Source organism: Ceratotherium simum, chromosome 4, assembly GCF_057802395.1.
Source record: "Ceratotherium simum simum isolate JZ-2026a chromosome 4, ASM5780239v1, whole genome shotgun sequence".
Classification (NCBI taxonomy): domain Eukaryota; kingdom Metazoa; phylum Chordata; class Mammalia; order Perissodactyla; family Rhinocerotidae; genus Ceratotherium; species Ceratotherium simum.
Genome location: NC_141903.1, coordinates 88711897 through 88783985, shown reverse-complemented (window position 1 = coordinate 88783985; position 72089 = coordinate 88711897). Strand labels below are relative to the sequence as shown.

General features: G+C 39.1%; 1 protein-coding gene across 1 annotated transcript; it reads left to right on the top strand.

The window, feature by feature from the left end:
• The first annotated feature begins 37562 nt into the window (after positions 1-37562).
• Positions 37563-67445, top strand: AGGF1 (angiogenic factor with G-patch and FHA domains 1). The gene is made up of 14 exons (XM_087430142.1): positions 37563-38070; positions 40579-40681; positions 41697-41899; positions 43034-43198; positions 45744-45932; positions 49368-49698; positions 50536-50647; positions 51462-51513; positions 55596-55697; positions 56580-56745; positions 58155-58237; positions 61231-61358; positions 63630-63729; positions 65218-67445. The coding sequence occupies exons 1-14, from the start codon at positions 37879-37881 to the stop codon at positions 65416-65418; spliced, it is 2127 nt and encodes a 708-aa protein (XP_087286268.1). The 5' UTR covers positions 37563-37878; the 3' UTR covers positions 65419-67445.
• The last annotated feature ends 4644 nt before the right edge of the window (positions 67446-72089 follow it).

Genomic DNA, 72089 nt, shown 5'->3' with positions numbered 1-72089 from the left:
ACAGACTCAGAGGAACGCCCCATTAAGGCTATTGGGCGAGCCAGCAAGGAACTGATGAAACCACTGGCTGGCTGAAAGTGTGCAGGGGTGAGCAAAAAGAGTGTGCTATGGAGTTGGGGGTGTCGTCAAAGACGAGCATTGTGCACTCCCTTAGTTTTGCCTAGGACCAGCTCAGAATGCAATCCTCCCTGTGTAGGGTGGATGGGACCGGAGATAAGCTTTAGAACAAGATCTAGTCCTGTGAGTACAGGCATCAGCGGAAGGGGAGGAAGCCAGACTTCGGAACCAGACATGAGGCTAAGTTCTGATTCAACCACTAACCACCTGTGTGCCCTTGAGCAAGTCACTTCACCTTTCTGAGCATCAGCCTCCTCATAGGTAAGGTATAAACAGCAGCACCTACTTCTTTAATGTGACAGCTTCCACGAAGTGCCAAGCACCATTCTAGGCACATGGCAGATGCTATAAATATGAGTGTCCCTTTCCTGGAAAAGTTGTCCATCAGTCAAGGCTTTGGTAATATAATTTCATCTTAAATGCTGTAAAGAAGTATGCTATTGAAAAGAAATAAGAGGTGGCTCTTTTAAGTGATAAGAATTTATTTGGTAAAAAGAAAATAGCTGATTGTTTTTGTAATATCAAGTTATTATACATACATATATTTTTTAGAATGGCCTTACCACTACAGTATTTATTCATCAGTTCATTAAAATGGGGTGGTCCATTTGCAAGGTTCATAAGATGGTAGCTCCACCTTGCCATCCGCTCAGTGCAAGCCAATCTTCCACAGCATGTCTGGGCTTATTAACAAGAGCCTCTACAATGCTTCTCTCTCCTGCCTTCCTAGTGAAAAACAACTTGCTTACGTCAAGTGCCCCTTAAGGGACATGGAAACGACAACCCCAGGGTAAAGGTAGGAAGGGGTGAGGCTGGTGTGACTTTCTGTAAGCCTACAGTTTTAAAAAGAAAAAAAAAACCAAAAAACCTATTTTTAAGATGGACAAACATTAAGAAAATGTTTGGCTTTATTCTTAATTTTAGTAATAATACAAGCTAATATTTATTGAATACTTAACATGTTCCTTGTACTGTTCTACAAACTTCCCACGCATTAGACCACTTTAACCTATCTCCCTCTTACAGACAGAGAAACTGAAGCAGAGAGGAATAGAAGCTGCCTCAAACCACACAGAGCAGCAGAGCCAGGATGAGACTCCAGTGCTCCGACCTCAGCACTCACCCACTTTGTTACAGCTGCACCAGGCTGGAGACTGTTACCAGAAGAAAGTATGAAGCACTGCTTTCACAGAGGGTTTCTGCCGGCAGAGCAGTGACAGCGAAGCTCTCTGGTCCTTATTGCTTTATCAAAACACACCATTCAAAGTGTTTTAGGACATTCATCTGAGGATATTATAACAAGTCAGTCCCAATGCCAACTCTCAGAGTGGCCAAACGTGATGGCTAATTTTATGTGTCAACTTGGCAAGGCCATGGTACCCTGATATTTGATCAAATACTTGTCAGGATGTAGCTGTGAAGGTATTCTTTACATGAGATTAACATTGAAATCCCTAGACTTTGAGTAAAGTAGATTACCCTCCATAATGTGGATGGCCTCATTCAATCAGTTGAAGGTCTCAAGGGAAAAAAGACAGAGGTCCCCCGAGGAAGACAGAACATTCTATTGGTTCTGTTTTTCTGGAGAACCCTGACTAAGACACTAAATACTATGTGCTAACTTTTTTGTTTTTTCTGAAAATCTTTCCCTTGTATCCAGACAAAATATGCTGTAAGCAAAGCTGTTGCTAAATCCCTGTTTACCACTGAAGGGCCTGAGGTGATGATGTCTTTTCTTTCTCCACATAGTCCCATGTGACTTCCTCATCACAATCAGTCTGACTTTCATACGCAGGAGCACAAAAGGGCAAAGGAATGGACACCAACAGATTCCTCAGCACCTTCCCCACATCACCTCAGTCTGCTTACCTGGAAACCAGGTGTTGAAGATGGCAAGGGCCAAAATAAAACTTGGTTCCCACCCAAAGAAACTGTCTCTGAAAAGAAAGTCCAAAGTAAAAATGGTCGTGAGATGTCATTGTCCCATTTTTAGGAGGAACTGTAGAAAGAACGGCCAACAGTTACACAGAAACTTAAGATTGTGCCTACGTCAATTCCAAGCAATATCCTATTTATAACCCATGCTAATTAAATGTTATCACTTAACATTCATGATTAACAAAGGTTTTCTGGCTATTGTCAAATCTCAAGTGAAAGGCTTTTAGCTTCCTTCATTTCTTTTCAGTGAAACAAATTCAGAAGTCTCCTTCAAAGCAATGTCTTTAATTGGAAAGCTCTTCCTCATGCATGAATGAACAAGGTGTTTTTTCAGGTCATTGATAAAATGTGCTTTACCCAGGATTGCAGAAACATCCAGAATGTAACAAGACAAGACCAGAACATTATGGGGGAAAAAACCTCAGAAGATTCTTTTTTTTTTTTTTAATGTAATAAATTTAAGAAATGAAGAAAACAGTCAGTAAGTAAAATATAAAGCTCAATGGATGGGTTCAACAGTAGACAAGCTGAGAAAATCAGTTCTGAAAGAAGTTAGGAGGGATGGAGGATAAAGTGAGATGCACTGACATACATCAGAGAGGGCCACTGGATATCAGGCATTTGGTTTCTCCTCATTATAAAAGATGAATTTTCTCAGGTACTTGGCAGATTTTTAAAACCGTTCTCTTGAGAATTACTATCTCAAAAAGTGATGTCTGTAAAGATGCGGTGAAGAACTGATCACTGCTATTAATTAAATGAATGTAGGTGAACAAAATTAGTATTTCAGGGTAACCTCTCTGCTATGGACAGAATGTCTGTGTCCCCCCCAAATTCATATGTTGAATCCTAATCCCTAATGTGATGGTACCTTGAGGTGGGGCCTTTGGGAGGTGATTGGAATTAGTGGCCCTATGAAAAAGGCCCCAGACAGCACCCTTGCCCCTTCCACCACGTGACGTTACAGAGAAAAGACGGCCATGTAGGAAGCGGGACCTCATCAGACATGGAATCGGCTGGTGCCGTGATCTTGGACTTCCCAGCCTACAGGAGTGAGAGAAATAAATGTTTGCTGTTTATTAAGCCACCCAGTTTATGGTATTTTTACGATAGTAGCTCGAACCAACTAAGATACTCTCCTAGGCTTGAATCGTCTACTATTTCCCCTCATAGTCATTTCGTTTTGTTTTTTATTCTTAAATAATCTGGTAAAGTACCTCAATTCCTCATTTCACTTCTTTATGTATGTAGATTTTAATTTAATTGATACTCAGATTTTTGCACTAACACATTCTTTTAGTCCCAGAATTGACCTCATCTCTATACACATAATAAATCTAACATTTATTCAGTGTTTATTATATACTAAGCATTGTAAAAGGGTTTACGTATATTATCTCATTTAATACTACAACAATCCAAAAGAGGTTGGTAGTATTATTATCCTCATTTTACAAATTAAGGAATCGAGGAAGAAAGAGATTAAGACACTTACCCAAGGTCATACAGCTGCTCATCCATAATGGAAAACCGGTCACATTCCTTTGTGAAGGTTAAGCCATGGCAACAATGACTCATCTCATTCCTAATTATCAATCGTTTTTTCATACTACCAGTTTTACAGTCCTGTGTCTCCTCGTCCATTACAACCCATCCTGCTCCATCATCCCTCCTGCCAAATAAAAAAAGTCCAAAGTCTGGGTTGTTTTGTTTCACTGGGAAAAAATATTGAGATAATTCAATGGATTTGCTTTTATTATTTGCTTTTAAATAGAAGTATCTGGGTCATTTCCCTCATTTTTCATTTCATTATAATTGTAAGGCCTGGCTTGTGGTGTTTCATATGTCTGTAGGAATGAAGGAAAATCCTTCAAACTTGGTGTTTTGGCTATCCACAAATTTCATAACGTTCCTTAAGTCAAGGTTTAGACAAGAAATTCATTGCTGTGATGAATAAGAAGCAACAGCATGACCCTGTGTCCTGGCTAGAAGAGACAAAGCTTGCTTTCGAGCTTTTGTATGGCAAAGTTTCCAGGTGGTATTTCTAGAACAAAAGCCTCCTCCGTTTGGCTTTGCTGGAACGTGGTGCCTGATTCACAGACTGGAGTCTCTGAGCTGATGGGAGAGCTCAGAGACAGAGGGATAGGTCTCCTAAACTAAACAGCACCCAAGAAAAACCCGTGGGCCAAATACCTGACACAGCCTGGAGACATTTTCTTGTGATAAAATTAGCCTAAATTGCCAAGCCTTCCTCTTACTGCAGAAAACAGTGACCATTTTCCACTTTTTTTGGGAAATCTTATAGGGCTGCCAAAGCAAATGAAAATATGGTGGGGCCCCGGAAGAGAAACCATTTGTCGGCAGTTGCTGGTGGTGGTATTATTAAAGGGAAGTCTATATTTGGTAGTGCTTCCTAAGCTTTGATGTGAATATGAATCTCCTGGGGATCTTGTCTGATTCCGGGGTGGGAACTAAGATTCTGCATTTCTGACAGCCCCCGGCTGATGCTGATGCTACTGGTCCACCAACCACGAGGGCATGCAGACCTGGATGGAGGAAGATTATCTTTCATAGCAGGAAGCCAATAGTTGGTTTATTTGTTTTTGTTTTTCTTGAAGGCTTGTGCTAAATTATAAAATCTACCTTACTTTCTTTCCACCTTGTCACTTGTGTTTAGAGCAACACAATGGAAGGAGCAAGCTGTAACTTGTGAACAGCAGACACATTAACAGAAGAAAGCTCCAGAGAGAGAACCCACTACCAGCCTGTTGCCATGACGCCAGGTTAATAACACTGTGCTGGAAGAGTGATTCTCCCTGGAGTAGGTATCAAGTGACACCATCTTAATTACCCATGGAAAAGACTGCCTGTTTCCAGCAAACTATTATTTCCTGATCGATACCTCTGTCTTGTTAAGTACATTTTCTGGCCGTTTATAACCAAACATCTGATGTGCGCTCCCTGAGAAAGAGAACCACCTTCTCAGCTCTCTCTACTCATCAGCAGCCGCAACCCACACCACATACAAAAGCTTTCATTCTGAATGGTTTGAAACTCCTCATTAATTGTCACCCTTCAGTGACTTTGGACTACAAGTGGAGAAATGAGAAGGGCACACAACTTCCCTTTTAGCAACTTGTGCTATGCTTGTGGATAAGGCCTCACTTGGGAGAAGAGAAGAGGGTTGTCTCTAGCCCTCTCTGGGGCATCTTCTTGACCTTGACTGTCTGCCACTCTCCACAGGCCTACTCACTTCACTTTTGTTGTGGCCTAGAGGACTCACAGACTACTGTCCCGTCAGACACCTGGCAAGATACAGGTCAGAAGGCCAGTGCAGCTCTCACTTCCCCTCTTGGTTCTCTCTTTTACTTCCCTCCATAACCACCACACTGAGTGGAGTGGGTTGAATAATGTCGCCTGCAAAGTCTACTCAGAATGGGACCTTATTTGGAAGAATCTTTGCAGACGTAATTAGATGTAATTGTAAAGACGAGGTCACACTGGGTTAGGATGAGCCCTAAATCCAATCATTGGTGTCCTTATAAGAGGAAAGGACAGGGCCGGCTCCGTGGCTTGGCGGTTAGGTGCGCGCGCTCTGATGCTGGCGGCCCGGGTTCGGATCCCGGGCACGCCCCAAGGCACCACTTCTCCGTCCAACCCGAGGCCGAGTCCCACGTACAGCAACTAGAAGGATGTGAACCTACGACATACAACTATCTACTGGGGCTTTGGGGGGAAAAAATGAATAAATAAAATCTTTAAAAAAAAAAAAAGAGGAAAGGACACACATATCAGAGAAGATACACAGAGGGGAAGGCCGTGTGACAATGGAAGCAGAGATTGGAAATGCAGTTACAAGCCAAGGAATGCCAAAGACTGCCAGCAACCCCCAGAAGCTGGGAAAAGACAAGGAGGGATCCTCCCCTAGAGCCTGCAGAGGGAGCGTGGCCACGATGATACCTTGACTTTGGACTTCTAGCCTCCAGAACCATGAGAGAACAAATTTCTATTGTTTGAAGCCACCCAGTTTGTGGTACTTTGTTATGGCAACCACAGGAAATCAGTACAATGAGTGAGAGAAATTAAAGGCATTAAAAGGTATGCAGGAAAGTATTTAAAACTGTGTGAAAAATATGACTACTACAGTCTAAAGAAAAAGTCTCTGAGAATTAAGCCCTTCATAAGGCCCCACCATTTCCTCACCTTGCCCAAATCTCAAATTGGGGCTTCCTAGGGGACCATCTTCTTCAAACCTCACAGTTCAAATCTACATCTCCTCTTAGGAAATCCCACACACTACTGTGAAGGATGGAATGCCCTTCCCCCACAACTTGTGATAATAGCACCCAGCTGTGTTTTTTCCTAATTCTGAATTATCCAGCCCAGAATCACACTACAGGGAAATGGCTTCCATCTAGAATGAGCAGTAGCCCTTTAGCTTATTCAAGGTCTCTCACCTGTGGAAGCTGTGCACCTACTCCTGCATTCTTTTCAGTGGCCAGTGGGTAACTCTGGGAGGGCAAACTAAGATGCGTGCACACATAGACTGAGACACAGACACACACACACTCACACCTCCCTAGGACAGACACCCATACTCAGATACAGTACAGTCCAGTGGAGGAAAAAACAGTTTTATAACTGCTCCATAATTAGCCAACCCGCGCCCGCCTGTAGTGGGCTTAGAGCTTTCTATGAGGTAACCTTGGCATTACTGTTACTGTGTAGATGGAGATAATAGGGGATTTGCACCTTTAAGCAGAGGACAAAAATGTGATCCTCATTGGGTATTGCTTGGCACTGAAAAAAGGGACCGGAAATCCCTTTGGTCATTCTCTGTCTCTTAAATCATTACATTTCATTTCCTTGCAATTGAAAAAACAAAAAACAAAAGAGAGTTCTGGCACAAAGAATGAAACCAGCACCCATTTTGTCTGATCATAAAACAAGAAAGAAAGAAAAAAAAAAAGGTAAGGAATTGAATGGAACAGAAAGGAATGGAAAGGAAAGACAAAGTTGACATGTGAGTTTGGGCCACAGAAACTGCATCTAAACGATAAAGAAGGCCTAGTTGCAGGCTCTCTCTTTGGAAATCGGACGCCTTATCTGGGTTTCTTTGCTTCAGAAAAAATGAATGGCTCCTGACAAGACAGGTTTGGGGGAGAAAGACCTGCCACTGCTGTTGAGGAGGATTACTTCTACTTTATAATCAGGGGTGTTGTCGTGTTGTTTGAACTTAAAATTCATTTAAATAGACTTTCAGAGTTTTCAATTGTTTAAGGTGGCTCAGAAAAAAAAATTCCTGATTTTGTGTCTTTCTGCTGTGTGAGTGTCAAACCACTTTAAAAACTTTGTTAGCATAAATAGTGCAGGTTGACTACAGATGGACGAGAAAAGTAGGTAAGGAAAATTAAAGCTGATAACAGCATCAACGCAGAAATAACTACTAATATTTTTACTAATATTGCTAATATTCTTCCAGGCTTTTTCTATATTTACAAATATTATTAATACGTTAAAAAATGGAATCACACTACATTTTCTGCTTTCTAATCTGCTTTTCTTCCTAAACTATACTTTGTGAATATCTCCCTTGTCAACAAATGTGCTTCCATACTTATTTAGTCAATCCTGGGGTGCATTTGCACTGTGTCAACTTAGCTGGAACTGTATTTTCCAGAATTCCCTTCCCTATATGGCTCTTGGTTAGAGCTGGCCACAGGAGAAATTTACGTGAGTGGAAACTGCCGAAAGGTGGAAACAAAGCTGAGGCCATTTTGTTACGCTGAAGCACGCAGCTCCTGCACGCCGTCACCAGTCTGCTGGCTCACTTTGTTAGTGTGGGAGGCTGATGGGTCTCAGCAGCGTTGGCTCCTTTGGCATCTCTGCACCCTGAGGCAGCTGTGTGTGCAGTGCTGTGTAGAAGGGCATGAGCGTACCTGGCAGGTTATCTGCATCATTAAGTTTGGAGCATTCAGTTTGTCATCCTGAGTTTCAGGTCATTCTCACAGGTTCCAGTTTATCCTTGCTTCACATCCATCCTCCTTTCCCAGGTGCTGGGTCTGCCAATTTCAAACCCCAAACCAGAAGCAGAAGCTGCAGCCTTACAGACAGCTTAACTGCCTCCCACAATTGCGTATCTAATCTCTTTGTGTCGCTTATAGTGGTGCTGCTTTCCTATTGGACAGTAATTGATCCAGAATTTGGCCCCAGATGTGGGGTGTCCTGGTTACCTATTGCTGTGTAACAAAACATCCCAACACTTCCTGGCTTAAAACAATAATAGTCATTTTATTAACTCTTATGGTTATTGTGGGTGGGGTGTTTCAGAAGTACCTAGTGGGGTGGTTCTGGCGTGGTTCTTGCTTTTAGACATCTGCTAATGGTTTTCTCAAGGCCCTTCCAGTTCCGCCCATCACCTGGTCCCAAAGCCAATGCCACTTGCCTTAGGATTTTGTTACGACAGCACTCAACCTCCAGGCACCAAATTCCCCTCTGGTTATCTATTGCTGGTTTAAAAATCACCTCAAAACAACAATAATCATTTTATTCTCTCTCGCAGTTTCTGTGTGTAAGGGATTTGGGAAGCACTCGACCGGCAGGTTCTGGCCCAGCATCTTCATGTGGTTGCAGTCACGTGGTGGCTGAAGCCAGAGCAGCAGGGGGCTGGAGCAGCTGGGGGCTGGCCGGTGTCTCTCTTCACCTGCAGTCCCAGGGCTTTTGCATGTGGTCCCTTTGCCTGGGCCTTCTCACGGCACGGTGGCCTCAGGGCAGTGAGACCCTTTATGTGGTGGCTGAAGCCTTTAACAGCAAGGAGTCCAACAAACAAGGCAACACCTTTAGTGACTTAGCTTATTTTTGTTCCAAGAATGTAATAGCTTCTCTTCTTTTAGGTTAATAATACTTTTTTTTTTTCCTTTTTAGTTTTCATCTCCTTGCATAGTTTGTTTCCCCCCAATTTTTTGTTTGCTCTCTATCTTTTGTAGTCTCATTTTTTTAATTTGCTTCTATTTCATTATTAATAAGGTTAAACCTTTAACAGCTGCTTACTGGTCACATGCATTTTTTCTTTTTGAATTGCCCGTTCATTTCTTTTGCCCATTTTTCTATTGCAGTGATTGTCTTTTTCTTTAAGGTTTTTAAGAACTTTTTATATGCTAATAACACTAAATGTTTGCCATTTATATTGCAGATATTATTCCCCCATATAGTTGTCATATTTTCCAAACTAAAAAATAGGATAAATGATATGTAAAATGATGTTTACCTGATTTACAGATGTATGTATATAAAAAGATTTACAAAAATCTATAAAAATAAATTACAGTTAGTTATAATTTAATAATTTGCCTTTAAAGAAAATTTAAAAAATTCCTGAAATAAGAACTGTTCCTTGAAATCCATACCTCTGAGGTAATAGTTCTCGATCCCGGCTGCACTTGAGAATCGTTTGAGGAACTTTCAAAAGGACTGATGCCTGGATGCAACCCCCACCAAAGATTCATCTGAAGATGCTAATATGCGACCAGCGTTGAAAACCGAGCTGTGTACGATCAGTCCTGTTGGTCACACAGGCTTCCTGTGGGGGAAGACGCCCTCCGGAGACTCTGACCAGAGCCCTGAATGTGGCTCTTGTCCCTCCAGGGTTGCCTCTGAGCCGACCTTCTTATTTCGAGGTTACAAAAAGTCTGTCTGCTCGTGTATGTCTCCTCTTCTGCTTCTACCACCAGCTGATTGACATTCCCAGTACTATCGTCAGTTCTTAAGTGCTCTTCTCTTGAGAAGTAGGGTATTTTCGGGCAGGCCTGGTGGCGCCTAGCGGTTAAGTGCGTGCGCTCTGCTTTGGAGTCCTGGGGTTCTCAGGTTCGGATCCTGGGCGCGCACCAATGCACCGCTTGTCAGACCATGCTGTGGCGGCATCCCATATGAAGTAGAGGAAGATAGGCACGGATGTTAGCCCAGGACCAGTCTTCCTCAGTAAAAAAAAGAGGAGGATTGGCATCAGATGTTACCTCAGGGCTAATCTTCCTGACACACACACAGAAAAGAAGTAAGGTATTTTCATTTAGCTAAGGCATCGTGTAGCTTGGGGGATTAACACATTGGCTACCTAATTTCTTGCTACTCGAAGTGGTTTTCTGGACCAGCAGACCCTCAGGCCCAACCCCAGACCTAATAGAATCAGAATCTGCATTTAGATCAAATTCCCAGGTGGTTCACATGCACATTAAGGCTGAGGAAGACAACCTGCAGGGAACCGTCCACCCGGATGTAAGCTCCAGGGGGCAGGGACCTTGTCTCTCTTGTCCTCTGCTGTGCTGTCACAGGAAAGACTTGCAGTAATATGTGTTGAATGATGGATTGGATTATTAAAGGAAGTTAAAAACATGTTATATAATGTGAGTCATAGAATATGGGTCAACAGGGCTTTCTTTAGGTGCCACTATGACAGGCAGAATTATATTCTGGACCTATTGGCTCAACGTAGCATGGTATTTACGTATGCTGTAGTAGTGTGACTTAGGCTGCTTGGCACACATACTGTGCTCTAATAAGTATGATGATTTATTACCACTATTTCTATTTTTTTTAACGCTTCATAAAGGCCTTTCATGTATCTTATTTCATTTTATCTCCATAGTGTTCAAGGACTCAACTCTACAAACCAGAAGAATGTGGGTACCTTCACTTAAAACATGGGTAAACACAAGACTGAAAGATTTGCAGAAGGATTGATGGTGAGTTAAGGCTGAGCTAGAATTTGCGCTCAAAATGCTCAAGTTTCTAGACTACTGGCTAACGGTCCACCACCGAAGCCTCGTATTTAGAACTCAGCATTGCAGAATGCAAATGATGTTCAAACTTCTGCAGGATGAACATGAAAAAGCTATAATATTACAGGTAATAAAACTTTTTCAGTTAAAGCCATTTCCCCTAGTTTTATATACTACTACTTTTGGTGTTGAGTAACTAATTAATGCCTATAGTAAAACCCCCAGGTGAATATTGGCAATACAGACCTGTAAGGATTTCTTGAAATAAAATTTGACATAAAGTCTTCCTGGGTGTTCATCAGAGGGCTGACATGAAATTGCTCTTCATTGTACAGCTCAGTATCCATGTGAGCTGGGAAAGAGCACACGTTCTATTATATGGAACTGTCACTTCATTCTTTGCATCTGAAAATAAACCTTCATTTCTTTTTGATGACACCCAGAATAATCTCTGATCATGTAATTTACTTCTCAGTTCACCAGACGATATTTGTAGCGAAGTGAACCTCAGAGATGGATGTTTAGGATAATGTCATGACGTTAAAGGCGAATGAGATAAGAGGCATTTGGAAGGAATTTGTGACAATGTGATAATCTTTTATAAACGTTTCCTTCCTCACCTATTTTTTTTTTTTTTTTTGTGAGGAAGATCAGCCCTGAGCTAACATCCATGCTAATCCTTCTCTTTTTGCTGAGGAAGACCAGCTCTGAGCTAACATCTATTGCCAATCCTCCTCCTTTTTTTTCCCCAAAGCCCCAGTAGATAGTTGCATGTCGTAGTTGCACATCCTTCTAGTTGCTGTATGTGGGATGTGGCCTCAGCATGGCCGGAGAAGCGGTTCATCGGTGTGCGCCCAGGTCCCAACCCGGGCCACCAGGAGCGGAGAGCGCGCACTTAACCGCTAAGCCACGGGGCCGGCCCCTTCACCTATTTTTATACAGGAATGTCATTAGATTCATTCAGCTATCTTGTTCAATAGACCTTACTGTTTAAACCCAAAAGTGTGAACTGTTTCTTAGTTGTCTTCATGTCCCTTGGAATTTGGTACATGACACTGCCTTGCATTTTGTATGAGTTCCACAAATATTTGTTTAATTGAATTATTCAACTGTATTGTGAGACCCCGTATTTATATTGTCTAGATGAATACCCCCTGAGAACCTAAAGTAATAACAATAAATACTAAACTCAATCTAGATTCTTTTTTTTTTTTTAATTTTTATTTATTTATTTTTCCCCCAAAGCCCCAGTAGATAGTTGTATGTCATAGCTGCACATCCTTCTAGTTGCTGTATGTGGGACGTGGCCTCAGCATGGCCAGAGAAGCGGTGCGTTGGTGCGCGTCCAGGATCCGAACCTGAGCTGCCAGCAGCGGAGCGCGCGCGCTTAACCGCTAAGCCACAGGGCCGGCCCTAGATTCTTAAAGCTATCCTCAAATAGAGTAAAATGAGGGAGTTATTAAACTGTAAACTTAACTTCTACGAAGTCTGCCCTTAGACTGAACACCATACATGCCCTCCCAGCACCATTTTCTTCCCAGAATTTTCCCTACCCCTCCACTCTTGGTCAAAGTAGAAAGACAATAAAATTGGACGTGGTGAGTGGGTCATGCACCACAGATCCGGATGTGTTTTATTCTACAAATAAGTGACAAATGTAAGCAAAGTTTTACCTGAAGAGACCTGGAGAGAAAAAACAATGGCTTCCATACATTGAGAACTTGTAAGTATCAGGTACTGTACTGAATTCTTTATAAATAACAAACTCCGCTATTACTGCCTCCCATTTACAGATAAGGACAGATGGGGAAACTGAGACAAAGAACTACAGAGTAACTCTCCTGAGCTAGTGAGTGGCAAAGGTGGGGTTTGAACTCAGGCTGTCTGTCCCCTGTACAATGAATTAAGGCCTTTTCCACCACCACTTAGAACTAATTTGCCCTGCATCCCATTCTCAGTTCACTGGATAAACTTATTTATAAAACCTATCATTAAAAACTCCCACCCTGGGGCTGGCCGGCTGGCGTAGTGGCTAAGTTTGCATGCTCTGCTTCAGTGGCCAGGGTTCATGAGTTTGGATCCTGGGTGCGGACCTGTGCACCGCTTATCGAGCCATGCTGTGGTGGGCATCCCACATATAAGGTAGAGGAAGTTAGGCACGGATGTTAGCCTAGGGCCAATCTTCCTCAGCAAAAAGAGGAGGATTGGCAACTGACGTTAGCTCAGGGCTAATCTTCCTCACCAAAAAACAAACAAAAAAAACCCACCCTAAAATGACCATGGAAGCAAAGAGTTTAATGGATTCCAGTACCAATTAGCTTTCCCAAATAGTTCATTTTGTTTAGCTAGGACTGTGAAAAGCCAAAGGAGTGGTGGTAAATCACCACGATATTAGTGGGCCAAGATGTTTCTGAACAAGTGGGATGCTCCATGGGTGCCCAGGCAGATGGTTTCTCTTTCCTGGATCTCAGTGTCCCTTCTGTGTAACATGGAATTTGGACTACATGATGGCTAACGTTCCTTCCATGCCTGTACCACCTGCCTCAGCTTATCAATGTTTCCTGGGAATGTGGGTGAGCACCTGAATCCCAGGGCTCCATGATATTCATCTGCAATTTCGGACTGCTCTTGAAGCAAATGTGAAGGACAAAAATGCCAATAAAGAAAAACATACATATGTAGTGACAAAGCAAGACACAATGGGTGAAAAATAATGCAAAGAAATTTCATGAAACCCAAACAAATGGATGGATGATGTAAGCATTTGTTGGTCCTCCTCAGTATGTGAAATGAAACAGGCATTAACATGGGGGGCAAAGACGATTGCAGCCCTTTGTCAGTGACCTTGAGGAGTGCTGGCTCCTACTCTTGACTAAGGTGCATCCTTTTCTGTACAGTAAATACCTACAGAGCACCCACTATGTGCAGGCACTGTTCTGGGCTCTGGGGACTGTGTATGTCAGTCTGGGCTGCCAGAACAAAAATACCATCAACCAAGTAACTTATAAACAACACAAATTTATTTCTCACAGTCTGGAGCTGGGAAGTCCAAGATCAGGTGCTGGCAGATTCCGTATCTGGTGAGGCCCACTTCCTGGTTCATGGATGCCTTCTTTTCATTATAACCTCACATGTTGGAAGGGGTGAGCTAGCTCTCTGGGGTCTCTTTTATAAGGGCCCTAATATTGAGCACGTGATGACCTAATCACCTCCCAAAGACCCCACCTCCTACTACCATCCCCTTGGGGGCTAGGATTTCAACATATGAACTTAGGGGGACACGAACATCGGTCCATAGCTGTGTAATAAACTGACAAAGATCCTTGTCCTGATGGAGTGTGTATTCATTTTATATGGAACCACCCTTTGCCCTTTTTGTTCAGATGCTCCTTTATATTTTTAGTCCTCTTAGTGGGTAAAATACGGCGTCACATAGAATGAGGCAACAAAGATATTACACCAAAAATGGCCCCAATTCTCTGACTATCCAGTGGCCCTGGAGAAACCCGCGATGGGATGAGCCCGTGTGAGGCCCTGAGGCATCTCAGACGTGAACTTCTGCGTTGGTACTGCTCGTGTTCAACTTGGGAGCCTTTTTTTCTCCTAGGAAAAAGTGGCCTAGGAATGTGGATTTTTTAAAAAATGGTCTAAGATATTTTAAGACCAGGTTGAAGAACAAAACACCAACTCACTTCAGCAGGTGGAGGCTGAGATTCCTCTCGGTATTTCTCCTTCTGAAGTGATGGCACATCAGGTGCCTCCCCCCGATTCCTGCCCTGTCCTGTCTCGTGCATCATCCCTTTTCTCTTTCTGCTATTAAACGGAGCTGACTGTAATAGAATGTGCAGTGAATACATAGGCCTCCAGACTTCCCCGCTGAAGAGCGGTGGTCAGTGGTGCAATGAAAAGGGAACATTCAACGGCGGTTGCTGTTCAGGTGGCCCCTCCATCTCTGAGCTTGTGTCTGAGCCGACTCACTGCAGCCACCCCCGGTTTGAGCACGACTCCCTACAGGGCTGCATTGCCCTCTCCCCACTGCTCTCCTAGATAAGCTCTGGGAAAGAGCTTCTCTGAGTGCTCTCGAAGTGTGCTGATGACCCAGTCCTAAGACCTAGAAAATGTGCACCCAGCAACACTTCCACTTGCTTATCCCCACACCCCAGGGCAGGGGACGAGGGAGTTTGCAATGGAGGGTTGGGCATGGGAAAGTTCTCTTCCTTTTAGCAAGTAAGGAGTGATGACACCTCTCAACAGCCTACAGGACATGACTCAACAGAGGACATTGTAACACTTCCCTTCCATGCTCCTCTCTGAGCTATCTGCTGTTACCAGGGCAATAAGCAGCACCATGTTCCCAAATTCCTCCTTGACCTTGACTTCAAGTCATCATCTCAGGTCTCATTCCTTCGGACCCCCTTCTGTGTGACAGCAGTGGGAAGTGGGTCGTAGGTGGATTGCCTAGGAATTTATTATGGGAGTGGGTGTCAGCAAAACAGCCAAAGGATCTGTGCTTCCTTATTCTGATTACCGCCCAGTTAGGATTCGAAATGTAGACCATGCAGCTGTGGGTCAGAGCCACACACGGCCCTGAAGAGGCTGCTATTCATTAGGTAATCTGCAAGAATCTTGTCGGAGCTGCCAGGCCAGCCTGGATGTTTGCTCTTAAGAAAAAGAAACATTTGATATATTCAGGGTGAGGCAAGTTTGTTTTCCTAAAATCATGCATCTGGTAACAGGAATCACGTAAGCCAGTCTCTCGGTCGTCCCCAGAGGTAGATTCCCAGGCTTCTCCACAGAGTAGTTTGATTCACTAAGTGAAGACCTGGGAGTGTGCCTCCCCCTGCCTTCCAGGTGATTGTTATCAGCAGGGAAGTGGAGAAAACATTGATTTAAGCCCGTGGTTCTCAAACTGTAGCCTGCATCAGACAGACCTGAAGGGCCTGTTAAAACACCCCTTCCTCCCCAAGTCTCTGATTTGGTAGGTCTGGGTGGGGCCTGAGACTCTGCCTTTCTAATGAGTTCCCAGGTGACATTGATGCTGCTGGTCCAGGGACCACATTTTGAGCAGCACTGATTTAAACTACCCAGTTTCCCCAGGCGGATCCTTTGCCCTGGCAACCCTTTTACTGCTCGGTAGGCCTGAGGGTGGGTGGGCTTGACCTTGGACCAGGGGGTTCAGGAGTTGTACTCATTCCGAAGAGGCACTCAGCAGCAACTTGCGGACTTCACGGCCCTCTGGCCACAGCTCCCTCACCTGAAGGGTTTGCAGCAAAGCTTGGTGGTAGGTTCATGGAGCCAGGGCAGAAGTAGGGCGTAGTTGTTGTGGTCTGAGCATCTTCTGCCTCTATTTCCTTTATTCCACTGACCTCCACAGAGGTCCCTCTATGCCCACGTATTACCAACATCATTTTATTTGTGTTGCCTGCTGTTTGTCACGTGTTCTCAACAGCATCTCATTTGCAATACGAGAATAGATGGTTTAATAAAAGAGTCAGCTTTTAATGGGAGAGTCTTGACTTGCTAAAACCACTGTGGCATAATCCCCCTTGAAATCACAGCAGAAAAACTCCCACTATGTTCAAGAATCTTTTAAGCATTGGTTGCCTGAGAGAAAGGGAACTCTGTAGCTGAGGTGGGGAGGAAATTTTTCACCATATGCTCTTTTTTACTGTTTGAAGTTTAAATTTGAATGAATTCTTAAGAAAATAACCTCAAAAAAAGAAGAAAAACAAAAACCTCCCTCTAACATTGCACCATAGCACTGACTGGCATAAACAACATTAATCCAGCCCTTTGTTTTCCTTCAAATTTTCCATTTACCTTTGAATATGGAATACATTTATATGGTGCAAAGGTTTTTTAAATATATACAATCATATATAGCAAAAAAGTGTCCCTCCCACTCTCATCCCCATCGTGACTGAATTCTTATCCATCATCCCCATGGCTAACCACATTTATTAGTTTCTAGTACATCCTTATAGAATTTTTTCTGGAAATACAAATATATGTTTTTGTTTTTCTCCTTTTTACGTTTAATAATGTGCCACAGGGCTCATTCTATATCAGCCCTATATCTATATCTATTAGATAACTTCCTCAATATTTTTACAGCTGCAGAGCATTCCGTTTTTATGGGTATTCCATACTTTATTTAGCCATACTAGTGGACATTTGGGTTGTTTCCAAACTTTTGTAATTATCTGTTCCTTCTTGAAACATTTTTTAAAAACGGTTTTAGGTTGTATCAGTCTAATTCCTTTGCTGACAAACGTGGATGAGGTCTTTTACGTGCCCGCCATTGTTCTGGGTGCTCATGGAGAGCCAGATTGACTGGGTCCCTGAAATCATTCCACCAAACATGCTGCACTCATTTATCTCCTTCAGTCCCCACAACCACCTTATGACGTTGGTGCTTTTTGTATCTCCATTTTATGGATGAGAAAACTGAGGCTTAGAAAAGTCAAATATCTTTTCCAAAGTCCTGCATCTAGAAAATGGCAGAACCTGGATTTAAATCTTGGTTATCTGACTCCAGAGTGAGATCCTGGGATTTAATTAATTTAATGTTAATTAGACTCTTACAGCACTTTTCTCCATTCCTATCTACACATTGTTTTTCCAGGAGAAAACAAGGTCCTAATGCTAATTCATTATGACTCCAATCTCTGAATGCTAGCCAGGTTATAAATATAACATTCTTCTCACAATCATTAAGTTTTCTTAATTTCAAGAATAAGCAGTGTGTTTGACCGTTAACTCCCCGGATGGGAGACGGACTGAGTCATCTTTGCTTCCCCCTCTTCCCAGCTAGCCCCTGGCGGGACGGGCCCTTCACGGCGGCAGGGGCAGCTTCTTGCTAATTACGGAAAGGTGTTCATCTCCCTGCTGGCCCACCATTGGAACGTGTGTCCAGCACTTGGAGCACGTTAGAGGAAGATGTTACGGTGGCATCTAGCCGTTCTTACTTTCAAGGACTTTTTCGGAGGGTGGAGGCGTGACTTTGTTTTCTTAATAATGTTTCACTCACTTTGAATAGTGGTTCTGTTTGGTGGGGGAACAATAGTAGTGATGTTTTCCCTGCATATCTAAATTTTCTTCAAAAAATATGTATCCTTGTCACTGAAAGTTATTTTGCTAGTTTTTTTTTTAATTTTAAAAGAATGCATCTATATGGTAAAAGCTCAATCAATAGTGATTTCCATCCACCTGTCTAATCAATCTATGCCCCCCCATCACCACTGCGTTCCATTTCTCAGCCCGTTGCCAGTTTCTTGGGTATTCTTTCAGAAATGTTTTCTTCGTATCCGGAATATATATGAATAGCTGCAAAAATTACAGTTTCGGCTCTCCTAGAGATGGAATCTTAAACCAGTTCGTCAGGAATGGCCTGATCAGCACTAGTGAGGTCATCCGCCTGATAGACTCCTGCCATCCCCTACAGGAAAGTAACCTTGCCATAACCAACCGGCTTTTTTCCTAGCATAACTTCCTTGTCCCACCCTCTTTTGCCTATAAAAGTCTTATATTTTGTAGAGCTCCTTGGAGCTCATATCTATCTGCTAGATTGGATGCTGCCCAATTCATGAATCATTGAATAAAGCCAATAAGATCTTTAAAATTTACTCAGTTGAATTTTGTTGTTTTTTTTTTTTTAACAGTGCTTTAAGATGATCTGTATGCATTTGATACATAGACTGGATTGAAGTGGAGGAGAAATTCCTCCAAAGAGTGCAATTAGCAGGTTATTGCTAGAATCCCAAGTAAGGGTATAAGAACCTAGACTAAAACCATGGGAATGGACAGAAAGGAATTAGAGAAAAATCTGGTAGCTTACATGGCAAAAGAGACTTTGCAGATGTGATTAAAGTTAAATACCTTGAGATGGGAGAGTAGCCTGGGTTGTCCAGGTGAGGCCAATGTAGTCAATAAGTCCTTAAAAACAGAGACACTTTCCTGGTTGTGGAGAGAGGAAGATGTGACTATGGAAGAACGGTCAGAGAGACGCAGTCTTGCAATGTTGCTGGCTTTGAAGATGGAGCAAGGGGGCCACAAGCCAAGGAGTGTGGAAGGCCTCTGGAAGCCGGAAAAGGCAGGGAAATAGATCGTATCCTTTAGTCTCCAGAAAGAAACACAGCCCTGTCGACATCTTGATTTTAATCCAGTGAGACCCATGTGGACTTCCAACTTACAGAACTGTAAGATGGTACACTTGTGGGATTTGTTTGTTTTGTTGAGGTATAACTGATATACAACATTATATTAATTTCAAGTATACAACATAATTATTCAGTATTTGTACATATTGCAAAACGATCACCACAGTAAGTCTGGTTAATATCCACTGCCACACATACAGAAGTTTTTTTCTTATGATGAGAACTTTTAAGATTTACTATCTAAGCAACTTTCAAATGTGCGATGCAGTATTATTAACCATAGTCACCATGTTGTACATTACATCCCCATGACTTATTTATTCTGTATCTGGAATTTCGTATCTTTTGACCTCCGTCACCCATTTCGCCCACCTCACACTCCCGCCTCTGGCAACCACCATTCTGTTCTCTGTATCTATGAGCTCGGTTTTTTTGTTTTCGTTTTTGTTTTTTTGGGTTCTACATATAAGTAAGATCATACCATTTGTGTTCTTTTAAACCATTAAGTTTGTGGTGATTTGTTACAGCAGCAATAGAAAACTAACATATGGGGTAAATCTCTGCATACGTTATAAGGCATTTCTATTGGCCAACAGTCCTCCCCCTCTATATAAGGCAGGTTCAACAGTGATTCCAGGCTAGCCCACTGCCTAAAATGCCCTCCCCATTCCCTTTCACTTATTTAAATATTCTCTGTCATTCAGGTCCTGCTGGAGACCTATTTCTTTCACATTACTCTAACCCCTTCTTTTTAAGATATTGTCTGCACTTAATCATTACTTTCATACCTTGTTTATCAATTGTTTAAAGTCTCCATGTCTTGTTTCCATAATTAGATTTTAGGCTATTGGAGGACGGGGACCATATTTTACATTTTTTGTGTCCTTCCCAGAAACTGCATATACATAAATGATCAGCCTTTAATAAGTAGTTTGTTAGAAAAAATTTAAAGTTAAAAAATTAAAAACCAAATTATTGTCAATTGAAAAATAATCATTGAACTCAATGAAATTATAAGGCAATTCAGTGAGCAAACAATCCGATTGTCAAATAACTTTTCCCAAGAAAATACCCACTGCATAAAGAAAGGCATATATATGCATATTTTAAAGCTTAGTGGCAAGTTAAGCGGTAATTGAAACGGATGAGCTATCTCCAGTTGCTAAGAGTTATGCTTAACTACAGACAAACAGCAATATCGTATACCACTTCCTCAGCAGCTTGGGAAAGAGATCGGCCTGCTTGCTAAGTAGAATGGACAGGTTTATTGTTAGTTATTGCACAGTACTCAGCACTGGGGGATAAACCCTAGGTGTGCTGCAATCACAGCGCTTAGCTGCTCCTCTGTTCACACCTTCATTTGATCTAATTTCATTCCTTGGAACAGGACAATTAAACCTTTAATCAATTGCTACATTTGATGTCCTACTCAGTATTACACATACCAGAAAATGATCCCAGTCGTGAGGTTTTGCTACAAAATATGTATACATTTAGCACCGGTAAAATGATAAAGAGGGTTTTTGAGCCTTTTAATGAAGGATGGATGAGGAGGATGAGCAATGAAGCAAGAATGGGGTGAGACAAGGATGAGATTATTTGATGTTCTTATAATATTGTTGGTATTCTGACCCCCTCATCTGCTAATCCCTGTAGCTGTTTATTTGTAAGAGAACATTCATGATCACAGTCCTTTGTACTCTGATGATTTTGGTAATTATGCAGTTGAGCTTCAAGGACAGAGGAAAATTTGCAGGAGGTCTGAAATTGAGCAGAAAAGGTTTATCGCTACATGAAACACTTGGATAAAAAGGGGAGAGAATGCAGAGTGTGTGCCACTAAGTAACCACTGGTCGGTGGAATGTCAGCGGTGTGATTTGGCAGTGAGATCCATGCCTCATCAACAGCCTCTCTCATTGTCACTGCCTCTTTCTCTTCGTCTATTGGGCACCTAAACAGTTCAACCCAGATGGAGTCCCCAGAAAGAAAAAATTCATCTTCCTGCTTCCCCAGAATTGGTGACCAGGCTATATTGCCCCTAAGTTAGTCTTCCCTGCATCTTTGCAGCTTGTCTGCTAGCCATTGTCCTACTGTTTGATACATTTGGCATATTGTTGGGTATATTGGTTCAAGTGATGAGAAATATATTTCATCCATTAAATGACAACACATCCACATATTTCCTGGTGAACCCATAATACCAGACATAAGCAAGAGCTCTTGCTTGTTTTGATAAGTTTATACCTAAAACTGTTCAGGAGCTTGAGTGTCAAGTTGGTAGTTGATTTAAGTAGAAGATAGGACTTAGCTCTGCCATGGGAGACCCTCAGCTTGGTTTGGGTGTGGCACTGAAGCCCCCTCCAAAGCACCTCCTAACATGTGAGAGGGTCATCTTCTCATCCTGGTCCTCTATTTTGTGATCTTCAGTGTGTCGTCAGCAGTCACTGACTCCTTCTGTCTTCCCACAGCATTTTGGTTGTTTATAGGAGTGCCTCTACTACTACTAAGATGAAGTCCTTGACAGTAGAGAAGTTATTACTCATTTAAGTCTCCCTCAGGACATAGAAAACATCTATGAGTAGATAGATAATAAACATTTGGGTATTTTTTGAGTCAATAATGGTAAGCGAATTAAGTGATAACTTTCAGATTCCTATAGTACAAGCTTTTATAGGATCTTTTTTTTCATTTTGTTCTTTAAAGTTTTATTAATTAACATAAGCTAATTTAAAAACCTAGGAACTATACCCAAGTAAAAATAAAAAGGAAAACTACCTTTCATCTCTCAACCGTATATAGCACCCATATATATGATGCTGTTTATCTATCTAGGCTATTTTCTACACGTATGTAAACATATATAGAGATGGCATCATACTACATACAGTGTTTTGTAATCTGATTTTTTAAAGTAAAAATATGCAATCTATATGCATTTAAATATAATCAATATATCCATATATTACCATTTTGACAGCTGCAGAGTATTTCATTGTATAAGTGTACTTTATAGTTCTACATTTATATTACTTCCCAATTTTTGTACTTATGAAGTCAGCTAAGATCTTATTTCCTGGCCTCAGCTCTCTTGTAGGCTCGAGGCCCACTCATCAAAGGGACCTACAATGTCCTGTTAACTCCATCATGACCTGACAGAGTTACCTAGTGGCTGGTTGCATAGGATCTTTTTTGTAGTCTTAACAAAATTTTGTGGATACAATAAAGAAAACTGTACTTATGCATTAAATCTACTTCATTCTTTTGATAAGGAAAATGTATCGGAGAATATATTAGAAACTTTAAGATGACCAAGCACATCCTGTGACACTTAGTATTTGAGTAGAATTCATTATCTATAGAAGTCTCTTCGTACCTTCAAACTCCAGGTCAGTTGTAAAGAAACAGTAAACACCAGTAAAGAAACACTGATGAAGGTAAAATCGGGCAAATAAGTAAGACAAAAAGTGAAGATAATCTCGTTACGTGGGAGTTTATTCAAATACTCAAAAATGTTAATGGCTTCACAGTATCTTTTCTTTCCTTTTATCCCCCCTCTTTGAAAATGATCATCAATTAAACCTGTGTAGCATTTTACATAGGTTTAAAGCCCATGCTAAAAACTTGATTTTTAGTCACTGGCGGATGAAATCCAACTCTGCTGGTTTCCTCCTGCAGGGGGGCAGGCAGCCCGGTGGAGCTGTAAGTTACCGTCAACAAGCCCTTACCCACAATGGGTCCCTGCCCCCCTCCCTGTCAGAGAAAAGCTTACCCTGCACAGACAGTGTAGGGCAAGGAAATGAAGATGGCAATCCTGTGCTGAGAAGGACACATCACCGTCTCTTCCTGTCCCTTAGCCTATTCAGAGCACAGCCCCACGTCATATTCAAACATGGCCTGTCCCAGGCCTCCTGGGTTATGTGGGCCTGTGATAGCCAATTATCAGGAGTCCAATAAGACCATGTCACATTAAACCAAATAGAAGAAAAAACCAAGGGAGAAAGTGATTGTGAACATTTGGGAAATGACACAAAGCAGTTAACAAACCTGTAGAGATCAATGACTCAGACTTTATGAATTAAATTCTATAGACATATATTAAAGAAAAGGTCTGAGTCTCCAATTACCAGGTGTTTCTGACATTTTATAGACCTTAAGCTCAGATGTGACTACTCAGTGGGTCCAGCGCTCCATGCTGCCATTGTAATTAAGACTAAATTAAGTGAACAGGTGTCTAACAAGTGTGTCATAGAAAATGCTATGATTCATCTACCTACTATGGAATTAGAATTCTGGAAATACGTTGCCAATTTCTCTGCCATTAGAGAGGACTGAATTGCACAAAACAAATGCACTGTCTGTTATTTATGACTCAGGTTTAAGATTTTTCTTGGTAAATGAATAAAATCTTTTTATAACTATTAATCTTATATCTGATATTTTATAATAGTAAAGAAGAGAAAGTATTGACATTTTACAATTCATTGCTGAAAGAAGCCCATAAAATGGAAGGTCATTATTTCGTCTTCTTGATACAGACCCATCACAATTCCTATAGTAACTTTTGTGTGCTGCAATTTAATCAATTTCAAGCACTATAGAGTAATTGAATTTATTTATGCATTTTTCAGACCATATTGTAACTTAGAAACATTCTATGAGTAGCAGGAATCACAATTTTATCTGAAGATTATCTTTGTTGAAGGGAGGTGGACAGTGCCTGGGTTCTGGGTTGGAATCACACTATGTCCCTTACCTGCAAATGACCTTAGGCAGGTTACTTGACCTCTCTGAGCCTCAGTTTCCTCATGTGCACAATGGGAATAATTATAGTATTGGCCTCAAAGGGTTTTCCTTTTAACTTTTTATTTTGAAATAATTGGTTCACAGGATGTTGCAAGAAAAGTACAGTGAGGTTCCATGCACCCATCACCTAGCTCACCCCAGCAGTGACATCTTGTGTAACTATAGTGCATGATCAAAACCAGGAAATTGGTTGGCACAATACAATTAACCAGACTACAATTCTTATTCAAATTTCAATTTTTTTTTTTTGGTAGGGCTTTGTGTATAGGGCCATGGCATTTTATCACGTGTACAGATGTGAATAACCACCACGACAATCAAGATACAAATATATGGATTAAATACAATTAGGCATTTAAAGTGCTTAGCACAAGAGGTAGCACATAGAAGGAATTAATTAAATGTTACGTATTATTATTAGTTAGAAGGAATCAGATGATCTTGCTTATTCAATGTTTCCTAATTTCATGAGGTACTTGGCTGGTTGACATAAATACACAGTATTTTAATAATTTTTTAATAATTTTTTTTAAATAATTTTATTTATTTATTTTTCCCCCCCAAAGCCCCAGTAGATAGTTGTATGTCATAGCTGCACAGCCTTCTAGCTGCTGTATGTGGGACGCTGCCTCAGCATGGCCGGAGAAGCGGTGGGTCGGTGCGCGCCCGGGATCCGAACCCGGGCCGCCAGCAGCGGAGCGCGCACACTTAATCGCTAAGCCACGGGGCCGGCCCTATACACAGTATTTTAGAAGCTAGAAGCAAGACACTTTGTATTACTCATCTTTTAAATTTTTTTCTATATTTTATGATGCTTTGACATCTTGAGGCCTTGCAGATCTAGGGAGGGGCTGCCGCTTGGAGGGTTAGCTAATTCCTAGAAGTAGCAAACAACCTGCCCATGAGAAGGCCTTTGATATGGAAACCATAGCCCTATCTGCCTCCTTTCATCAGGCTCCTGAAGTAATTTTCCACCCCGCCCACCGGCTCCTTGGCTGTATATCTGCACTTCTTGTTGTATTTGGGGTTGAGCCCAGTCTCTCTCCCCTTTTGCAACACTCTTGACAGCTACACCTATTGCAATAGTCCTGAATAAAGTCCTCTCTTTCTTATCATGCTAAAAAGTGTCAGATTAATTTTTTCTTTAACAGACCCCAGCCCCAGACTATTCTAGACAGAACAAATACGTCTTTCCCAGACCTAAGGGAGCCTTGTCAGGGACTTCTTCCTTGATTGCACAGGGTGTAGGGTGAGGGGACCAAATTAAAGGTATACTAATTTCTCCTGGTATTTCTGCCATTCCTTAGATGAAGAAAAAAGAGAAAAAATCACATTCTTGGATGCAGTAGAACTGGTACATGGAAAAACTTCACCAAAGAGTTAAGATACGACCACAATATCCCAGAAATCATTCCATTTATTCAATAGTTAACTTAAATGAAGATTCTAAGATGGGGACATACTTCTCAGATAAATGACCTTGCTATTGTTACCGAACCAGGTTCATTTTGCCCGCCGCATGATTATACCAATCACCAATATGATGAATTTGCAAAGAGAAAGGGTTTAATCACAAGGCAGCCAAGTGAGGAGATGGGAGAACCAATCTCAAATCCACCTCCCTGAAAAATAGGGATTAAGAATATTTACGAGATAAAGGGGTGGGATGGTCTGAAGTGGGAATAGATGATTGGAGGTAAGGTGAAGTGAGGTAATTGATGATCCGAACAATAGTAGTCAAGTTTCCTGGCTCTTAGGGTGCAAGTTCACAAAATGGTGGCATTAGCATGAGCTGATGGGGAAGTTTTAAAGTCTCTGACGTCATCAAAGGGTCACCTATAGGTCATCCCAGTCGATGAGTCAATGTGTCAGTGGTCTTTAAATTTTATTTATTTATTTTTCCTCCAAAGCCCCAGTAGATAGTTGTATGTCATAGCTGCACATCCTTCTAGTTGCTGTATGTGGGACGCGGCCTCAGCATAGCGGGAGAAGCGGTGCTTCGGTGCGAGCCCGTGATCCGAACCCGGGCCGCTAGCAGCGGAGCGCGCACACTTAACCACTAAGCCATGGGGCTGGCCCAATGTGTCAGTGGTCTTAACCAGCCTGAACCAGACAAGGAGTCAACTCTCAGTTCCTGAAAAACTCAAGTACCCGGTACCATGATGACCTAGGCATCAGATGTTGTCTATAGGGTGGGCTTTAGTAATGCATTATCTAACTACTTTCGCTAATAGACAACTGAGTATAGTTAAAGCAGGTTGGCCCCCGGTTTCATCACCAGAGCCCTATGCTTTTCCGATGGCAGCACTTATCACACGAAGTCCCCATCACCTCCTGCGTGAGCCTGGGCTCCTCCAGGGCCAGGATGAGGTGGGGGTGGGGAGTTGTCCTCAGGATCTGGATGATCAGAACCTCTAGACAATGTTTTGGCTCCTTGGATATACAACACCTACTAGAAGTTAGTTCTTGCACCTGGAAACTTTTGGAAATATCAATGCTTTATTGCCACCTTCTGGTCAAAATGTGTTGTGTGTTATTTCTTCATGTCGTAAATTGGTTTCAGTAAAAAGGATCTAAGAGAAGTTAAGTTTCTGGCAGATCAGCAATTCCACTTCCCAGTGGTAAACAACATGGACAGAGTATTACGTAACTCTTGAGACATTTTCTGAGGATGTACATGCATGTTTGTCTACTTACATAAATATCACATGCATGGTTACTATTCTGAAGCTGTTAGAGAATAAAAGGCAGATAACTGTAACTTTTCCACAGGTGTTTTTTTTTAATAGTTTACAAAGTACTTTCACATTTGATCATTCTATCGACTTGAAAGGCAAGTAGGGATGGTTAATGGAATGATTTTTATAGCAATCCTATAAGAAGACAGGGAATTATCAACGAGCCCTTAAACTTCCTTACAGATATTTTGTCCTATTACTCTTTTTAACCTTTTTTTCATTAGCAAGCCCAATTTTGCACTTAAAATATAATTCTGCTTACGAAAGCGACATAACACATTTTATGAAAACATCTATTGTGTAGGAAAAAGAAATCTTAATCAATCAACTGACAAATTTATATACATTAATGCCTCGTGCATCACCCTCAGTTTATGGTTCAAGACGATGATGAGGATGCTAACATGTGGTGGACTGATGGCCCATGGTTGAGTGCTGCCTCTGGAAGCAGATCATCTGAATCTGAATCCTGGCTCTGACTCTTATTGGCTGTATTATCTTAAGCAAGTTACTTAATCTCTGGGCTTCGGTTTCCTTATCTGTAAAATGGAGGTGATGATGTGATAATAGTACCTATTCCACGGGATTGTGATGAGAATTAAATGAGTTAATATCTGCCCAGTGCTTCATATAATGCCTAGCACATTAATGAATTATTTCTGTAAAGTGATTAGAACAGTGCCTGGCACATAGCAAGCATTATAAGCATTTATTACACAGAACAACAATAATAATAATAATTAATATTCACTGCAAACTTACCACGTGCCAGGTTCTAAATTTAGCACTTGGCACACATTATTACTTTTCATCATCCTACCATCCTGTGTGCAGGGTACTATTATTTAATCTCCATTTTACAGGTTCGGAAACTGACCCACAGAGAGCTTAAGTAGCCTGCCCAAAGTCACACAGCTGATATGTACCAGAGCTGAGATTTAGTTAACCTGTCTCTCTCTGTAAGTTGTTATTTCACTATCTCCCACATGTCCGGTTGCATTTAAACAATTTCACTAATTTATCAAGTTAATTCTATACTATTTGATGTCCTCTGTAACCCTAATGAACTGCATAAGCACACAACTTTGTCTTTCTTTTCTAGGTTTTTGGCATATATTCAGATGAACCTTAATTTTTTTGTAACTATTTTATGTTTAGATACATTTAATGCTAAACAAAATACTGTGACTGTGTTTAGCAAACATAGGATGATAATAAAGAGGTCATTAGGCTCACAAACATTCGATCCTTTCTCTTCAGAAGACTGTTTCAATAAATTAGTACGATTACTTTGCTGGTTAAATATTCATTCATTGTGATCTCACATTAAATCCTCGTGAACTAAAGCGAGGCGAGAAGTACATGTATTTCAATAAACGATAGGATCGTGTCCAAGCCCTTCCTTGAAACAACAAGAAGGTAAATGTGTATTCCTGACTTTCTAATGTTTCCTTTGATTAGTGTTAATCTCCTTTCTTATATTCTTAAATTTTTTAATTATTATAAGAGAGTTGTCAATAACTATCACTCTATCTTGGGGAGAAAAGGGCAGGGAGGGAAGGAGAAGGCCCCTCTGGTATCAAGATGGATTCATTCAGCAGCCCCCACCCCAGTACAGTGTGAGATGTTCCCCACACCCACTCCACTGGGAGGTCCAGTCCAGGACCCCGTCAGTCCTCTCCCTCTCCTATGGGTTCATGGGTGTCTTGAGAGTATTGTACACATTGGGCAGCAAAGTCGGGGAGGGGGTTATTCTGCAAGTCCTCTGGGCAATCAGTAGGGGAGGATGCTGGAGGAATGAAGTCCTTGTGGACCCCGAGGGAGGGCAGTTATCAGAGTCCCCTGGTGCAGGCGGTGGAGACATTCCTTTGAATGCAAGCCGGGCAAACTACAGATGATGGCTCAGCTTCCAAGCAGTTCCTGGGCCCTGCATCAATAGCCCTTGCGGTGGTCCTTTCTCGGATCCACCTGCCCAGCGCTTGCAGGGCAATGCGCTCTCTCTCTTCTTGAGCAACGTTTCCTGGCTCCCAACCCAGTCTCCAGCCTCCTGCTTCCTCTTCCCTCCATCTTCTTTTTCCCTTTTGGTCTTAAGATAAAATCTATCCTTCCTTTAGCTCCTTGCCTTCTCTAAGAATGCTTCTTTCTCTTCCCCAAACTCTGGTCTTGTGTTTCTTCATGATAGACTGATGGGCATTAGGTTCAGAACCCATTCCTTTTCTTTCAGACTTTTCCAAGAATCTAGGGGAAAATCATACTATATTAATTATATCACTTATAATTGTTATAATATTTTAACATTATAAATATTAAAACAAATTTAATAAAATAAACTAATATAAGTATGAAATATTAATTTATATATTGTTATAGTATTATTACGACATTAAAATGGTCTGAACATTCATGTCTCTCCACACTACCTTGAGTGAACTTTCCTTCTCCAGGGAGACTGCCTGAGGGGGGAAGAATTGGGGGAAAGGTTCTGTTTGGTTTCCTAATAAGGAAAGAGTGTTTATTCTGTCCCAGTTGTCTGTTTTGAGCCCCTAAAAGGTAATTTGCATTGCTTTTTAAAAAAATATCTAATTAGTGGAACCAAAGACAGTGTTTAAAGACTTCCCTTATTCCACTTTCTCTGATAATTTTTCGCACTTTTGTCCTTTAAACATAACTTCTATTACATTTTTAGATTTGTGGTTCTATGGAATACATTGCATTCATGGATGATATGGTTCTAATGCTGGTAATCCCATTTTACTATTATACTTTCATTTGTGTGATTTCTTGATTAATGTCTGTCTCCTCCACCAGACTGTAAACGACAATGAACTGAATCTATTTTTACTCACCATTGTACCCCTAGAGCCCTACACCATGCCTGGCACGTAGCTAGTGTTCCATAAATATTTGTCAAACAAATCGATGCTACCCCATTTTGACTCTAAAGCCTTTATTGAAGATTTAATGTACATTTTAGAAAAAAGATGAAGAAGAATATTGGCAGAACCATCTTAAAGACACAGGACTCCTGTGCCCGCATCTCTGGTTCTTACCCAGATGATTTAGTGTTTCATCACACAGGACAGTTTCACTGACTAGTTGTGGCCACCTGGAGCAGTTGTGTTGAGAATTACGAAGGACAGGGAGAAAAAGAAGAAAGAGAAGAGCTGAAGATGGTGAGGTCAAGGCTGGGCTCAGTGGAAAGAGCCAAGTGTGGAGTGGCTGCAATCCTTGCTGAGTATATGCTGATCACACCTCATGCTGAGAGGCGGTGGGGCCACAGCACAATCACACATCGCCAATGTGATGGGCTCGTCAACCCTGTGAGTTCCACAGTTCCACACCCCTCCAGCCATCTGTCTGTAATAACTCAGATCCTCTCGTGCACTTTATGTTCTTTCCATTCAATTCAGCAAGCATGTACTGAACACTTGCTGCCTTGGGACTGTGCTGCTGCTGCTCAGTACACAGGTGTACTGTTTATACTCATCTTTAACATAGACTTTATTGTTTGGAGCAGTTTTAGTTCACAGTAAATTTACTGCTCATTTGTAAAAGCCTGAATCAAACAATTATCTGCAAATGTAACAAGTTGCAGTCTGCAAATGAACCCGTGTAGCATCCATATGCGTGTGCGCGTGCACACATGGACATACACACAGAGTCAGCCTCCTCTTTCCACCATGGTTGCAACTTCTTCTATATGCCGCTTCTTGGTGAATATTTAACAAAGGGGAAGGAGAAAAGCCAAAAACTTCAAAACACACCAGGAGCATTTTTATGTCACACCGGTTAGAAAACATCCACGAAAAGTTCTTTGCCAAGTTTCTAATAAGTTTTAAGATATTAATTGCTGGAGCCTTGTCAATTAATTAACACGACTTCTGGAGAAAAGGTTGGAGGATATAAAACTTTCATGTCTGAGCCAGTGGAAATGTTTCTTAACTGGAAGTTTTCCTAGGCCAGTCAGATAGGGGAAGAACAAAAGATAGTCAAGAAAAATCCTGCATATTCTCATATCTTTCATTGCTAATCCAAATTGCACCAAGAAATGAGAAGTTCTTAGATTTAGTGTCATTTTATCAGCAATCATTCCTTGAGTGGAAACTCTTATAAAGTGTGTTGGAGACAAGTGTAGTAAATGCTCTACTCATTTAAAAATTAGGTTATTAAAAATTCCTAAGCCAGGGGCCAGCCCAGTGGCATAGTGGTTAAGTTTGCTACCTCTGCTTCGATGGCCTGGGATTCGTGGGTTTAGATCCCAGGTGCAGACCTAAGCACTGCTCATCAAGCCACGCTGTGGCAGCGTCCCACATACAAAATAGAGGAAGACGGGCACAGATGTTAGCTCAGGGCCAATCTTCCTCACCTAAATAAATAAATATCCTAAGACATTTAACAAAGTAGATGAACTACTCCGCACAAAAATATTATGTCATTTAGGCATTACATTCGGCTCAATGAACTAGAAATCCAACTATGGTGACTTAATTAAAAGGGTTTATTTTTCTCATCTAAGAGGAAGTCCAGAGACAGGTAGTTCGCAGTATCATCAACATCCCAGGATCCTCCCATCTTTTTGGTTTGCTTTCTTTAGGGTGTGGTGTTCATCTTCATGCTTGCCTCATGGTCACAATATAGCTGCTCTACCTCCATCACAATATACACTTTCCAAGTAGGGAGAATAAGAAAAAAGAGAACGGCAAGGGGCATATGGCTGAATCTGTCCTTTTTTATTGGAAAGCAATAGCTTTCCCAGGAGCCTTGCCTCTAGACTTACACCTCATTGGCCATAACTGTGTCACATGATCACCCAGCTGCAAAGCAGGATGAGAAATATAGACTTTTAGTTAGGTATATTGCTACCCTGAAGAAAATTTGGGCTCTCTTGTAAGGAAAAAGGGAGAGTGCTATTGAGTCGACAACTAGCAGTGTCTGCCACAAAATTACTTTTAAAAAATTAAATCCAGAAAGAGTTTAAGTCCCAGGAACTTTGGAGGCAGTGAGAAAATGAATGAATTTAACATTTTGAATAAAAGGTTTCTTACAGGCTCAGGCTCAGGCTCAGGCTCAGGACAAACATATTACCTCTATTCCCACCAGTGGGCAATTAGACATAGTTCAGCACAGGCGGGCCTGAGTGATTTTGAAAGAACGAGCCAGGCACCTTCCCACTTATGCTGGAGGACACCTGCAAAGGCACCACCAAACAAAGAACACCCTTTAAAGAACTTAATGATGCATGATTGCTAATTTTTGTATTTTGTATCCAATTTTAACACTAATGAATTCCTGACCTAATGGCCAGTTGCATTCAAAGAAGCATCGTTCAAATGCCCAGTAACTTAAAAAAAAATAATCCAAACTTTCACTTGCATCTGTTGGAAACTATTAGGTGGAATCATTTCACATTACCCAGCAATCCTTGCATTCCTTAGTCTCTCTTCTCCTATTTACTCACACAGTTTGTTGTCTTTTACAAAAGTATCAATCCACGATAGATTGGAAATTTTTTTAATGGTCCTTCACCACCGAGTTTGAGAAAGTACTGTTCTAGTCTAAAGCATTGATTTTGCATCTTGAAGACCTAGAATTTGTCTAGTAGAGATAGACCCTCCTTGGAGATTCAACAGCATTCTCAGTATTAGGGATGTGTACCTCCGGGGGGAGGGGTGAAGCATGGGAAAATTTATCATATAGTAATCTTTTTTACTCATTACACAATAATTAAATGAAGGTCCAAAGTATAAGTATTTCAACTGGGGGTGGAGAAGGGGAGTCCGCCTTGTTTGCTTTGGCTTCCTTCCTTTACCCTCACAGCAGTGTTTTAGTGTTACGCCCACCTGTTCTTTCTTTGGGCCTCCAGGGGGAGGAAACAGGTAATGGTCAATTGACCAAAAATAATATGGAGCAATAAATCAGGACTACTGAAATGCTGTGGCTCCCCAGATATTCTTGTGTGACATCAAACGGGATTAGATAGGAGAGGTTTGGCTACCCAGTGGATCCAACATAAATTATGACAGGTGAATGTTCATTAAATATAGAATTGATGACACTCTAAAAGAAATTGGATATGAATTAGGTTTTATTTAATTGACAATATTCCTATGTTACGGAAAATAGTAATATCTCAGGTGCTTGAACTCCAGCCTGCTGAAACTCACAGACTCCTGGAACGGCTCTAGATCAGGTTGAGTATCAGTAATTGTGGCATACAAAATACCTCAAAACTCAGTGGCTTCCAACAAACATCATTTATTATTTCTCACAAGCCTGTGGAGAGGTGGGGGCTGGCTGATCTCCACTGGGATCGCTAACTGTCCCAAGATTTCCTGGGGCCTCTGCTCCAGGCTCACTTAGCTAGAGTACCTTAGCCGGAACAGATCTGTTCCATGTGTCATTTATTCTCCTTGTGAGATCACCAGACATGCCTGGGGAATGTCCTTCTCATGACAATAGCAGGAATCCAAGAAAGCAAGCAGAAATACTAAGGCCTCCTGAGACCTAGGCTGGGAAGTGGCCCACCGTTCTGGCAATCACCTCATTCAACCGGCCACAGCAAACCACACAGCCAAGCCCGCATCCAAGGTGGAGGGGAGATTCTGCTTCTAGTGAAGGCAACCACCAAGTCACATGGCAAAGGATGTGGATACAGGACGGATAAAGAAGTGAGGCCATTTACGTGATTTCCACAGCATCTACTACAAATAATAATCAAAGGCCTGAAGATTAAACCAGACTCAGGATTTAGCTGATTCCAAAAAGAGCTCTTTATTGACTAGCAATATATAGAGAGAGTTAAACTCTTCCAAACAGAATCATAAAATCAAGGGGAAAGAGAGAAGAAAAGAAAGAGAAAAGTTAGAAAACAAAGGAAGGGGAGGAGAGGGGCAAAGAGGGCAGTGGCCGTGATGATAAAAATGAGGAGACCCTGGAGCAGTACTGAAGTGCACAGGAATAGTGAAGAGCATATAACAGTGAAGTCACAGAAATTATTTCTCTAATTGCAACCGTTGTTTTTAAACAGAGATTGCACATAAAAATCCAAATTTCTGGCTTTTCTTGGAAAATCAGAAGCTCGGCAGCACTGGGTCCACCATCCCACCGCGTCCCACAGCTCTCTGGAACTAGTAGGAGCTGCTCACTGCCCTGTCCATCCGTTTGCTTTCTCTCCTTAGCCCTTGCAGCCATTTGTGTTTGCTCTACACAGTACGAGTTCTACAGCCACATCTGTTTCTTAAGCTTCAGATGGGCTTCTGGAATGTTCATTACTTACTGAACATCTGTAATGGATGTCCTGCAGGGACCTCAAACTCCATACTCTCAACAAAATCAAAACTAAAGCGTCCCTTCCTCCTCCATGTAACATACTCTTCTCCAGTAGTCCCTACCTCCTTTGTCCAAGCTAGAAACCTATCCACCACTTACTTCTTTTTCTCTGTCAAATATACTACAAAATATGATTTCATTCACAATAAAACAAGGAGTGCCTACTAAATAACCTTAGAAAGAATGCCCAAGACCTTTTTCAGAAAAAGTATTAAAACTTTATTAAAGTACAAAAAAGAAAGAATAAATAGAGCAAAAAAAGAATGTACGTGGATGGGATATCTTAACATAGTAAAGTTTTATATTAATTCTCCCCCCAAAATCTATACATTCAATAGAATCTTCATAAAAATGCCATTGAATTGTTTGAGGAACTCAACAAACTCATTCTAACATTTATATGAAAAATAGAAGTTAATGAATAAGTCAATTTTGAAAAATAAAAGCAGAGTGGGAACTTTCCCTCCCAGATATTAAGACATACTACAAAGCCAAAGTGATGAAAATAGAATGGTTCTGTATAGGAACAGACTAATAGACCAACAGGACAGAAGAGAGAGCTCAGAAACAGACCCACGTATATATGGGAACTTGAGAGATGATTAAGGTGGTATTCAAAGCAATGTAAAGGAGATGGTCTTAAGAAAACTAGGTCATTACGTGGAAAAAAAATACATCAGAATCCCTCCAGTTGGAGTAGAGAACCAAATGTGAAAGTTAAAATATAAAGCTATAGAAGAAAATATGATTCAGGGTGGGGAAAGATTTCATGAATAAGATTCAAAAGTTCAAATCATAAAATATATGAAATAAAATGAAGTTAAGTAAAATAAATACTGATTTGACAGCATAAAAATTAAGGATTTCTGTTCAATAAAAGACAGTACAGATGAAATTAACAGATATATGACAGACTAGGAGGAGATAGTCACAATATTTAAAACTGATAAAGGATTACTATCTAGATTGTAGAAAGAACTGCAAAAGAACAAGAAAGAGGCAAAAGGATATGAACAGGCAATTCACAGAAGGGAAAGTCCAAATAGCCATTTCAACAAATACATGAAATCCTCTGGTAATCAGAGAAGTGCAAATTAAAACAACAATGAAATATCTCATTACATTCATAAAAATGGCAAAAAGTACAGGAGTGGCTAATATTGTGCATTGGAGAGGATGTGGAGGACACAGAACTCCTTGTGCACTGTTGGTGAGAGTGTATAGTTGTGCAGCCATTCTGGAAAGCAATCTAGTGAAACGTAGTGAACTTAAATGTTTGCCCTATGAACCAGAGATCATATGCCTTGTTACATATCCCAAAGAAATGAATGCACAGGTCAGTAAAGTGGTATGAACAATGGTTTTCATTGTGGTACAGATTGTTTTAATAGAGAATTGGAGATAACTTAGATGTTGAGGACTAGCAGAACAAATAAATAAAATGTATACATATACCTTGAAATACTATGCAGCACTTAGACATATATACAGCAATATACATGACTTTTTAAAACATCTTTTAACCAAATACTATTTATGTAAAAGAAAGACACATGAAACATATTTTATAAGGATAGATTTATATTTAAGGATATATATCAGACATTTAAGATTGGGTGCCCATATTGGTAATGGGGATATAGAACCACAGTGAAAAACACAAACCAAAAGAAAAAAAAAACAAAAAAGGAGAAGAGCTGTCCACAGGCCAATGTTGACAATGTGTTGTGAACTAAGGAGTATGATTACAACCTGAGGTACAAAATAATAACTAAGACAAAATATTACAAAAACAAAATCAAATTGTGAAGGATGTCAAGTAGTATGCTTCTCAACGGCACTGGCCCTGCCCTTTAAACTAAATACATTTTGATCTGAAAACTAGGTGTGGCAAAGATTGCTATTTACCTGCTCAATATGCATTTTCCCTTTCTTCCATACTTACAGAACCCCTTTATTATTAGAGAGAATAATATGCCCAGCTTAGAAACACACACACACACATAATTCCCAGCCCTACTTGGAGCAAGGGGTGGGTATTGAGGTATAAATTGAAGTCATTTGGCGGGGCTTTAGGAAAGTCCTTTTGTCCCTTGCCGTCTTGTACCATGAATTGACCTGGAAGCTGGAAATATGCTCTGAGAATAGCAGAGCAGAAAGACAAATGGAGCCTGGGTCTCTGAAGACCTGGTGGAGCCACCATACCAGCTCTAGACAACCCATCTCCAGACTTCTTTAATGTAAAATGGCATAACCTACTAATTTGTTTAATAAGCCACTATAGACTAAATTCTGTTACTACTAGTATCTCAATGAAATTCCTAACTGATAGACAAGGCTTTCTATTTTTTCTCAAAAAAATTGTCACTCTTTTCTTCCAGACTAATGGTCAGAGGTAAGGTACAGATTAGTAGCATGATGAGGTCAGAATTTAGGCTTAAACGGATTACCTTTAAGACAAATCAAAGAGACATCACTTCAAGCAGCAGCTAACAGGCTTATTTATTCATTCTATAGTTAATGGTTAAAACTAGAAATCTTAAAGGTATCTTACAGGTGGTGTTTATGGCATTTCTTACCCCCTAAAGGTGGGGAAAGTGGAAAATACAGCTTTTTTAAAAAAAGATTGGGATGAATTCTAGATTCGAGTCATAAAGGATTAAGGGAAGTCAGAATTTTTTCACATCAGGAAGGACATACTGCGTGTTCTCACTAAATATACTCCGATGGCTTCAAGCTCACTGTCGGCTTGACCAGAGGGTGCCTTGTAGAAGGGGCCTTAAGGCCTAAGGAATGCTGCGTGCGGGACAGAGAAGCCAGGTCCCCGCAGGAGCGCTCACTGCCTGTGACTGAACTAGCGGGCAGCGCACGGCACAGAAAGACACACAGCCGCCACTGAACTAGGACATTCAACAGCATTCTTCTGTTTAGCTGTGCGCAGCAAACATGTCCGGATTCCCGCTCTGCGACAGGCGCTGTGCTGGGCCCGGGAGAGGGGGCCTGGCCAGACGTGGTGGGTGACCTCCTCGGGTCGCAGGCCCGGCAATCCCAGCTCAGGCTCTAACTCGAATGGACCTTGGCGAAGTTAGGAAGTGTGTTCCGAAGCAGCCCTCAGCAGTTTAAAGGCTGGGGAACAGAGGCCAGCTTCACACAGACGAATCACCAAATAAATCTACCGCAGCAGAGCCTTCTCCTCTCCTGCTTCCACAGAATCTCGCTGCTTATTTTCCCACCAGGGACGCTCCTCTCTGCCAGTCAGACCTAGTGAGTTTGCCTTCTTTCCCCGGGGGCCTACACTCAAGGAATCAGCAGCATGACTTAAGCGAGCGGGGCACCAAAACACCACGTTGCGGTCCTGGTTGAGCGTGATTTCTGTAAACGTTGGTAAATCATTTCTCAGAGACTCAGTGTTCTCAGCTGTAAAACAGGAGCTAGGAAGTGCACTCTACGCAAACAGTTTTAAAACTTTTTGAAACTGGGCAAGGGTAAAACCCTGAGCCTAGAGGCTGCGACCTTGGCCATCACCGCAGGGCTCCCGTAGCCGCGCTCGCCTCAGCTTCCAGTATCGCCCCACGCCCCCCAGCCGCGGGAACTGCGCATGCGCCCTGTGGAGCCCTTCCCGCTTCCCGTCGCTTCCCCTTCCGTCTCGGCCCCGCCCACCGCGGGCGCCATCGCTTCCGGTTCAGCCCAGGATCGGCTGGGCCTTGCTGCTCTGGCCCGCCCACTTCCCCGTTCTCCGGCGGCTGTACGGGTCGCGGGGGAAGGTAGTTGCCAATAAAGTTTTCTTGGTTCGCAGCCGGGCGACTGGGCCGGGCGCAGCTGCCCCCCCAGCCGGTGGCCCGCGGTTCCTCTCGGCTGCCGGCGGCGAGCTTCAGGGCGCCATGGCCACGGGCCGCGGCGGCCGGGCCGCGGGGAGGCCGCCTGTCGCTGCCCGCGCGCTCCCGCGGCTCCTGGGCCCGCCCGCGCCCGCCTCAGCCTGAGTGCAGCCCTCCGCGCCCGCGGGCCGCTCGCGCCGGCCCCATGGCCTCCGAGGCGCCGTCGCCGCCCGCGTCGCCCGAGCCTGAGCTGGCCCAGCTGAGGCGGAAGGTGGAGAAGTTGGAACGCGAGCTGCGGAGCTGCAAGCGGCAGGTGCGGGAGATCGAGAAGCTGCTGCATCACACGGAGCGTCTGTACCAGAGCGCCGAGAGCAACAACCAGGAGCTCCGCACCCAGGTGCGCGCCCCCGGGCCCGCGTCGCTCCAGCCCCGGCGAGCCCCTCGAGGGGCTCCCCGGCGGGGCCAGAGCTGCTTAGACACGTGAGAGAAGGAAAAGTTCAGGGCCGTTCTAGTTCCAAGTGCGCTGGAGCGAACCTGAGCTCGGGTCGCTCGCTCCTGATGAGTGCGTGAGCCGCGGTCGCGGCCGGCCTGAGTTAGGTGGTCCTCATGCTCGCCTGTACCGTCCCGTTGGCAGTAGGCACGTTTCTAATATTTTATTGTGGGTTCCCTCTGAGTGTGGTAAAGCGCTGGACTTGGGTCAGAATCCCATTTGTCACTCACTAGATGTGTGGCCTCATACCGAGCCTCAGTTGCCCATAAAATGAGAATGCTGGTACCACACAGGGAAGGTGACATCAAATTAAGCGTGAACAGACTGTTTTATGTATGTGTAAGGTTATTCTGGGCGTCTGTCGTCTTGAGTTTTCTGGTGGAAGTAGGGAAGATAAAACTTTTTTTGTTAGAGACACTAAGCGGCTAAGTTCCTCTTCATAAAATACAGTGAAGACAAATATTTTAACTGTCAAAATTTTTTTTTTTAACTTTTAAACAGGAGCATAATATGTTTTCCAGGTCGATTTGTTGGGCAGTTGCAGTCTGTCCCAACGAGTTATTTCCACATAATTATTAATTTCAATTAAACTGTTGTCTAGTCCTCTGTAATATATTGGTACATTTCCTAAAACCACATATGTGGGCTGAACACTAAAACGTCATCAGACTTAGTACTTGGTTATCAAATGGTCTGTGAAAATAACTGCCGAGTTGCAATGACTTGGTGTGCACATGTATAAAGTTGTTAATATTATGACATTGTAGAAAGTTTGTGTTTGTTGACTCAACAGCTAGTTTTTGAGTCCTTATGCCTACAATGCATAAGGACTGTGCTAGGAGACTGCAGATATGGTTAAAATATCGTGGGGGGGAAGGGGAGCAAAATATGACAGCCTTTTAAAAAACCCTTTTATAATTCTGAATTGTTAAAGTACTGCTTGCTATAGAGATCCTAAAAGAAAATATTTTTGCTAATCCTTGAAGAGCCAGCATTTTGGTTATTAGTGTTAATTGGATGGTGGTATAACAGGAAAAATTGGAATGTATAGAAAGTCTCGACTCTATTGGTGATAGTAATAACTCCTCCTTACTCTCTTCCTAGTCAGCCTCCCCTGGTGGTGGGTGGAGTTTGGTGGTCAGCTGTCATCCTAAATTAGTCAATTGTGTTTTATCTGGAGCAGTAAAAAGTTGGCTTGAGAACTGAGGGGAACTAGTAGAAAAACATAATATCTACAGGCTTTGGAGTCAAAAAAGCCTTGTGCAGAATACTTTGTCTCTTTAGATTTCTCAAGTGTATAATGGAGATTAGGACAACTGATTTGTAAGGTGGTTGTAACAATTAATGAGATGTCATCCAGAGTACCAAGTATAGTGCCTAGCGTGTAGCAGATACCAAATAAATGATCTAGTTCTTAGTAATGGTGGTAGTAGCCAGATCCAGGACTAGGGCAAGGCAATCAGTAGCCTAGGGTGCAAAATTTAAGGGGGCACTCATTCTCAGGTGCCAACTCTGTACTTGCATGAAGCTGAAAGTGAGTGCCTCCTTAAATTTTATGCCCTAGGTGCCTTGTTTGCTTCCCCTTAGTTCCCGCCTTGGTAGTAGCAGATCTGATAATTTATGAAGTGCCTAGATAATCTGTATATAATCAGTTTTATCACCTTTCTCTTTTTAAGCTCTCTATATCATTAAATAAATATTTAGAAGCCTGTTTTTTAGTCAGTTGCATGCTTATGATAGACGTTGTCTCATATTGAGATCCTGTCCGACTGAGGTGAATGGATGAGGCTGCTCCTCGTCTGCTTGTGGGTGTTTTTGCACTCTGTAGCTCTGGCCTTGGCATTCAGTGAGGCTCAGGGAGGACAGACGTCCCTCTGAGGGAGTCATCTCCATTCCCTTCTGCAGTTATTTACACATAAGACTACCAAGTGAAGAAAAAAAGTATATTCAAGTTTATGAGTGGCATTAATATATTTAAGTGAACAGTTATTTCAGGTGGAGGACACTGAATGCTATTAGATAATTTAATTCAACAAGTGGGAGTTAATATTTTTTTCCTAATTCTTTAGGGAGGACTGACAAATTAAAATATTAGTATAAAAATATTCTTGTTTGTTAGAAATAAAGGATCTTGTTCACAGAGTCCTATTAATTTAGTCAGTCTGATTTTTGGAGGGGATATTTTGAAGTTAAGCAAGAGTGTATAAGAATAAAAACATTCCCCTTTGCACACATAAAAGATGAAAGCAAGTCAATTATAGTATCTTCAGTTTTTCTGAAAAGGAAACTAGCTGCTCTTGGTACTTCTCTAAAACTTTTACCAAGGAAGGTAATTATTGTAATTTCAAGAGAATGACGTGTATATTAGATGGCTATATGATTTATTTTTCCTAAAGCCTTGTTGTTTTCTTTCAGGTAGAAGAGCTCAGTAAAATACTCCATTGTGGGAGAAACAAAGATAATAACAAGTCTGATGTAGAAGTACAAACAGAGAACCACCCTCCTTGGTCAATCTCAGGTATTAGCTTTGTAGTGAAGATGTCCTAGTACTGTTACATTCAGATCATGCTAATGTGGAGTTGTGTTTAAATGTAAAGTAGATAAACATCTAGATAAATATGAGAACTGTTATAATGTTGACTTCTCTCCATATAATTTGGTATTTTCAGATAATCTGTTTGCTCTTCTGGAGGGAAAGTAGAAATGTATTGTCCTTCTTATAAATGCGTAATACTGCTAATGTGTTTTCAGTGGCACATTCACTGAGTAATTTTTGCCATGCTGAGAGCCATCTACTCTCATGTCTGGCCTTCCTGGTGACCAGGGGCATGTGTTTCCTTGTTGATGCATTCCACTTGGCGTTGTGTTCAGTGCCAGTCTCTTAGGGCCTTGTGGGAATGGTGAGTCCACCACTGTGGCCGCATCAGTGGCATCATTTTGTGAGGCAAAATAACTCAGCGAGTGAGTTTTAGTAAATTGGGGTCACAAGAAATCATCTTTCCCATTAAGTTTTGCCTTATTTTATTCAGTACATAGTTTAGCTAAATTGCTAAGCACAGCAGTAGTATTAACATTACATATCTGTATATTATATTTTTTAAAAAGTCACCGTCATGAGAGAAATTTGACAGAAAAATCAACCCCTGACATGTTGTCTTTATGCCATTGTCATTTGATACGCAACAATATTAAGGTACGTGGTTGGAAGTTGTTAAAAGTTACTGATATTTTTGACAGAACACAACCTATCTACCTGTTTTCTTTTTTCCTCTTGCTATGGAAAATCCAAATCTGCTTACCTTTTTTTTTCTTTTTAGCTTGACAGCTACTGAAGGTGACTTTAGAATCAAAGATATATACTTCTGCAGATTTATCTGCACAATAAATGTTAATCTGTTAAAATGTGTACAATTGTAAAAATATGATTTGTTTGCAGTGTGTGCTGTTTTGTGTTCAGTGCCGATGTTTTGGAATTAAGTCCTTTTTACATACACTATTCTAATATGATATCACTTAATTTGTTTTTGCTACAGATTATTATTATCAAACATACTATAAGGATGTTAGTCTTCCAAATAAAGTGACTGAACTCTCAGTTCAGCAAGATCAGGATATTGAAGCTTCTACTTTTAATTCTAAAGACCAGTCACAAATAGAAAATGATGCTTATGCTGGTACTGATGTAACGGAAAATGTTAAGTGTGGACAAGAGGACCATTTTGCTGCACGTTCACAGGTAATAAAATGCTTAACATGAAACTGTTGACGCCCAAGAACTTCTTCTTTGTTATTTTATAGAAAAATAGACTTCTTTGGTCCATCAAAACATACACAGGAGTTGTAAACAGTCTGTGTATAATTATGCAGTGAAGTACAGTTTTTGAGAAACAAAAATTAGAACTCGTTCATATATCTAATTGTTTTCCTACTCTGCTGTGTTCCAAAAATTTATGATGTATAGTACGTAAACTAAAACAAAATTTGTTGACATATTTTGACTCAACCAAAAAATTTTGGGGCAACAACCGCAATACCATGTTCACACCAAAATTTTTTGTTTCTTTTGTTTTTCTGTTGTTGTCACTGAGGAACATTTGCTCTAAGCTAACGCCTGTTGCCAGTCTTCCTCCTTTTTTTTACTTGAGGAAGATTCACCCTGAGCTAACATCTGTGCCAATCTTCCTCTGTTTTGCATGTGGGATGCTGCCACAACATGGCTGATGAGTGGTGTAGGTCCATGCCTGGGATCTGAACCCACAAACCTGGGCCGCCGAAGCGGAGCATGGGGAACTTAACCGCTGTTCCATGGAGCCATCCCCAGCGTGTTCACACTAAAATTTTTTTAATGCTTCCTTTCTGTAAAATGTCCTGCCACTGTTCAGATTTCCCTGAATGTTTTATAAATTTGTTTCTACAGTTTGTTTGGATCAGGATGGCAGTAAGGTTCATACAGTACAACCCCTTGATGTGTGATATATTGCATGTAATCTATAGCTTTCTCCTCTATCTCTCTTAAATTTTTTTCCCTTTCAAGCTATAATTATTAAAGAATCTAGATCATTTGTCTTAAAGAATATTTCAGAGTCTGTTTTTTGCAGCTTGCTTTCATGTGGTATCAGGCATTTATTTTTGAGAGATGGTCACTCACTTTTAGTGTCTTCCAAACTGGGTCAAAATTGAATTAACTGATATACTAGTAAATATTTTTAAAAGTGGATTGAATTGTAATTGATAGCCATCCATTTCCATTGCAGAAATTGAAGTCTTAGTAATTAAAATAGCTTTTAAGTCTATCATTTTAAATTCTGCTAACTTTTAAATAGATACAAGGAACTTTTTGTCTAACCTGACATGAATGTATCTTACCTAGGAGCCAGCATCTGCGTTAGCAGCTGAAGATACGTCCTTAGAAGGTTCCTCATTAGCTGAAAGTTTGAGAGCTGCGGCAGAAGCTGCTGTGTCGCAGACTGGATTCAGTTATGATGAGAATACTGGTCTGTATTTTGACCGCAGCACTGGTTTCTATTATGATTCTGTAAGTATCTCAGAGCTTTTAATACTCTGTGGTTGTACACTTAGCTGCTTGATACCAAATATTAAACCCTAAGAAAAACAGGAAGCTGTGCTTAGAAATAGTTTGATTCAAAGCTATTTGACAAGAATAAAGAATTATAAAATAGCTTATGATGCTACACTTCTAGCTTTTATTTTATTTTATTTTATTTTATTTACTTATTTTTTTCCCCCCAAAGCCCCAGTAGATAGTTGTATGTCATAGCTGCACATCCTTCTAGTTGCTATATGTGGGATGCGGCCTCAGCATGGCCGGACAAGCGGTGCGTCGGTGCGAGCCCGGGATCCGAACCCGGGCCGCCAGCAGCAGAGCATACACACTTAACCACCAAGCCACGGGGCTGGCCCTAGGTTTTTAATTAAATAAGTTGATTATGATTGTTATAGATTATTGTAGAGAGTCTAATAACCATTTATATGTAAACTAACATCGAAAAATGTTAGAACATTTATTAATAAAAGCAGACAGTTAACTACATTGTTGTAAAATGTTTAAGAACCTAAACTAACACTTTTTCATAGGATTTATGAGGAAGTGACTGTTAATTCTAGGCTTGGGTGAGGTTTTTTTTGTTTCAAATACTTTTATCTTTATGAATCCATTTCAGTCCACAGAGGGAGTTTTTTTCTTGAATTCTCAATAACATGTTTATTATTAGTCATTGTTTTATATTCTGTGGCTTTTAAGCATTTCCCTTTTTAAAAATCAATCTGTTAACAGTGAGAACTAGAGAATTAGTGTGGAATCAGAAATGTAATGGACCTCTGCCTAGGACAGAACCAAATAAAGTTCTTGATTTGTAATACAATGTTATGGCTGTTGACATCTAGTACTTAGTTAGATTTTGTTCAGGATTTGATGATGATGATGGTGGAACTCACATACCCACGTGCCTCAAGTGGTCTGGGTGTGTGATCTGGTCCTTAGGAATTACAGAATGTAGTGCCCACAAGTGGAACAGATGTTCACCATTCCAGTCACTGGAACTGTTGTTAACTAATCTGGGGAACAAAATGATAATACTAAGTATCTTAGTTAGATAAGGGATTTCATTAGCTTGTCAGTTTGTACTTGGTATACTTCATAATTCCTTTGTAAAGAGAAAGTTTTCTTTCACAGTACTATGCTAATTGACAATACTAATTAATACGTGGAAAATTAATGTTTAAACTCTTATTACCAAAGAGAGTAGCTATTACTTATTTGGTTTCTAGGAAAATACACAGTTTTCAAGTATGTAACATTAGTCTTCATCATTCTTCTACCTTCCTGTCTGTATCTTTCTTCCTGACATCTCTTCTGTAAATGGTTAGTTACATTCTGCAGGTTATATGTCTCAGTAAATTAGAGACCTCATTGATTTGGCATTTTTTTGGTGCTAGTTTTCGTTTTATTTTAATTAAATAAAAATTTTAAAATATTTTCAAAAATATCTATATTTTGGACTGAAAGGCATAATAGATTGAAAAAGGTTTGAGTTATAAAAATTCTACTATCGCTAGAAATAAAGATTAAAAAGCTTCCATTCGGTTTTTTAGTTGAGGGAAAGATAGTGAGAATTCTAAATATTTTTGTAAGAGATCTGCAAAATGGATTAAAGACAATAAATTGCAATAGTATCAACAGTTATAAAAATCAGTTATTCTTTTTCAGGAAGTTTTATTTGCTTAATCTCAGTACACATAAGATATTTCCAGGTCTGATCTGCATGGATTTATGATGTTAATAAAATATAGGCTGTTTAGTTAAATGTTGGTTATAGAGTACTGGTCAGTATCTAATAAATGCAGATGATTACATAATTTTATCTTTCTACTTTTTATCCACAATTTGCCAAAATTATTTATGCATGGCTACTGTACACATAAGTCTTATTTAGTTACTATAGAATTAATTAGTGAAGACAATTGTTTATCAGTTTCTTTATATAGAATGTTAGCTTGTAGTATTTATGAGCTTAATTTTATTTTCAAATTTTTCTTCAGGGCTTTTAGTCATGAACATTAAAAGGCAAATCTTTGTTTTATGACATTAAGAGGAGTGTTTGGTAGTTTATACTGCCAAACCGTTATATGTAGTCGTAAAAATAATGAGTCTGGAGTTGCTTTTGTATGGTCAGCTTTTTCTGAGGCATGCCTTAGTTTTCATGACTTCTGAAAGATTTCTTGTTATTTTTCGGTAATGTATTAAATTGAGCCATATGAAATTACTGTTTCTATAGGTAAAAAAATGGTCATATATTGGCAGTTTCATGAGATTCAATTTAATATTTAAATGTATTCATTGTTCCCACTAGGAAAATTAGAGCAGATATTGAACGGTAAAGTATTTTAGAAAATTACAAGCATTTTTCATTCTGTTATCGTTATTCATTACCTTCAGAAAATGCTATAGTTCTTAACAAGAAAAACATTTACTATATTTGAATATATTTGGTATTTCTTTTATTTTTGTATTTTATTTCATCTTACGTGAATAAAACTTACTGTTTTCTTGACTTTGAAAGGAAAATCAACTATATTATGATCCTTCCACTGGAATTTATTACTACTGTGATGTGGAAAGTGGTCGATATCAATTTCATTCTCGAGTAGATTTGCAACCTTATCAGACTGCTGGCACAAAACAAAATAAAGATAAGAAATTGAAGAAGAAAAGAAAGGATCTAGATTCTTCTGCAACAAATGAGGAAAAGGTAATGTCTTCATCATTTTTTAAGTTTATGTAATGCTGATATCATAATTAAGCCAAAATTTTTGATGAAACTGAAAATCATTCAGTAACTCTGTATTTCAAACTTATCCCTTAAGATAACAAGATATCAGAATCTGTCAAACAAGAAACATTCAAGGGGCAGACATGGACTTTTTCACAAATTCTGTCACTAGAAATAGAATTTCTTAAAGTTTGAAGAAGGTAGATTTAGGGCAGATGAAATACTCATGTTACGTAATTTGGGAGAAGAACGTTCAGGTCCTCAGTTGATAAGTTGATGTCAGTGCACAATTCACAGGAAAAGAAAACCACGGTTTGTAAGTAGATGTAGATAAAGTTCAACTTTCTTAGTCATATTGAGCAATTTCTTACTATATTAGCAAACATTAAAAAAATCCATTGCTAGCAAATATAGATTAGGTACATATTCATTAGGAGTGTAAATTGGTATCTTTTTGGAAAATAGGTGACTCTTTGTATCAATAACCATGAAAATGTTCATATTCTTTAATTGGAAAATCTCATTTTTAGTAATTTATGTTTTTAAAAAATCATAAAGAAAAGTGCCTTTGTATAATTATACAACAGTATTTATGAGAACAGAAAAAAATTAAAGAGTTTAAATGGCCCACAAGATATTGGGTAAGAAAATGATAGTACATTTAATTGAAAAGCATTATTTAGACCTTAAAATGGTAGTTTATAGAGACGGGAATTTTAAAAATGCTTATGATACAATGTTAAATTTAAAGAAGCAGGATATTTCAAATCTTATCAGTGCTCTTATTTCTGCTTCCTAATCAGATAAGGTTGATGGTGTATAGGCAGGAGAGGAGGCTTATTTGTTTTCTTGGCGTTTTGTGAATTGTGGCAACTATTAGATACTTTACTCTTGAAATTTTATCTCCTGTTTTTCCCTTCTTAACCAAAGAAAAATTTTTTAAATGTATAATACTAAAGTTCAAATATAGAATTGGGATTCTGTTGGATTTATTTTCTATTCTCTATTTTATTTGTTTCTACTTCTCTATTATTTTCACTGATAATACCTAGGAATGGAAGAGTATATGACTAAAATACTAAAAATGATCTTTCTGTTTGCTTTTAAGACCTCTGTTCTGATGACTCCTACCTGTTACTAGTGGTTGAACTGTTTGAGAGGGTAGGTTGTGAAAGTACTTCTCCCTAGCACTAAGAAAAGAACATACGGGATCCTCAAATGACTTTTCCTGACAAACTAGAGAATGAAGCTGTAAAGCATTCTGTGAGATTTTGGTCCGGCTTAGTTCCCATAACCGTTCCTCTTTACCATCCTTGTTCGAAAATATGTGAACTCCAGGACAGGGTCTTAAGAAGAGCCCTGATGGAATTTTGAGAATTTCCTGAGGATTCTAAAAGGTAGCTATGAAGCGTGGGAGACCAGTTAAGACATCATCTTTTTCTTTATTATTTAAAATACTCTTGAGCCTCACTCTTTGGAAGTGGAGGTTTTGTGGACGGAAGGAGTCGGGTGAGGAGATGGGAGTAAATAACTTGAAATGTACATATATGCCTCAGTGCCCACATGTAGGCCCCGTTTCTTATCTCTTAATGAATATTTAACGTTCTAGACTGGCAAATAGTTTTTAAAAAGTAGTACCTCTGGCAGTTTCACTCATTTTTCCCCTGCATATGTTGTCCTATAAGCAGTATTATAATAATAAAATATACAAGATTGGAAACTGCTTTTTTTTTTTTAAGTCTATATAGATATGGAAATTTTTGCTATAATTCACAGTGCCCTTTAAAGCTCCTCATGGGGGCCGGCCCGGTGGCTTAGCGGTTAAGTGCTCGTGCTCTGCTGCTGGCGGCCCGGGTTCGGATCCCGGGCGCGCACCGATGCACCGCTTGTCCGGCCATGCTGAGGCCGCGTCCCACATACAGCAACTAAAAGGATGTGCAACTATGACATACAACTACCTACTGGGGCTTTGGGGAAGGAAAAAAGGAGGAGCGTTGGCAATAGATGTTAGCTCACAGCCGGTCTTCCTTAGCAAAAAAAAGAGGAGTATTAGCATGGATGTTAGCTCAGGGCTGATCTTCCTCACAAAAAAAAAAAAAAAACCTTGAAAAAAATATAAAGCTCCTCATGGGTTTCAGCTCCTTGCCCTTGTTCTTGTCCTCAGTGAGTTTGTATTGCTTGAAGTGCATATAGTTTATCATACCATGAATGTTTAGGCAGTCTCCAAACTGAATTTATGCTGTAATTAAAAATATGTGTTTTAAGATGCTCTCATATTTTATAAAATAGCAGAAGAACATATGAATTCACTCCATCATGTTGTTCTAAGGTAGAAAAAATTAAGAGTGTGTTACAAACCAAAGGAAAAAGAGGAAGATAACTTTCTACTTCTCCTAAGGTTAAAATAATAGATTTGTTTGTCATAAGGCATGCCCAGTATACATGTATAATAAATAATAAAAGGCTTATGCTAGGTAAGTTGGGATTTTGCAGTGCGAGAGATGTAACTGATTCATCTCTACTTTAAAGTGTTGTGTATTATCAAACCAACTCTATAAAGTACTAAATTTCAGCAAAACTACTGTTCTGTTACATTAGGTACATTTGAATCTTTAAATCCCTGCTATAATTAAAGCCAATTCTGTATTTTATGTATGTTGACTTGATAATTGGTTAAAAGTTCAAGAAGAAAATTTGGGGTAGATGTATTCTCTAGGCCTGCACTGTCCAGTAAGGTAGCCGCTAGCTACATGTGGCTCTTGAGCATGTGAAATGTAGCTGGTCCTGATTAAGATGTTTTGTAAGTATAAACTACACTCGGGTTTGACGACTAAGTACATAAAATCCATGTAAAATATTTCATTAATAATTTTTATATTGAATAAATGTTAATACTTATATATAGTAAATGATAATATTTTGTAAATACTGGGTTAAGATAAAATAATAAAATGAATTTAATCTGCTTTTAATATGGCTGCTAGAAAATTTTGAAGTGTAAATATGGCTTGTACTGTATTTTTATTGGACGACATTGGTCTAGGCTGTTGTGTGGTCCAAACAATATGTAATGAGGGCCTGGACTGGGATAGTTAGGACGTTGAGAATAGATAAGGAGAGAGAATTGGGATAAATTGTAAACATAGTCTGTAGTGCTTGGTAATTGATTCCATGTGGTGGTTAAGGTGATGTCAAAGATAACTGTAAGATTTTTGGTGTGGATGGTAAGTGGATGGTAATGTCATTAATCAAGAAAGAGAACATGAGAGGAAGAGGATATACAGGTAATAGTTATTGTTTTTTCATTGTACATGTATCTTCACTAATTCATTGAAACATTTAGCATTAGACATAAGATGGTCATGTTTAAGATTATTCTCCCCTGTTCCCACCTCCCTACCAACCTCTTTCCAGGATTTGAATTTGGAGGATCAAAAAGCATCCAGTGTTGAATATATAAGCTGCAGTGAGGGAGAAGATTTTGCAAATATGAAAAAGAAGCCCAAAATAGACATTCGTTACAAAAATAGTCCCCCCAAATTGACTGTTCCAGTTAGTGGAAAGACTATAGAATCTCCTCTTAATGAAAACATCTATAATTCGACTTCATTTAAAGAGGAGAAAATCATAGAGACTGATAGTGAACCAGAAGAAGGTGAAATTACAGATTCTCAGACCGAGGACAGTTACGATGAAGACATGACCAGTGAAGACAATGTAACTGCAGAAGATACTGAGGATGAAGGTGAGTATTCAGTTTTACCTAAATAACCCAGTCTGGTCATTGTAGAAAAGCAACACAGTTAAAAATGTTAGTAACTCGTATAATATATCTGCCAAAAAGTAAACTGATTGTTTTAAACTGATTATTTTAATGACATTGAAAATTTTGTGGGCTACCACTTGGTTATTTTCAGAGAGGCTGTGAATAAATGGCAAATACTTGGACCTTAAAGTTTCATTGCATGAATGGCCTAGTCAGTAGAACAAAATACCAGGTTACCTCCATTCTAATCCTAAAGTATGTATTAAGTCTATTTTAGTGGGTTAGATATTTGTAGTCCACTTTTGTAATTGAGGGGGAAAGAACAAATTGCCTTTGAAAAGTGTAGTCCATGAATTCAGCTACATAGGTATTATAGTAAATCTAATATTATTTTACTTGAGAATGAAAACATAATTTTAAAACTCAGGATTTCATATTAGAGTATTGAGCTTATTTTGTTCTTAATGGAATTTCTCTTACTTTTTTTTTAAAAGGTGGACTCAGTTTTTCTGACTTAATATAAAAATGCTTGTTTGGGATATTTTCAAATTCCAAGACCTTAAAAAAGAGAGAGTTGGTTGTTTTATAATTGTGATAGATACTGAATTTGCTGAATACTTTTAGGTTGATTACTTTAAATTGATAGCATGGTTAAGCCTTTCTCATTGGATATGTCATATAGCAGAATTTAAGAAGGTTGTAAGATTCTGGATCAATACATTTTTATTTTATGGATGCCTCCTACTTATCCGTAGACATTTCTAATTTTTTTCCATAGCATTTGAATCAATATTTACCCACTTCTTTCTTTGGCAGATGAAGAAAAAATTTGGCCCCCATGTATTAGAGTAATTGTTATTAGGTCACCAGTGTTGCAGACAGGATCACTTTTTATCATTACAGCTGTAAACCCTGCTACAATTGGAAGGTAAAAATGTTTAATATTATTGTATTTGTTTGTCTTATTCCAATGGATTGTACATTTATTGAGCAATCATCATGTAATGTACATGGTACTTGTTGAATAGGCAAAATATGACATCCATGTCCCTCCCTTTCCCACTCAAAAAGTATTATTGACACTTACCTCTCGTCAGTTGCTTTTGAAAATAAATCAAGGTTATGACTTCATGGTCCCGAAAGAGGACTGCCTATGTGAAGAGAGAAAATCTTGGTGATACCTTTCACGGTGATTTTGTTATTTTCTTACCCTTTGTACTGGTTTAACTTACTTACTGAAACCCAGTATTGGCCTCCTTCTCTGCTTCTTTTCCTTTACCCCTTTGTAACTCATAATCACCTTGGTAGAGAGGTAGGTTTTAATGATGAATAGAGTAATTTCCTTTCTTCCCAGTGGGAAAGATAATCTATCCTTAGTTCAGATTTCATGCAATATCTTAATGTTAAATTCTTGGAGATATGCTCCTTTCACATGTAATAATGAAAGTGGAAACATAGTCTACAGATCTGGAATGATTGACATTAGTAAAAAGGCTGTTTTGTCCCATTGGATGTTTATTAGCCTGGAATAGATGTAAAGAATAAAAGTAATTCTGGAACCTCCTTTCAAATAGGAAATTTAGAGCAGGATTTAGGAAATGGGGCTTATTGTGAGAGACTTGCATTGTAACATTTAAAACAAAAAACATTGTCTTTTTAAACAAATTCTTTCCATGTCACTGTAAATACTGCATCTATATATGCTTCAAAAATCATTAAAGACGTTTTACTTATCTCTGCAGAGAAAAAGATATGGAGCATACTCTCCGAATCCCTGAAGTTGGTGTCAGTAAGGTAAGCTCTTTGATTTTTCACATCTAGCTCCCTAGATGTATTTTATAAATCATCATTATGGCAGAAAACTTAGGGTTTTTCCCTTTTAATAGAAAGGTTAATAGTCAATGTAGTAATGGTAATGAAATCAGTGCAGATTTGTTTATTACACTGCTTGAGAAAATAAAAATTCTTTATCACAATTTGGAGAAATTATGTTTAATTTTTAATAGTCTGGAGCAGGAGTAGAAAATGTGGATTCATTTGAATATTAAAGTAATACCATTGAACAGATATTTATTGAGTGAAATATGCTAGATATTATGGCAGTTCAAAAATGAATCAGACCTGGCTTGAGGCTGCTTTAGCAGATGGTTACTTTGAGTCCAGAGTTTTTTACACCCCGGGAAACATCTGTCCTCCACCACCCAAGGCTCTCCATTTACAGCTTTTCCTAGTTGAGCCTCTAATGGTTTCAGGAAAAAGAACGGTTGGGTTTTCAGAACAAACACTAAGAACAGAGTTGTAACTTAAGTTATAAGCACGAAAAACAAAAGGTTTAACTACTGAGACTCTTGATACTTCATATTTATCTGTTTCTTTACTATATTTTTTGTAGTTTGCCCCTCCCTTCTATCGTTGTTATCTTTTTCCTTTTTTTGTCCTTTCATCATCGTCATTTTGTTTCTATTTAATATAGATCTAAAGTATATATTTTATGTCATTTTGTTCTTTTGGGAATGAAATTTGTTTCCCATTATTAGTTTGAAAGTCTAGTTATTTTTACTTTGTTTGGACTCATTCAGAGGCCAGGAAATCCTCTTAATCTGAACTCTGACCAAATTATTTTGCTTTTTTACTTTCCTATGACTCTTGATTCTTCTGCCTCCAAAGAAAACCTAGTCTGTAACATAAATATCAGAGCAGTCCTTCTCTCACTCCAGTCTAAATATAGGTAGTTCTCTGGTGGCCTTTCTGCTTTCCTTTTCTTTCTTTTAAACTAACATGTCCACTGGCAGGGTAGATAATTTGTTAGCTGTGTGAAATCAGTTTGACAATATGTATCACACATATCCAGGTAGGTGAAACAATTAAATTAAAAAAACCCACATGCTTCATGTTAATATTAGGAGAAAAACCAGAAATATATAACCACTAGATGGGAGAAGACTTTCTGAGTTTAAAAATTTGGAAAAAAATTACAGAGGACAAGATAATTTTGAATAATTTAAGTTTGAAGTTCTTTGTATGTTAAGAAACAAATTTAAAAGGCAGACTAGGACAGTCAGATAAATATGACAAAATATTTATCCTTTGTATTTTAAAAGCTCATACAAATTGATTTTTTCAAACCCCACTGTGACACTAATAGGTAAATGAGTAAAGGACATAAATAAGCAATTCACAATAGAGGAAATATCGTGGTTAATATATGAAAACCATTCCATCTTTCTAGTAATTTAGAAAATACAAATGAAGCCAAGATGTCAGTTTTCACTCATCATATTTATTAAATATTGCTCCTGTTGGGAGCATAATTTAGAACAGCTCTTTAGAAGAAGGTTTCAAGTCAAAAGATTTGATACTATTTAAACCCTTTGATATAGTTGTTGTTATGCGAAACAACCCAGTTGAAATAAATGTGTGAAGGACATGAAGAGAACATTTATAGAATAGGAAACCCAAGTGGCTAATAAATATGAGAAGGTTTTAGCCTCAGTAGTACTCAGGGAAATGCAAATTAAAATCACAATAATGAGATTTAATTTTACACCTATTATGCTTGCAAAAACTAAAAATTCTAGCAATACCGAGTGTTAGTTAAGGCTGTATAGGAGCAACAAGAATTCCTATAGACTGCTGTTGGCCATATAAACTGGTACAACCACTTTGGAAAATGATATGGCAGTGTCTAATAAAGTTTAAGATTTGCATATACTATCGCTGAACAATTTCATTTCTAAGTATATACCCCAGAGAAACACTTGTCCACAAGAAGGTTGCATGTACTAGAACATTCATAAAAACATTTTAAAAAATAGTAAATTGGCTGGTCTGGTGGCGTAGTGGTTAAGTTCGCGTGCTCTGCTCCGGCAGTCCAGGGTTTGCGGGTTCGGATCCTGGGTGCGGACCTGCACAACACTCATCAAGCCATGCTGTGGTGGCGTCCCACATACAAAGTAGGGGAAGCTTGGCACAGATGTTAGCTCAGGGACAATGTTCCTCAAGCAAAAAGAGGAAGATTGGCAACAGATGTTAGCTCAGGACCAATCTTCCTCACACATACACACAAAAAATAGTAAAACCTTGGGAAAAAACCTGGTTGTCCATCAGAATGTGTAAATTGTGGTACATCCATACAATGGATTGCCATGCAGCAAAATGGCACAACTGTTCATGACAACTGGATGCACCTCACGACATAATATTAAATAAGCCAAAGAAGCAAAATAAAAGAAATACATACAGTAGCATGCATTTGTCAGAACTCATCAAACTACATTTAAGACCTATGAATTTCCTGCATATAAATTATGATTCCCATTTATATCAAGTTCCAAACCAGGCAAAATAAACGTATTGTTTATGGATACATACATATGTGGTGAAAGTATAAAGAGATGCATTGTGATTAAACAAACATCAAACCTCTGAAAAGGAAGGGTGGAGGATGGGCAGAGTGAGGTACACACCAATGGATACTAATTTATTTTCTTTCAAATATCTGAGGCAAATATGGAAAAATTTCTTAAAACTGGATCATGGGTGGACAGAGTCAATATATTCTTTTATGTTTTTGAAACATTTTATAATAAGTTTATGAAGTTTTTTAAGAACAGCTTGATTGAGATATAGTTCACATGCCGTATACAATTTACCCACTGAAAGTGCATAATTCAGAGGTTTTTAGTGTATTCACAGAGTTGTGCAACCATCACCACAATTTTAGAACATTTTCATCACCATAAAAAGAAACATCATACTCAATAGTATTCATTCCCCGTTTCCTCCCGTCCCCCACAGCCCCAGGCAGTCAGCAGTCTACTTTCTGTCTCTATGGATTTGCCTCTTCTGCACATTTCATAGAAATGGAATCATATAATGTGTAGTTTTTTGTAACTAGGTTTTTCACTTAGCATGTCTTCAGGATTTATCCATGTTGTGGGATATATCAGTACTTCATTTCTTTTTGTTGCCAAATAATATTCCATTGTATGGATATACTCCATTTTGTTTATCTTTTCATCAATTGATGGACATTTGAATTGATTCCACTTTTTGCCTCTTAAGAATAATGCTGCTATAAATTTGTGTACAAATTTTTGTTTGGATGTATGTTTTAATTTCTCTTGATGTGTACGCAGGAGGAGAATTGTTGAGTCATATGGTGACTCTCTGTTTAAGCTTTTGAGGAACTGCCAGGCCCCTCTGAAGTAGCTGCACTGGTTTACATCCCACCAGCAGTGCATTGTTTATGAAACTTTAAATTAAATACTTCTGCAGCTCTTTATCCGGTTAAACAGACAGGCGTTGAGTGCATGCCCAGTATATGTGAGGCACTGTATTGTGTACTGAGTGGTAAGCAAAAATGTAAACGGAAGCAATAATTATAAGCAATACAATGACATTCACATATGCAGTGACTTCATATAATGTGAGTTTTATCTAACAAAGTGCTGTGGAGCAAGGAGGAGTGATTAGTCCTGAGTACTGGAAAACTTCTCTGAGAAGCTGACCTTGAGTGTTGCAAATAACTTTTGGTATTGAGAATTTTTAATGATATGGACAAATATTTATATTAGGTGAAAAAATAATTTCAAATTGTATATATTGTATTATCTCAGCTATCTTACAAAAGTAGAAAAGGCAGGGTACTACATTATTAATGGTAGTTATAGGTGCAATTATAGGTGACTTTTTCTTCTGTAGCCTCCATATTTCTACCAGAAGCGTTACAATACTTCTGTATTCAGGAAAAAAGGTATTAAAAATAATAAAAATTTATCAGTGACTAAAGTCCACCGCATCCTATCATAGAGAAATTGTTATTTATGGTTAAAAAAAGTATACTACTTTATAATTACTTGGTTTCTTTTTTTAAGTTTCATGCAGAAATTTATTTTGACCATGACTTACAAAGTTATGTCCTTGTGGATCAAGGCAGTCAGAATGGCACAATTGTTAATGGAAAACAGATTCTTCAGGTGAGTGTGACTGTATTAATTAATTACTTGCACATTATTTTTAAAAACTGAGGTTTTTTATTCTTGAAGGCCATAGTTATTATATGTATCATTTGGTTTAGATCCGTGTTCAAGCCCAAATGTGTTATGTGAAAAGGAGTTCCCAGAAAGGGCTGAAAAAAGTATATAATAAGTGATACTTGACTGTTGAGTTTTGACTTCTAATTATGTATCTGTGCCTCATTTTTAGAGATAAATGCGTTTTAAAGCTATTCAAAGTAAATATTCTTATAGCAATCTTATTTTGTGTTGTTTAAAAAATTGTTTTAATGGAAATGTTGCTAAAGTGGAAACTCCTTGAAGGCAGGGGTTATGTCTATACAGTTGACTCTTCTATCCCCAACATGTAGCAAAATGCTTGGCACTTAATAAGGAAAGATACAGACGAGAAGGAAGGCCTTATTCTTAGTCTACAAGATTCAGAAATGAAATAAAACAATTATCAAGAGACAAGAAGAGGAAAAGGGGGAAATAAGATACACTTATCCCCTTTACACTTCACCTTTTTGACTATGATGATTATTCGTTTTGGTTAATAGATTATTTGAAGTTTGGGTTGGGTATTTCTCTGAGAGGATTGGACATGGAGATAGGGAGATTAGTGGATTTTGATAATATAAAAATTATAAGTTGCTCAGTTGAGCTATCTTCCTCTCCACTGGTAGAACATTATGGATCATCCTCAGGTTGTGGCAGTTTGTGGCTGTGTTTGCATATAAGTATCTATCTCACTGAGAAGCATCTCAAATTTTTTTTGTTATAATCAGACAGTAGTTACAGTAAATGTAAAATAATCATATGTAACTCTCTGGGATTTCTGTTTTGTAATTTTTTCCCCTTTAGCCTAAAACTAAGTGTGACCCTTATGTACTTGAGCATGGAGATGAAGTGAAAATTGGAGAGACCGTGTTGTCCTTCCACATCCACCCTGGCAGTGATACCTGTGACGGCTGTGAACCAGGGCAGGTTAGAGCTCACCTTCGTCTTGATAAGAAAGATGAGTCTTTTGGTATGTGGAACATATTGTTACATGTGGGCATGTAAACTTTTCTCTTTCATTCACTAGAGTGTTCTAAAAAAGTATCAGTTAGCTTCCAGCTTCATATCTAATTGATAAAAGACTGTATTGAGATACATTTATATTTCAGTGATTATATTTCAGTGATTATTATCAAATGAGACTAAGAAATGGCATGTATTTGAAATTAGAGACCTGGGCTAGTAGATGATGATTGTAGTTGATTCTTCTGTGCAATAATTTAGCTGTGCTATTATAGCATTAGCTTACTTTTTGAACAGGAAAGATAGTCATTAGCCCTGTTCTTTTTTTTTTTTTTTTATAATTTTATTTATTTTTTTCCCCCAAAGCCCCAGTATATAGTTGTATGTCATAGCTGCACATCCTTCTAGTTGCTGTATGTGGGACGCGGCCTCAGCACGGGTGGAGAAGCGGTGCGTCGGTGCACGCCCGGGATCCAAACCCGGGTCGCCAGCAGCGGAGCGCACGCACTTAACCGCTAAGCCACGGGGTCGGCCAACCCTGTTCTTGCTAATCCAGTTTAGTAGGCTTTTGAAGCAGCCCTGCAGTGGTGGCTAAATGTCCTTCAAAAGAGTAATTGTGACATAATTGTAATCAAGATTGGTTTCTTTTAACATCTATTTACTGATATGAAGAAGTCATCCGTGGTTAAACTCTGTCATATAATAGTAGCATAGAGAATAATAGGCCAAGGTGTTAAGAGATGTTGGTTGATGTTTGCTTTCCTCCTTATAGTTTATGTTGATGTGTCATCTGTGTATATACCATATTTTTCTATAATAAAGAACACCATAGGAGTTGCTATCTTGCTTTAAGCCCACTCATCTAAGGCTTTTAAAATTTGAGTAGATGCTTTAAACTAGTAAGAACTAATTTTTTACATATCAGTTTTTCCCCTAAATACTAAATACAACTATACATAGTCATTGTATATTTTTTGTTTTCTGATACTAGATTATGAAAATGAGTATGACACATTACACGATAACATGAATCTTCCGTTCTGTGATTTTTCTTTTGCACATGCCTGTGTTCCTTTGGTAAATTAAGAATATTTCTGCATTTGGGATTCTATTACAATAATCTTATTGAAAAATTGAGATGTTTAGTGTTCCTTTTGGTATCTGTACTATAACATTCCTATAATCTTTGGGTTTTGGTTAATTTCCAAGTAGGTTTAGTTACCAAAATGCTGAAAAGACGTCATCACAACTCAAGATCCTTTTATTTATTGATGTTTATTTGAACTTTTGGTTAATCTGCAGATGGGATACTAATATTGTTAGTTTTTTTTATTATTAAATAGTATTGATTTTATATAAAATCTATCAAATTTAGTGGTTTTTTTTTTAAAAACCAAACTCACTTTTTCCTTTTAGTTGGTCCAACACTAAGTAAGGAGGAAAAAGAGTTGGAAAGGAGAAAAGAATTAAAGAAAATACGAGTAAAATATGGTTTGCAGGTAAGGATGTTAAATATTGTTACATGTGTTAAACTGTGCATGTTGTTTTAAGTAAAAATGCCTTTAGATATGCACAGTCCATTTTATATTTAAAAAGAGCTATTTAGAATGATTTAGAGATTTATGTAATTTCTCTTGTTTACTGTTTACCTCAACAATTGTTGAGGTTGGCATAGAAAAATGATAATAATACTCTGCATTTGAATAGGTGTTTCTTGTTTTTAAAATACTTGCATTGAAATGATACCAGTGAGGAACATAGTTGGAGGACGAGTATTGCCTGATTTCAAGACTTATTATCAACTACAGTAATTAAGACACTATAGTATTGGCGTAAAGATCAATAAATAGGTGTATGGAACAGAATCATGAGTGCAGAAATAGACCCAGATAGATGTGTATATGTATATGTGTGTTTGTATATGTAAATGTATGATTTTTAACAAAGGTTTGAAGGCAATTTGGTGGAGATAGGATGGTCTTTTCAGCAAATAGTGCTGGACAATTGGATAGCCATATGCAAAAACCAAAAGAAGAACTTTGATCCACACCTTGTAACATATATAAAAATGAACTCAAAGTGTATCATAGGTATAAATTTAAAACCTAGAGGCAAACCTTTCAAAAAAAATTAGGCAAAGATTTTTTAGGTATCTAACACCAAAAGCACAATCCATAAAAGAACAAATTAATAAATTGCAATTTCTCCAAAACTTTGGTTCTTCCAAAGATACTGTTAAGAGAATGAAAACATAAGTCACAGACTGTGAAAAATATTTGGAAATCATCTCCCTGATAAAAATCATATATCTTATATCTAGGATATATAAAGAACTCTCAAAACTCAATAAGAAAACAGTTAAAAAATGAGCAAAAGACTTGAATAGACACATCACCAAAGCAGGTGTACTGATGGCAAATAAACACATGAAAAGATGTTCAGTATCATTAGTCATTAGGGAAATGCAAATGAAAACTAATTGAAAAGAGTAACCATGCCAAGTGGTGGGCATGTGGAGGAACTGGAACTCGCATACACTGCTGGTGAGAATGTCAAATGGTGCCATTGCTCTGGAAAATAGTTTAGTAGTTTCTTTAAAAGTTAGATGTACGCCTACCTTATGATTCACCATTCTCCTTTGAGGTATTCACACAAGAGAAATGACAGCATATATTCATACAAAGACTAGTAAACAAATGTTCATAGCAGCTTTTTTTCTAATAGCCAGAAACTGGAGAAAACTCACTTGTCCATCGTGAATGGATAAACAGACTATGGTATATATCTATATTTGATTATATGATCAAATACTATTTAGCAATAAAAAAGCATGAGCTATTGATACCGGCTACAAAATGGATAAATCTCAGAATAATTATGCTGAGTGAAAGAAGCCAGACAAAAAGAATACATACTGTATACTTTCATTTATATAAAATTCTAGGAAAACAAACTAACATATCGTGACAGAAAGATCAGTGGTTGCCTGGATACAGGAGAGGGAAGGATGCACAGGGAGAGGGTCTAGAGGGATGGAATCCAAAGAAGGACGAGGATACTTTTGTGGGAGATGGATGTATTTATTGTCTTGATTATGGTGATGGTTTCATAGGTGTATACACATCTCAGAAGTATCTAATTGTACACTTTATGTGTAATTTATTGTATGTTAGTTATACCTTAATAAAGCTGTAAAAATATTACCTTTTAATCCTATAAGTAAATCAGGAAGGTAATTAATATTTCCAGTTTACATTTGAGAAACTAAGGGTCACCCAGCTACTAAATGACAGAGCTAGGTGTAGGTAGAATCTAGGTCTTATGCATGTTTGTGCAGTGCTTTTTACTCTTTGTGAAGATGTGGGAAAAGATGCTGCCAAAATAACATTCTGCAAAACTGTATTATTTGTTGTTACTGTTATACTAAGGGAGAGAAATCATAATAAAAAATGTCGAGGGCCTAATTTGGGAGGAAAATAGAAGATATACAAAGAGAGAATAAAATGTTTTCTCAAAAATTTTAACTCAATTTTTGTATCTTCTAGGGAGAAAACCCATTAGGGTTGGTGGTTCTATATTTTTCTTTTCTGTTTAGAAGCAAAATTAAGTAAAAACTTCTGTGGTGCTTTCCTTGAATTGCTCCAGTGGTTCCTAGCATCTTTGTGGATGAATGTCATACTTTTTATATAAAGATTAGCAAGTAATAACAAACGGGAAGAGAAGCCTTCTCTGAAGCCCCATGCTGAATTGACTGCCTCTTTTGTGCTCCTGCCACATCTCGTGTACACCTTAGTGTTGAACCAGTCTGCTGGACCATGCTCAAGATTTTGTGTATTTGCCCTCTAGGATTATAAATGTCTTTGTATGCTGTCACCTAGCATGGAGCTTCCCACTTTACTCAGTAAATATTTGTTGAGGGACTGATGAATCATATAAATGGAGCTGAATTGAAGCAGAAAGCTATTATTAGTGCCAGGGTAAAAGAGTATTTGCTTTTTATCCATTTTTTAAGGACTTTCTACATTTTTCCCTTCCAAGGAACAGTATCAAACTATTTTAGGTCCTTTGGAACGTTCAGTTCCTTAGAGAAAAGGAGAAATAGATTTTTTCCCAACCCCAGGGGTTCTACATATTTCTTTGAATACTGGTAGTTCATGTGAGAATATGGGTACACATCATTAAGTCAAAATATACTATATTTTCACTATATTGTCTTCTTATGATTACATATTACAGTTTATATACAATTTATATTAACTTCTGTATGCAATTTATGTTGTAGTACAACTTGAAATAATACATTTTAAAGGGGATAGAATAAAAACAGCATATTCAATAACGTAATTGTCCTAATTTATATCATGATTTGTTTTAATTCATTGTTTAATAGAGACCACATTGAAACATATTTGCTAAATAAGGCAGATATAAAGACATGACATTTTTATTTATCAGCTTTGTTTTCCTCAATGAATATTCTGTGTTTATAAAGAATACAGACTACGAAGATGAAAAGGCATTGAAGAATCCAAAATATAAAGATAGAGCTGGAAAACGTAGGGAGCAGGTTGGAAGTGAAGGAACTTTCCAAAGAGATGATGCCCCTGCATCAGTTCATTCGTAAGTATTAAATCTTAGTTGTTTGAAACATTCTTTGTACCGTAATCACATCCATAGGGTAATCTGACTTACAGGGCTATATATTCTGTTAGGTAGTCTTGAAAGCAATGGTTCAGAACAAGATGGAAACACCAAATCTATTTATATTTTCCTCTAATATTAGAATTCCATTTTCCCTAGAAAATTACTGAGCATGTATGTGAATATACATACAAACACACATATGTATGCATAGCTAACATTCTAGCCACCCAATTGAGTGAGCATACTTTTATATACTAGATATTGAGAAGGCTAGGCTTATAAGTTGGTATGGACTGGTATTTTTTGTAATTATTTCAATACCTGACTACTTTTGTTCTTGTTGACACTGAAATACTATTTTTCTTGATTCAGTTCTTTTTTCTTGGTAAAGTAGCATTGATAAACATGAAAAGTATAATTTTGAGGCCTACAATATGACCATATTTCTGCATTTAATCATATATGGGGTTACATTTTTTTTATCAATATAAATTCTAGGTTTAGTTAAAATTTAAATGTTACATATGGAACTGACAACTAATTATAAAATTCTGATTAAATATCATATCTTATTGATTCTAAGATACACTACATGGATAGAGTTTTACAGTTAGTTGCACATGGCAGCAATTTTTTCTCTGGTACGTAAAATGATGTTGCATCTTACAATTTATGGAGTCAGATTTGATGAAATATAGTATTATAAATTAGATATACTAAGCAACATGTCAAATACTTTTTTTCATTGTATTTTTTTTTTTTTTTTTGTGAGGAGATCAGCCCTGTGCTAACATCCGCCAATCCTCCTCTTTTTTTTTTGCTGAGGAAGACGGCCCTGGGCTAACGTCTGTGCCCATCTTCCTCCACTTTATATGGGACGCCGCCACAGCATGACTTGCCAATCAGTGCGTCGGTGCGCGCCCGGGATCCGAACCAGCGAACCCCGGGCCGCCGCAGCGGAGCGTGCGCACTTAACCGCTTGCGCCACCGGGCTGGCCCCATGTCAAATACTTTTTGAAGTTTAATATTTTTGAAGTAATTGCTGGAGAATATGAAGATTGCTTTAGAGTAAATTAGAAGGCATAAGTAAGAAATGAAACACGTTGGTCTGACATTGCTTGGTTGATTGTTGTTGAAGAGCTAATTTAATGTATTTTGTAGCACCGAAAATACACTGTGATAGAACATAAAATTAAAATACCCTTAAATTAGCAGAACGTAAAATCACAGAACAAAATGCAAATAGTGAATGAGAGGTTTTGTTTCATTTTAACTTTTTTTATTGATGTATAACGTATATACAGAAAAGTACACAAATAACAGTATCAGTATCACTGATATACATAAGATTAACACATTACAGAAAACATTTCTTGGTCAAGAAATAGACAATATCAGTAACCCTGGAAACCTACCCTCCTAGTGCTCCCTCTTTTTTTTTTTTTTTTTTGTGAGGAAGATCAGCCCTGAGCTAACATCCATGCCAATCCTCCTCTTTTTGCTGAGGAATACCGGCCATGAGCTAACATCTGTTGCCAGTCCGCCTCCTTTTTTCCCCCTTTTTCTCCCCAAAGCCCTAGTAGATAGTTGTATGTCATAGTTGCACATCCTTCTAGTTGTTGTTTGTGGGATGCCGCCTCAGCATGGCTGGAGAAGCGGTGCATCGGTGCACGCCCAGGATCTGAACCTGGGCCGCCAATATCAGAGTGCACGCACTTAACCGCTAAGCCACGGGGCTGCCCCCCCACCGCCCTTAATAGTTACTCCTCTCTCCTCCCCAAAGGTAAAACCACTGTCCTAACTTCCAACAGCAACAGATTAATTTCACTTATTTTTGAATTTTAAATAAATGGAATAATTCAGTATTTATTTTGTGTCTGTATTCTTTTTGTCCAACATTATTTTGTTAGGTATATTTTATTTTTACTGCTTTATAATATTCTTTTCTATGAATATGCCACAGTTTATCCATTTTACCATTGATGGACATCTGGGTTGTTTCCGATTTGTGGTTATTATTAGATTTGCTGCAAAAACATTCTTGTATGTCTTTTTGGTGCACCATGTACATGCTTTTCTGTTAAGTAGTATATGTAGGAGTAGAATTTGTGTATCTTCAACTTTATTAGGTAATGCCAAACAATTTTCTAAAGTAGTTGTACTAATTATTTTTAATTCATTAATTTATTATAAATGTGACCTAAATGGTCTTTTAGAAATCAACCATCGTCTGAATTTTCTTTAAAGTGAAATTACTGATAGCAACAAAGGTCGGAAGATGTTGGAGAAGATGGGTTGGAAAAAAGGAGAGGGTCTCGGGAAGGATGGTGGAGGAATGAAAACTCCGGTAAGATTTGCGTATTCTTTCATTCTTTGTTCTTACAGCAGATATATATAGTGGGTACCTGCCATGTGTCAGGCATTGCCTTGAGTGCTAGGAGAATAGAAGCAAGCAAAACCAGACACGATTACTACCTCAGTGGCATTCACAATTACCAGATATATATATATGAATTGTTTATTTTCTTTTAGGTAGCCTCTTAGAGTTTTTTCCTTCATCAAAGCTAGGATAGTAAATGTTATTTCCTGAGCCAAAGGTCTGCTGCATCTTTTATTTGATTTTAATGACTTCCTTACTATGCCTGGTACTAGATACTGCAGGAACAATCACAGTGTTACTTTACAAACAGGCAGATTCTGTATTAGCTGGAGAATCTGTTTTAGGGTCAAGAATCAGCATGTGACAAGCAATAGAGAATGTCTGGGAAACAATAATTACTTCTGCAGTCCTGTGGTTCGTTGGAGATTCAGACTATCTTTTACAAAAACCTTACTAACATGACTAAAGAACTGTTTTGATAATTACTTGATACCTAAAGAAATAGTAGATGGATCAGTGTGAGTTTAATGTAAATTTTCTTGTTTTCATTGAGGTAATACAGGAAGAACATGGGGTTTGTGGTCAGACCTAGGTTAGAATATGTGCTCTCTCCCTCACTAGCTGCGTGACTTAGGGCAGGTTTGGACTTGAGTTTTCATATGTAAAAATGGGGAATAATAAGAACTGTTTTTTGTTGTTGGTTTTTTTTTTTTTTTTGGTGAAGAAGATTGGCCCTGAGCCAACGTCCGTTGCCAATCTTCCTTTCTGCTGAGGAAGATTAGCCCTGAGCTAACATCTGTGCCCATCTTCCTCTATTTTGTACGTGGGACGCTGCCACAGCATGGTGTGATGAGCGGTGCGTAGGTCCGCACCCAGGATTCGAACTTGCAAACCTCGGGCCGCTGAAGCAGAGCGTGTGAACTTAACCAGTACACCACCGTGCTGGCCCCAGAACTGTTTCTTTAGGGATGCCATGAAGATAAAGCCCCTAGCATGGTGCCTGACGTATATTAGGCACTCAGTAACTGGTGGCTTTTAATGGTTCTCAAAATAATGAGAAGTCCTCCTCTCCTTTTATGAAAATAAACATTCGAGTTCTCTTTATGATTCTTAACGTTTAACCTACCTGTTCACTTACTTAGATGAGGCTAGGAAAGTAGCTTTAAATACATCTATTGCCTTTACTTCTGGTTAGAGTGGGATGACAGATTCTATAGCATCTCAATGAAATTTGGTGGTTGCTATTTAAGGAGCACTCCATTTTCTGTAGAATCAGGGAAGGCAATGTAGAAAAATGAGTTTAAGTTCCATGTATGTATTTGATGGATTTGACAGGTTTTTCTTTTGCATCAGTCTTTTTCTAAATCAAAGAATTAAAAAGTATCACGTTGGACACAGCAGGTTTCAGTGTGTTTAAACTCTACAGTAAGTCCTCTGCTCAACTTCTGGTAACAGATCCAGCTTCAGCTCCGACGAACACATGCAGGCTTGGGGACGGGCAAACCATCCTCCATTGACGATGTTCACCTTCTCCAGAACAAGAGCCAAAAGAACTGGGAGAAAGCACGAGAGAGGTTTGCTGAAAACTTCCCAGAAACTAAACCTCAAAAAGATGCACCAGGGACTGTGCCTTGGCTGAAAGGGACTATAGAATGAAGGTCAGTCTTAGAACACAATTCAAGCTTTTAAAAAAAAGAGTTTGGGAACTCTTATTTTATTGCAGAACTTTTCCCTCCAAAAGAGTCAATGGCATGAGAGAACTGTGTCACAGTTTCTCCCCTCATGATTCAGAAATGTGTAATACAGTGTGGTTTGCAGCTTTTAAGAAACATTTTTTAAAACTAATAAATAGTGACTGAATCGGGTTATGCTGTGAGTGGACTCAAGTTCACAGGGCATAGATGAACTTATGAAACTTGATTATTTTATCTTGTCATTTTCAAGACCCGTATAAGCAACTAGCCATGGAAGCAAAATTCATGTAACCACTAATGACTTAAATGTACACTTGTCCTTGTCTCCATACCTTTGTTATTGTAAGATGCACAACAAAAGAAATATCAAAGGTTTATAGAAATAATTCTGACTATAGTCATCTTTGTTTATGCCCTTTAGAACTTAGATAAAAAATGTTGAGAAAACATGGGTAGTGGTGCATAAATTTTATTATTCTTGAAATAACCTAAGTAATAGTATTGAAGAACTAATGAACAGGTGACATGTTGTAGAAAATTAGTCTTTCATTGTTTTCTTCTGTGAAGAATCTGTTGATTTGTATTATATATTAAGCATTTACATTTGTTTTTTTTCATAGCTGAAATATTTAGATATGAGCAATTGAGTACAGTATTGAAATATTCAATGTGCTGGCATTTGTAGTTTTGATAAATCCCATTGCTGGCAATGGAGTTGTGCCAGAGAAATCTGATTTCTACTGCAAAAGGATTACCTAAGCCAAGGCCTCAAACTCAAGGTGTTTATTGAAAATGTCCTCAGATGCAATAAAAACATTATTACATCAAAAAGAGTGATTAATTGAACCAGTGATTTAAATATACTGGTCTGCTTTGAACCCACTACCAGCGAGAATTTTCCTCTTTAATTTGGCAGAGCAGTGACAGAAGGGTGAGGTCAGATAGTGGAGAAGTGCAGTGCAGCTCTTGGGGTCAGGTGTATCTGCTCTGCCACTTACCATTGTTCTCCTCGCTGTTCACCTTTCCTCAGCTTTTTGCTGCGAAATTAATGCTGGAACTGACCCTTTTCTGGCAGTGAATATAAGCTATAGCTCCCTCATCTACTATAAAGAAATGTGTTCAAGATTTAGAAATAGGAAGGGAAAATTCTGAAACAAATTATACAGTAGGGAAGATAATTCAGAAAGAAAGGCTACCTATTGGAATTTCTAGTCTGAATGGTACAGGGTATTTAGGAAGTAAGGGGGATGTGGAAAGAAAAATAAGTTTATTACTAAAGATGAGACATGACCGAACAAATTGTCAAGTCCCTGTAGGCCTAAGCTGGGAGAATCAGAGGCTCTGTAACTCCAAATCTGACAAAGTGTTTCTCTGCATCCTTCTTGGCCACCTACACACCCTACCACACATATGTATATGTATATGTACGTTAGACTTGGAGGCAACAGGAGTGTCCTGCATTATTTTCTCTAAAATAGAAAAAAAAACCTCATCTAAATGTGGTTCTGATACTGGTGCCCTGTATATAGATAAAAATATAGTACTTTCAAAGTTGACTTTGCTTCTAGTAGATCTCACTCATTGCGTTATTATACAACTGTCTATATAATATTTCCCATTTTTATTATTAGATTGTGGAAAACTTTTTTCATTGTTTTCTTTTGTTAAGAAAATGGAAACTTGAAAATGGTGACAAAAATTGAAATATATGTGATATTTGCATTATTAAAACCCTTTGCAGATCTAAAATCTCAGGGCTACATTGTATAGTGGTTAAAGCACTGAATAACGTCTGGGTCTATTTCCATCTGTGGAATAAGAATAATATCTCACATGTCTGTCTTGAATAGAAAATGAGAGAATGTATATAAAAAGCACTTTGTAAACTATAAAAGTAGTACAAATGTGAGCTTCTATTTGTTTAGAAGCATAGATATGAGTTATGTACAATTTGGATTACACATAAAGTTGTTTTGTGTTTAATTTAAATTACAGTTTATTCACGAAGTATAAATTTATTAATTTATTAGCCTTTAAATGTTTAAGTGGAGCTACAAGTTGCTGAATTTTGCGAAATCTAACATCTTATATTTTTGCGAGAACACGAGAAGCTGGCAAAATTGAGAACAGAAGAAACCATCAACATTAGAGTAAAATAACAGAAATTGTTTTCTAGAATTAAATAGCTAGGAAGCATTTTTTCTCAAAAAGAGAGGAGTTTTTTTCCTGCTTTTAAAATAGTTTTTACTTCTGATGTTTCGTTTTTATTCTATTTGTAAATTATGAAAAGTAATGGCTCACACAAATTGAACACCTTCCAACTTTTCACATAAAAGATTATTTCTTAATTTGGCACATTTTCAAATTGCAGGCAAAAGAAGATAGAAATCTCAAACAAGGGAAAGCAAGACATGTCAGAGACTGTGTAGAAAGGCCATCCTGTCAAGTTGCAGGACAGAGGGCTGTGCTTGGCAGGGAGCCAGAGAGGCATTTCTGGACCCCACACCTAAGGGTGCCCTCAGGAACAGCCGAAAGTGTTTTCCACGACATCTCGTTCCAAGTGTGCTGCTTGTTTTTGTAGGGCATCACTTAGATCTCTGCTCTGAATCTTTGATCCAAAACACTTCATTTTACTTTTTCAGACTTTAAGGTTGAAATACATTTGGACTCTTTAAAAGGAGTCAGTGTATGTGTGTGTGTGTGTGTGTGTATCAGGGCCCTATTGGCTTATGGCCTTCTGTTTGCAAAATGACTCTTGAAACTCCAGTCATCATATTCATGTCCAAAACGGGAAGAGCACGGGAAAGAGCAATGTTCGTGTCAGTTCTCTTTTGTCAGGAAAGCAAAAGCTTACTCAGAAGGTCTCAGAGCAGACTTCTCCTTAGGGTCGTTAGCCAGCACTTGATAACTTGACTCTCCATAGCTGCTGCAAGGGAAGTGGAAAAGGTGGGCCACAGAATGGTCTCAGTTGGCGTAAGCCAGTCAGGAACCATCACCGGGGGCTGAACATGTTGCTGTTGGAACAGAGTCAGGGTTCAGTGAACAAGGCCAATGGGGACAGTGGATATTGAATGGGTAGGTGACTGTCTGCCAGATAACCCAACTATCCATCAATGGGGACTGGAGGATTGGTTAAACTGTGCTGCAGTCCTACCGTGTAATATTGTGTTGCCATTCAAATGAGTATGATAGAACTATCTATACCGTGATAGAGAAGAATATTGTCACTGCATTGCTGATTTTAAAAAGCAGATTGTAGAAAAGTATAACATAATCCCATTAAAAAATATATATATATAAGGGTACATAGCAAGTTGTTAATATTAGTTAACCAAGGAGTGAGCAGACTTGACCTTTTTATTCTATTTCTATATTTGAACTTTAAAGCAGGTATAATTGTGTAGTTAACTATGTGTATTCATACACATTTATAATAAGTAGAATACAACATTAGGAAGTGGAGAGGCCTTCAGGGCCCAACCCCAGACGTTTTCCTCACTCTCGTATGCCCATTTGCATTTACCACATATATACCTGTGACTTCCAGGTTGATTTAGCCAGGATACATATCCAACTCAAAGTCACCTTAAATGCCGCTTATCCAAGAGTGAACGCAGTCTTCTCCAAGCCTGGTCTCTTCCAGTGTACTGTCTCAGCTGGCAGCACCATCTATCCGGTTGTGCAAGCCAAACCTGGGGGTTAGCCTCTGTTTTGCTACCACCACCCTCTCTCCCCTTCCTCCTAATTTCCAATATGTTAAGTCAGTTCACTGTCACCACTCACCTGGACTGTTGCACTGGCCTCCTAACTGGTCTCCCTGCAGTCACTCCTTCCTCCTTCCAGTCCATCCATACTGCAGACATAGTTTCTTCACAACTCTTGTTTCATCATCTGTTTAAAACCTACAGTGGCCCCATTACTCTGAGGACAGAAAACAAAACCTAGCCCATAAAACCCTACCTGGTCTAGCCACCGCCACCTTCCCAGCCCTGTCTGGTGTCACTCTCCCACTGGTTCTCTGGATCGGCACACTGGCCTTTTTTTGAGTGTCTCGGAGATGCCCTGCCCTCTCTCATGCCAGGGCACTTATATTCTGTTGTGTCTGGAATGCTCTGCCTCCACCCTGTTTACCCAGTTAGCTTGGACATATTTAGATCTCTGCTAATTGCTTCTTCTTCAGAGATGCCTCCTTTGTCCCCCTAGTCTAATTGCCTTTGATAAACATTCTTGGAAATCCCTTTCATTTAGACTGCTTATTTTGGTTCACAGTTGTATATTAATTAGTGTGATTAGTATGCTATTTGTCTGTCTAGATTCTTAAGTGTAATGTGGGCAAGACCTTGGTTTTCCTCACTACTGCATTCCTAGTGCCGAGCACCACGCCTGGCTTGTAGACTTGCAGCATAGAAGTGAAAGAGCAGGATGGGTTTGGAGAACTGCAGGTGGCGTGATACAGATGGAGTTCTATGTGACTGAGGAAACATGCAAGGAACTGAGCTACGTAGAGCATGTAAAGCAATGGCTTTCAAACCATTTTGACAATGATCCATGGTAAGAAATACAATTTATATCACAGCTCAGTACCTGAGTGTGTGTGCGTATATAACAGGTTCTATATGCCAATACTTAGACATTAGTTCATATAATGCCCTCTTATTTTTGTTTTCCAAATCACTGATTACAACCACTAAATTGATTTCATAATCCACTAAATGGGTTGTGTCCTACAGTTAGAAAAACATTGATCTAAAGCTTGGTTTTCAAACTGTTTGACAGAACCTGTCATTGCCTTAGTAGCTGCAGCTGTGTGTGTGTGTGTGTGTGCGCGCGCGTGTGCGTGTGTGATGAGGGTGGGGAGGGGTTAGGATGCCAAACTGGTGACTCCAGTTCTCATGCCATTTCCAGAATAGGTCTACATTATCTGGTTTTCAATTCAGTCTTCCAGATAGATTACATGAGGAAAGTTTCACTGCTTAAAGAAGAGGGCATAAGGTGGGGAAGGGAAGTGAGTCATTTACCTACAACTGTTCTTGCATATTGTGTTAAGAAATTTGAATTTATCTCTTTGACAGTGAGGAATTCCTGAAGAATTATAGGCAAGGAAGGGCGCTCATTAGGTGGCTTTATAGCAGAGTAACTGGCTGATTGAGGAGAGGCAGAGTGGAGACTGGCAGACCTCCTGAGGGCTTGTTCCATCTGTCACGTATTGAGTGCCCATAGGTGCTGTGCAGACTTGTGAAGGCAGGGACCTTGTTGTCTTATTCACTGCTGTGTCTTCGGTACCTACCACAGGATTGGGTGCTTAGGAGGTGCTCAGTAAGCGTTTGCTGGTAGGATGGATGGAACACATACTTGTGGTATGTCAGGCACTGTGCTAGGCACTTAATATATTATCTTCTTTATTCCTACCAGTATTTCATGAATCAGAAAACTGAGGCTTAGAGAGGTTTTTATTTTGGTCAAGGTCAGGAAGTCTGTGTGACAGAGTGGCAGAGCTGGGGTTTAAATCTTGATTCTTTTCATCCCAGTGGTATGGTTCAGAGCATGGGCTAAAGAGTCTGACAGACCTAGGTCCACCACTGCTGAGCTGAGTGATGTTTAAAAATTTATTTAAACCTCTGTACCTTAATGTCATTATGGGGTTGTTGGAAAGTTTAAATGAGATAAAGCATGTGTGGCACTGAACATATTGTCTGGCACATAATAAGCCCTCAAATATTAGCAATTATTAATATTCTTAATGCAGTGCTACCAGTACCAAGGGTGCAGTTGTAGGAGTAGAATCCTGGAGTGGAGATGGTGGTTATTGAAGTCAGGGAAGATGAGGGATGAGAGTAACTGGATGGGTCATCTTCATTCTCCGAGGAGATGATAGGAGATAGGTGTGGACCAGAAGACTGGGTTGGGAGCTGGATTTCTTAATGAATATTGGAGAATGAACAGGAGATTGGTAGTGAGAAAGACAGTGAGAGAGGGTAGAAGGTACTGTAGGTGAGCCTCATCATCCTCAAAGAAGGAGTGGATTCTGCGTGACTTCGGAAATGGAGCCATCTGGAGAAATGGTAGAGAGATCTAGCAGGCCCACCCTGGCCCTCAGTACCCGGTGGGAGCAGGGGTACTACAGGGAGAACTCCAAGGAGAAGTAGATTTCAGGTACTTCTATATTCAGATCTTTCAGCAGCATGCATCCATTCAGCAGAGAGCCATCAGGCGCTTAGCACAGGCCGAGCACTATTCTAGGCCCTCGGGGTGCAGCAGTTAAAAGAGACAGGACTCCCTGCACCCTTGAGCTGACGTTTATTTTTAGATAGTATTTGGTAGTATGTAAAGGCCAAGTAGTCACATGAAGGCCTTGATGGTTCCAAGAAGAGTATTAATCCAAAATAGTCTTTGTTCATTTCAAAAGTTTTTTCAAAAGCCAAAGTTTCTTGGGGCAGAGGGAGAGGGAGCAATTTGGTTTTTTAAAAATGTTTTCAGATCTGTCTCTAAACCAAACCTTTTTAGGGGAATCTTAGAAACTCTGCCTTCAAAAAAATTTTAGCCATGTTTTTGAGGGTTTTGGATATGTAAACAACAGTAAAACCTTACTGAGGCTGCAGTCCTTCACTTCATTATGTATCTCCTCCAATTACC

Bases quoted from the DNA above. Each gene is read 5' to 3' on its own strand.
- AGGF1 (XM_087430142.1), top strand. From the start codon at position 37,879: ATGGCCTCCGAGGCGCCGTCGCCGCCCGCGTCGCCCGAGCCTGAGCTG. The intron at 43,199-45,743 runs GTAAGTATCTCA...TGACTTTGAAAG, and splicing joins CTGGTTTCTATTATGATTCT to GAAAATCAACTATATTATGA. The intron at 51,514-55,595 runs GTAAGCTCTTTG...TCTTTTTTTAAG, and splicing joins CTGAAGTTGGTGTCAGTAAG to TTTCATGCAGAAATTTATTT.